A 72,089-nucleotide genomic window follows, 5' to 3' on the forward strand; every position below is an offset into this window, starting at 1 on the left:
AGGCCGAACCGGGCTGCTGGGAGTGGGTTTTGGAAAGCCACGGGTGCCGATAAACCCATCAAGAACAAACAGAAGGTGGTGGTGGGGTATAGGAAGGCTTTGGTGTTCTATGAAGGGAGGCCTCCGAAGGGTGATAAGACGAATTGGATCATGCACGAATACCGGGTGGAGGGGGCTCCATCCCCGAGACCCCAAGCCGGAGATGCCAACGACATGAGGCTCGATGATTGGGTTCTGTGCCGGATCTACGAGAAAGGCGCCGGGAAGTTGCCGTCAAAATCTTCGCCAAAAACTTCGCCTGCACCGAAAACCCAGGCGGTTTTGGAGCCGGTGGCGGCAGAGCAGCCACCGGTGGTCTCAGCTGCGCCGCCACAGATTGAACAAGGGATGGTAATTCACGATGAGGCGGTTCCACAATTCTCCTACTTACCTGACCTGCAGGATAATGAATTAATGGCGTCGTCCTTCTATTTATATCCTATGGGGTTTGATGATGCCTTTGCCAATGAGCCCTTCCCTGTAGGAATGGGGAGCCTTTACATTACTGACAATGATAGATGTTCAAATCAAGACTTCATGGAATAAACACATCTATCCATGTATTTAGCACCATATTTAGTTAGTTCGGCTAGTTTTTAGCACTGTGTATATATTTAGTTCGATCTACTTAGTTAGTTTCGATTAGATTATATTGTTTGTATGCATACAAACTACAAAGATTGTTGTTGTATGCATATTCTTGTTGGTTTTGTTTTTTAGTTAAATAATTTTTTTTTTTTAAATATGGTGTAGTAATAATTTCTACCAAATTGATCTGATGTGTGAGTGTGAGTTTGATTTGAAATAGTTTCCCTGGTAATTTATTTAATTGTTATAAGGCAATACAATGTAATAGGGTTTAAAAAATTGGACTCTTAAATATATGTTGAAGTTTTTTTGAAAGCACTGACTCTATTAAATTGTAATATCTCAATTTTGTTCTGCAACTCCTCCTTAATCCTCCTACTTCAGACCAGATTGAAAATGTACTATATTTTCTTCTTATCTCTTTCTTTAAAATCTTGAAATGGACCGGTTTAAAGCTAGCTAGTGCAATATTATATCTTAATTGGTTTCATTGGAACAAAAAAAATCCATAAAATGATTTGTGTTAATCTTTTCATCTTTTTCATGGAGTTAGAGAGGCCGGGAGCACAACCAAGTTGTTTGTGTATAAAAAATCATTATTGAGTTTGTTGATGTATGTGTATATGTACTTATACATTTGAATCATAAAATTCATCTCTTGGTATGACATTCGTATAAAAATTAGAACGAAGTTATTATAACATATATTTTTCTTGATTTAATTTGTGCTTTATGCAGTGTTTGGATGATAACAAAAACCTTATTTTGGCAATACTAGAATCTATAAGCCTTGGGAAATTCATCGAAAGTGCCCAGTATGTTTATTGCATTTCACACTATTACAAATTGAAGTGTCTCTTAAAATCTGTCTTTACACTTTCAAGTGTTAGTTTTGATTTTGTGAATTTCAACTTTACTATTCAAAGACATGATTGAAATGGAATATTTAGCAACCCTCTAATTTGCAGTTTTGGAGTTGAAACACTTAGCTATATATATATATATATATATATATATATATATATATACTAGTATTTGCCCCGTGCGATGCACGGATAAAAATTTATAAGTATTGTTGTAATGTTATATATGATACATAGTAGAATTAATTTTATTAAAAATGTAAGTTTAGTTATACATTGTAATATTTAAATGTTAAAGACAATATATGACAAAAAGTGCATTCATATTGCTAACCTCATTTGCAATAATGATCTTACAAAGTTAAACGGACAGAGAAAGACCCGGACCACCTCGTGGTTTACACAAAAAAAAAATAATGATCTTACAAATCTATTAATATGCATTCACAGTTAGGCGGAAAAAATATTTCCCTACTTAATTTTACTTTACCTAACTTTCTTTGTAAATAAATTATTAAAAAACTAATCAAAATTACAAACTATTAAAAAGTTAGTACATATTATATAATCAAAATTGATATACAATACTCGTAGAAATTAATTCATGATTACATGAATTTATAAATTTGTACGTATTTTTTTTTATCTTGCATCTTTGTGTTTATAAACTCAACAATCTCTTTCATATATATATATATATATATATATATATATATATATATATATATATATATATATATATATAAAGACTTATGATGATTATTAAGTTCCTAAACCTTTGATATTCCATAACTCTCAAATGCACAAAATGGAGGGAAAAATTTTTTACCTTGATTCTGCTATATTATATATAGATATATATATATATATATTGTCATTAGAAATAGTAGAATGGAAGAGATTAAACAAGCTAAGCTTGATTCAACTGTGCTGTTGCATGCATATTTTATTAGTAGCTTATATCATGGTATGGCATAGATTATATATTATTATAGTGGAAAAGAAGTCGAACTTAAGTACAACATGACATTATATATATGTGTAGAATTATGTAATATGTACTATTTAGTTTCCTAGCTTAGTCTTAGGGCCAGTGATCATTTTTTTTAAAAAATAATTTTTTCATATTGATTTCATGAATAATGTTTTTGTTTTAACGTAACAACAGCAACAACAATTTCAAGGTCAACTCGGCTTTGGGTCTACAGCTAACATTGGAATGCAGCAACAAATTAAATTATGCGGCGACATGGACATTCAAGAAAGCATGCAAGTTGGTTCTAGTAATGGCCTAGGGAAAAGAAAACGTCGTGGTGGTGGTGGTAAGAATAATTAAGCTTTTTGCCGATGAGGTATGTAGTGTGGTGTTGCCTTTGTTAATTTGCTAGCATATGATACATTGATTAATTACTCTTTAATTTAGTTGATATTGTGACATTTTATGCTAATTCTTGACAGTTATGTTTGTCGCTCCTATAATCTTTGATGTTTGCTACGAAAGTTTTTAATAAAAATGTTTGCTATCTTGCTACAGTAGTTAAATACTAAAGGAATAGTCGATGCCACCCAAGACTTTATAGTCTAGTGCAATGGTATATAGATGTCAAACTCTTTATAAGAGGTTTCACAATTAATTTGTCTTTTAGACACACACTTGATTTTCTAAGAATTCCTTTCCTTTTAAGTAGTTTAATGATTGGATTTAGTTCTTTAATTTTCATAATTTATTTTTGAATTTTCTAATTATTTTATTAAGTTATAGTTGTTCATTGTGAGATGGACCTTACTTTTGCAAAGTGTACGTGCTACTACACAATTCATATACTTCAAGAACTACCATACTAAAAAAATTTATCATTAACTTTTTATTGTTCATTGGACATTATTCAATAATTACACAGTGTGTATTTACTACCAGTATAAATAATAATAAGTTAATTCCTAATTTAGTACATTCTTGACTATAGTGATTTTACTCAATTTAGTCCACATGTACATACTCCATCTTTCTTCATGCATGCATAACGATATAGCCCGTATTTGTTCATTGGACATTATTCCATAATCACACACGGTGTGTATTTACTACCAGTATATATAATAATAAGTTAATCCCTAATTTAGAGTGATTTTACTCAATTTAGTCCACATGTATAGACTCCATCTTTGTTCATGCACGCACAACGACATAGCCTGTATTGTAATCAAACGGCTTACGAGAGAACATTTTAGGAAAATGCACGTACGACATGCCATAGCATGTGATACCTTAGCTTTCTCCTCCTCCTCCTCCTCCTCCTTCTCCCGAGTCTTCTTCTTCTTAGTCTAATTCAATAATAGACCGATCTTGGAGCTGAGGTAGCATAGAGATAGTGGTTAGAACCAGACCCGGGGCAAAATTAAAAAAAGGGCCCCTATATATATGGAAAATTCATTTTTAATGTATTAAAAATTCATTTTTAATTATTATTAAAAATAACATGCAATATGTTAAAAATGAACATTTAATACATTAAAAAAGAACATTCGGTGTATTAAAGATAGACTTGCATGTGATTCATGGTGTACGTAATGATTGATCAACTACTCCAATAAGCCAAATTAAATAAATACTCAACTTGTGTGACCCATTTGATGTACATATATATGCAATTAAAAATGCATGTTGTTTGTGAATTTTGATCACAAGATTGTGTTGTGTAAAAATATTGTAAAATTTCATGTAGAACTAGAATGGAGTGAGCAAAATTCGTGTTGAATTCGTTCTTGCATGATTGGTGTGATTATTACTCATATTACAAGCATGACTATTTGTCTTACTTTTAAATGTTAGATGTTGTTTCTTTCATGTATGGCAAGAAAGGAAAATATTGATATGAGTTTGCTTTTTCAATGTCTAATTGAGATATTCGAGGAAACCAAAAAAATCAAATTTAAATAAACTTAAATATATTATAAGAATATTTTGCATGTTAGAATAAAATATGATAAATATATGTAAAAATATAAACAAATGAACAATTTAATTATCAATTGTATGTGAAATAATTATAGTAGTTTATTTATTTATTTTGATAATGTAATTGTACAATTTTCTTTTTAAAATTGAACATTATATTTATTTAGTTGCGCAACACATTTTATTTAACTAGTTATTATATATAAAACTGTTATATATAAAATTGTTGATAATAGATTTGACTAAAAAAATTAAACTATCGTGTTTGTATTATGAAATTAAAATGACCTTTTAGACTTTTACATATACAAAATAAAAATTAGAGAATTAAATAAGTAATGCTTATCTTTATAAACTAACATAGTGATATAAAATAGCTTATGGTCTTGAACTTCAGAAGGAGTTTCTCGTGCCCTCAGACGAAGAGATTATCCGTTGTTACTTAGGACAGAGGGTCCTGAACCAGCCATAGACGATGCAGAATCGACAAATAGTGATACTAAGAAGATCAGTGATATTATTAATGAATGCAAACAGTGGACTTTGAAGAATTGACAAGTTCAATTTGTTCATGCAGAATCGAGGAACGGACTAGACGATGTATATATGAAAATGATCGAGGTGAGGTGTTCAATAACTGAGAGGATTTTTTATATTTTTTTTGCAAACATAGAGAGAGAGAGGATTTCTTTAGATTCAGTCATTCAAGTGTGTTGGGGTGTTCCCCTCCTCTTGATATTTAAAAAATAAAAAATAAAACAAACAAAAGAAAAAAATAAAACAAAATTAGACTCCATTCCAATTAAAAGTCAAACTCTCCTGCAAAATTTAAGTAGAATTAGTTTCCTCCATTTGTTATTCTGCATATCATCAATGTGATGATGATTTGTACATTTGGTTATGACTTTTTTTAAAAAGTTTTGAATTTATAGAATCTGAGAAAAAAAAATTTATTTTGGATGCTTTAAAATATTTTAAATTATTCCTTCAAAAATAATATTTTAAATTATGTTAGAAAAAATTCCTCAAACAATATTATCCTTATTAGTTACCACGGAAGCAAAGCTTTATATAATAAAGCAAAGTTTTTTTCTTATTAGTTATCATACAAGATCGTTGGCATATATATATATATATATATATATATATATATATATATATATATATATAAGAAAAAGTTCCCGTGCGGCAGACACTTCCCGTGCGGCGGTGCGGCGGGATTACAGAATACACCAACAGTGTTATCAACATGCACCAACAGTGTAAAGGAAACGCACCACAATGAAATGCAAAAAAAATCACAGAATACACAACAGACCCAAAAAATACACCATATAACTCATCACACCCCAATAGTGTATTTCCAAACACTGTATGGTGTTTTTTCTCACGCCTAATGGTGTATTTTTGGTGATGCGTATCTAATTTGTGTGTATTTTTATGGTGTATTTTTCTAACGTTAATGGTGTATATTTGTTGAACTATTGGTGACGCCGCACCGCCGCACCTAAGGACACCGCCGCACCTGAACTCGCCTCTATATATATATATATATATATATATATATATATAGTGAAAGGTTCCGGTGCGGATGAATGCTTCCCGTGTGGATGTGCAGTGGATTAATGTGCGTGAGATTTGTACTCAATGTGCGTGAGTGTTGTGCATGTGCTTGAGATTTGAACTTAATGTGCGTGAATGTGTAAAATGCAGCAGAAAATATTCATATCAGCTTCTTCCTCATTCCCAGTAGCCATTGCCCCTTCCCTGATGATGATGATGCGGAGGCGGGCTATGGTGGTTAAGAATTATGGGAATAATACAACAGAAATTCACACTTAACTGTTGTGCAAATTTTACTGTGCGTGCGTCATCTATATAAACATTCAACTGCACTGAAGGTAGCTGATAATCCAGAATCCATGGCTAAATTGAAGGAAGAAGTAACAAGAAGTTTGGGCGTTAATGTGCGTGAGTTTCTGTTCTGCTTCATTCTGAGCTCGTAATTATGAAACACTCACGCATATTAAGCACAAATCTCACGCACATTAAACACAATACTCAGGCACATTAAGTACAAAACTCACGCATATTAACATGACGCACATTAAGTACAGTACAAATCTCACGCATATTAAGTACAGTACAAATCTCACGCACATTAAGTATAAACCTCACGCACATTAATCCACCGCACATCCGCACGGGAAGCCACAAATGCACCTGATCCCTTCCCTATATATATATATATATATATATATATATATATATATATATATATATATATATATATATATATATATATATATAATACTATTTTATTTAATAAATATTAAATTTTATATTATAAAATAATCAATACTATGACTAATACTTAAGTCTAAATTTGAAGAGTAACTAATTTGTTAATGTCAAAGGTCTTGTGGTCGAGCGGTATAGTTGTGGACCCTCAAATTTAGAGGTCTAGTTTAAACCCCAATGTGAGGGTATTGACTCTTTGTGTTTTAGTAGGTTGACAAAGATGTTTGAACACAATAAAATTAAAGTATCATTCAATCCTATATATATCTTCCCATGTAGAATACAAACAAACAAGAAGATGAGGAAAATTTGATATATTATGTCTTGTATGTAAAGCTTAATACAAGCACTATATATAATACCATGAATGGAAAACAAAGAGACACATGATAATTTAATTAATGTTTTTGAATGTCTTCTTGAATATCCCAACCCCCCCCCCCCCCCCCCCCCCAAGTTGGAGCATGCGGATTTGAAATGCCCAACTTGTGAAGAAGAAATTCGAATTGTCTTTGTCCAAGAGCCTTTGTGAAGATATCATCTAATTGCGAATTGGTAGGAATGTAGGAAGGGAAAATCAAACCATCTCTCATTGCATCTCGAACAAAATGACAATCCACTTCAATGTGTTTTGTTCGTTCATGAAAGACTGGATTCTTTGCAATATGAAGAGCCGATTGATTGTCACAAAACAATTTTATAGGTTTGGGATGATGCACCCCAGACTTAACAGCAAACCCTTTAACCATTTGAGTTCACAAGTAACGGTCACCATAGATTTGTATTCCGCTTCTGCGGAAGAACGAGAAACAGTATTTTGTTTCTTTGTTTTCCACGAGCTGAGATTGGAAAATGGCCAAGAAGCACCAATCAACCAGTAAGAGATCGCCGAGTAGCAGGACATGCGGCCCAATCGGAATCACACCATCTTTGTAGTGTTAGATCACTGTCTGCTCGTAGGAGAATCCCTTGACCCATGGTACCTTTCAAATAACGGACAACTCTAAGAGCTGTTTCCAAGTGCTCATCATGTGGTTCCTGCATAAATTGAGACAACACATGAACTGAGTATGCGAGATCTGGTCGGGTTACAGCCAAGTAGATAAGTCGTCCAACAAGACGGCGATATGCTGCAGGATTCGAGAAAATTGGGCCACTAGCTAGGCCAAGTTTGTGGTTTTGCTCAATAGGAACACTAACCGGCTTGGTCCCCAACAATCCTGCTTCAGAGATAATATCAATGGTATATTTTCTTTGACATAAAAATAGTTCAGAAGCGCTACGAGCAACCTCAATACCAAGAAAGTACTTTAATTTAGAGAGTCGAGATCTTTCATATGGAAACAATCACTGAGATAAGCCTTAAACGTCTTTAGAGCAGTAGAATCATTCCCAGAAATGATTAGATCATCGACATAAACAAGTACATTTATCTGAACTCCACCCCGCGTGAAGGTGAATAAGGAGTAGTCGGAATAGGATTGTAAGAAACCATATTCTTTCAAGGCCATAACAAGTTCTGCAAATCAGCACATTGGTGCCTGCTTTAATCCATGCAAGGACTTGCACAATCGACACACTAATTTAGGATCAGATGCCTCAAAACCTGATGGAAGCTTCATATACACCTCTTCATCGAGATCACCATGCAGAAAAGCATTGTGCACATCCATCTGATGTAGTTCCCAATTTTTAGAGGCTGCAATGGCAAGAAGCGCACGAACAGTAGTCATTTTGGCAACATGAGCAAATGTTTCAGTGTAATCGATGCCTTCTTCTTGATGATTACCAAGAGTCACTAATCTTGATTTGAGTCATTCAACCGACCCATTTGAGTTATATTTGATTCGATACACCCAATGACTCACAAAAGCCTTTTTCCAAGGTGGAAGGTGCTCAAGAGTCCAAGTTTGATTATTTCCCAACGCCCAAATTTCATTTTTCATAGATTCTTTCCAGCCACTGTGTGTAATCGCCTCCTTAAAAGATTTTGGTTCCTTTTCAGAAAGAATAGCTGCCAGAAAAGTTTTCTATGGCAAAGAAAAATTGTCGCAATTTATGTAATGTGCTAAAGGATATGGAGTACCTGAGGGTGATTGTGGAGACGGTGTGACGGAGGATCGACTTTTAGCAACAGTAGAATTAATAAAATAGTTGCGCAACCACACTGAAGGAACTTTATTTCTCATACCCCGACCCATCTCAACATTCTGATCCTGATTATTTGGAACAAGATTACTAGTGTGTTGTTCAGGTTGTGAGCTGAACTCAGGTATGGAGTTTGACTATGGTTGAGAGGTTGGCTCGGGTGTGGAGCTTGGCTCAAGTTGAGGGTTTGTCGCGTTCGTTGAGCTGGGATCGGTTTCTTCAATAATTACAAAAAAATCTTCGTGAACAAATTCTCCATGCGGATTGGTAGTCGTATCTGTGTGGGGAAATGGAAAAACATCCTAAAAAAATTTCACATCGCGGGAAACAAAAAATTCTTTAGTGTCAACATCAAACAACTTCCAACCCTTTTTCCCAAATGGATATCCCACAAAGATGCACTTTCGGCTCTTGCTAGCAAATTTATATTATCGCCTTTTGCTTTTTGATCGTGAGCAAAGCAGAGACACCCAAAAACACGAATTATGTTGTAAGATGGAGGACTACCAAAAAGAATTTCATAGGGAGTTTTGTTACAAGCAACGGTGTTGGTGCCCGATTTATCATATATGTGGTCGCAAGAATATGTTTATGTTTCCCCAAAAATAAATTGGCAAATTGGCCTGGAATCTCAAAGCTCTTGCAACATTGAGAATATGTTTATGTTTCCGCTCAACCCTACCATTTTCTTGAGGAGTTCCCACACAAGAAGTTTGAAATAGAATTCCAGTAGTAGAAAAAAAAAATCACACAAGCAATTGAGTTCAGTACTGTTGTCACTCTAAACGACTTTGATTGATTGAGAGAATTGTCTATCAATCATAGCCACAAAACACAAAAACATTTTGAGAACCTCAGTTTTATCCATCAACAAATAAATCCAAACTGCTCGCGAATAATCATCTATTATAATCAAGAAATAAGATGCACCACAAGAGGATTGATGTTTGTAAGGACCCCACAAATCACAATGTATTTTCTCAAATATTCGAGATGCTCTGTTATTACTCAAAGGAAACTTATCTCTAGGTTGCTTAGCACGAAAGCAAACCTCACAAGCTTTATTAAAACTTCTCACAACAGTGCCAACAGAAGGAAGTAGTTTTACCATTTTAAATTATTAATGGCCTAACGATTTATTTGAATCATTTTAATACATTAGAAATATTTTTATGCCATTTTAGAATAAAAGAATGCAGGGTCAAATAGACACATAAACTAACATTGATTGTTCATCTAGCACCATGAATTAAAATATGGTTCATCTAAGTCATTATACTCTCAATTATTTTTCATCTAGCATTTTTAGCAAGTTTCTAACAAGTAACTCATCTAATTTGCTTACATGAAAAAATAAAATAAAAAAAAAATGCTAACATGTTATTTTTTTCATCTAACTTACTATTTTTGTCACTTTTTTTCGGCAGAAACATTTAATTTTTGTTTTACCTATTTCCAAATTATGTTGATTTCTTCTACGAATTTTTCAGTAAATCAGTGAATTTATTTTTCCCGTCGGCTGTGAAATAAGTATGTTACCGCTTTTGTGGTTTTTGAACCCATTTATTGGCATTAGTTTTTATTTTGGTTTTGGATGGTGCTTTTATGAGGCTCTTCGGTACACACCTGAGATTGAGGAGCTTGGACAAAAACGCTGGTTAATTTAATAGACTAAAGGACAACGATGATCTGTATATTGCTCTTCATTTGAGGTATAATAACTAACACGACTTTTGATTTAATGTTTGAGGTGTAATTTAATTAACAACGAAAAGAACATGCTTGCGTTTACTGGCTGCATCTACAATCTAACTAAAGTAAAAGCTAAGGAACTCCGTGTCATGAGGTATAATGTGCAGAACTGGAAAGAGAAAAAGATAGACAACAAAGAAAGGAGATTGTAATATGTCCCCGAGGGAAGCGGGTCATGTTTCTGAAGGGAGTACCCCTCCACGACAAAAATATATATTTTGTAGGGCAAATTTATGGTAACAGCAACATGGATGCATTCCGCTTATAACACCCCTACGTGTTTTCACACCCAACACTCGCAACAGAGGAGGAGTTGAAATCATTCAAGCCATATAAAAATTCAACATAATCCGAAAATACGTAAAAAAGAAAAAAATTAAAAAAAAAATGAATTTTTCTACATTAAAAAATGACAAAAACAGTAAGTTAGATGAAAAATAACATGTCAACATTTTTTTTGTGAGTAAAAGACATTTTTGGTCCTAGACTTATAGTGGCACGGACAATTTTAGTCCTCTTTAAAAAAATCAGACAATTTATGTACACTCTTATTGTGACGAGGACAATTTTGGTCCTCCGTCAACATTTCTGTTAGACCCCCTGTCTGAGAGGGGGTAATTGCGTCTTTTCAACATTACTCTCTCTCTGCTATCTTGAAGCTTGCGCCTTCTTCACAAACACTCTTTTTTTTCTCGAATCCACAGAAACTAGAGAAAATAATCTGGCTTTGTTGAGCAGAAACCCAGAAATTGAAAAGCATTGGAACTCACATGAAATGACCAAGCTTTGTTGAGCAGAAATTCGTAGAAAATTTCTCAACTTTTTGAAATCACAGAGTTGAATGAAGAGCTACTGGCGGTGTTGGGCTACAAGGTGAAGACTTCGGATATGGCGGACATGGCTCAGAATATGGGATTTCCCATCTTTGTCTTCTACGGCTCACTACAACCCTTCTGATCTCACCGAACGGATCCAGAGCATGTTCTCCGAGCTCAACGCCCCCTCTTCGTCCCCCAATTTCGACGTGCTTTCCCAGCAGTCTTCCTACAGCGCCGTCAGCGGTGAGATGATGCTCACCGACGAATCTTCCAATATTATCAGCTTTTCCAGCAATAAGCACAACGGAAATGGTAGTAGGAGGATTTCCGGTCATGATTTGAGGGCGATTCCAGGCGGTGCTATTTTCGGTAATAGCAAAGACAAAAATCCTCAACCGGATCTGATTTTAGCGGTGGAGATTGGCGGCAGAGCGGTGGCTACAAAGACTCCTCGATCGGTGATGTTGGTCGATTCTCAAGAAGCAGGCGTTAGGCTTGTCCAAGAGACACAATTACCCCCTCTCAAACGGAGCATCTAACGGGAATATTGACGGAGGATCAAAATTGTCCTCGTCACGATAAGAGTTTTCACAAATTGTCTGATTTTTTTAAAGATGACTAAAATTGTCCGTGTCACTATAAGTCTAGGACCAAAAATGTTTTTTGCTCTTTTTTTTTTATATATTTTTTCATGTAAGAAAATTAGATGGGTTACTTGTTAGAAACTTGTTGAACTTGCTAAAAATGCTAGATAAAAAATAATTGAGAGTATAATGATCTAGATGAACCATATTTTAATTCATGGTGCTAGATGAACAATCAATGTTAGTACATGGGTCTATTTGACACTTCTGCCATAAAAGAATAGCTTAAGGTGGGGCAGTCCCAATTAAATTGGTCAAGATATTAATTTAGTAACTACAAAATTATAAGTTTGACTATTTGAAAACGACCTATTAACTTTCTTGATTTGAGCCGATCAATTATAAGTAAATCTTCTAATTTACCTCCTTGAAGTCATATACCGACTAGAAACACAAGAAGGATTAAACCAATGCACACCGTCGATATGCATGCATTAGAAGGTTCCTCGTTGGTGATTGAAAATTCACTTCTCAAGCATTGTTAGACTTCCTCACATAATACGAATATATAGTTATAACAGGGACCAAGGTGCATTTTGCTACAATGCTACATACACCTAACACATTTCTATTTTTCTTTATCTTTATATCTTTTGTTTTCAATTCAAATTTATTTTTCTCTTTTTTTTTTTTTACAAATAAAATTAATATATAAAATATAATATTAAAATTTTCTAACTTAGATCTTTTAAATGACACTCATATTGATATATTTCTTTTTTAAAAAAATTTATATATATATATATATATATATATATATATATATATATATATATATATATATATATAGATTTTGAATCAGGTGCACACCCCCCCTTCAGCCGAGCACATGAGAACCCTTTTTAATCGTTGATTTATTATCTTGTACGGTCGAGATGAGAAGCAATTTTATTAGTATAATAATAAAGTCATTACTTTAGAGAGAGAGAGAGGGGTAAATAAAGTCATTACTTTAATTAGTATAATAATGTTATGTATATTAAGCTTTGTGCTTTTGAACATATGAAGGACATTATGAACATACTATAGATTGAATGGAAATAAATATGAAGTACATTTAGTTTAGTTTTTATGTGCATTAAGGTTTAAGTTTATAGACATATAGAACAAATATTATGAACATAATACATGACGAATGTTATTAAACATAATGCATCTATAGTATAATGTTTATGTGCATTAAACTTTGTTTTTATAATCATATCGAATGAATATTATGAACCTATTAATCTATTATTGAGTACATGAAAATACATATGATGTACATGAGTAAATTACCGATTTGGTCCCTCGACTATGAGGATTTCACCAATTTGGTCCTCGACTATCAAAATTCCTCAATTTGGTCCCCGACTATGGCATTTTTACTTGATTTGGTCCTAAGTGTTATTTGCTGGTCAAACCTAAAGGGGAATTTGAGGATTATTAAAAAGAATTATTATTACCTCATCATCTTTAATCCAAATTATTATTATCATCTCCAATTTCAAACCAGCATCATCACCATCAACGCGGCGACAGGAAGCGAGAGAGGGAGACCGTTGCTCGCCACTGACCTGCTCTGCTTCGCCGGAAAAGGACATCGCCAGAGTTGCTTTTGAGATGAGAGGGATAGGCGAGGGAGAGAGATAGAGGTCCACCGTCGTGCCTTGCTGCTGCCACTGGTCAACAATTCGCCGATCTACAGTCTGCATCGTCGACGAGTGAGGAGCGAGGGTGAGAGGTCGCCGGAAAGGAGCTAGCTGAAACTAGAAGTCACCGCACATCCGCACGCATCGGTGCTCTACTCGCCCACTGATGTAGGGTTATAGTTGTTGCTTGAAAGACAGATGATTTCTCAACTCATTGCTCAAATTTTCGACTGGAGTTGTGCAATTAGGGTTTCGTATTTGGGAATTCAACAATTAGAAGGTTTTGTTTGTCTGAAATAAGGCAAAGCGTGGAAATAACCTAGACAATCGAGAAAGGAAATAATGTGCAATTACAAAAATGTCCTCAAGTTTATTGCCTTAAACAAGCTGGTTTGACTTTACAAATTGGTGAAATCCTCATAGTCGAGGGACCAAATCGGTAATTAACTCTGATGTACATTTAATTTAGTATTTATTTACATTAAGGTTTACATTTATGAATATATAGAACAAATATCATGAACATAATAAATGATGAATGTTTATAATACACCTAGTGGGAGTCAAACCCACAATCACTTGATTAGAAGTCAAGCGCCTTATCCATTAGGACATAGGTGCTTATTTATTTTTAATCTCCTTTTAATTATATTGAAAGTAGCAGTTTCAAACTTTCAATCCATTATTTATAGATTTTGTTAAGAGCAATTACCAATTTTGATCCCACGAAAATTAGCAAAATGACAGTTTTGGTCCACATGTTTAATTCCTACCAATTTTCATTAACGACTATTGTTTTAGTACCAATTTTCATCCACAACTATTGTTTTAATGCCAAAACTCATCACGCCGGTCACCCCTTCGTTTAAAACATGCCGAAATATGAAATTATTAAGGGTAGTTTCGTAATTTTCAAATTAGGATCCCTATTTGAGCATAAATAAAGGGATTTAAGCAATAAGATATGTCCCAATTCACAGTTTTCTTCCTCAAATTAAAGGTAGGATGAGGAGGAGAATTGTGAATTGAGATCGATCTTATGGCTTAAATTCATTTATTTATGCTCAAATTGAAATCTTAAGTTGAAAATGACGAAAATGCCTTTAAAAGTTTTAGATTTCGGGATGTCTTAAATAGATGGGTGACTGACGTGATGAATTTTGGTACTAAAATAATAGTCATGGATTAAAATTGGTACTAAAACAATAGTCGTGGATAAAAATTGGTAGAAATTAAACATGTGGATCAAAACCGTCATTTTACTAATACTTGTGGGACCGAAATTGGTATTTGCTCTTTTGTTAATATTAATAATTTATTTTGAATCTTCAAATTATTAAAGGACATATTAGTTATTTCGTAAAATTTTCCCAAATTCTCTTCATGAATCTTCATATATACGCTACCCTTATTGCAAAATAACATCCTATGTTACAAAAAAATAATAGTCTAAGTTGCATTTGTTTAACAGACAGTAAAACAACTAAAAACATCTTTGGGTTGCACAAAATACAACCTAATTTGCAAATGGTTTAATGGGCACCCAAATAACAAAATGATAACTTGAGTTACATGGTTAATTTAACAAACAAAAAATAAGTTTTATCTAAATACATAACAACATGCTTTCAATTATTTTGCTTCTTAAATTTAGAATGATATTGTTAGTGATTTTTGTTAGTATCGCCTAATAACAAATGTTGGAGGCTTCACTAAATCTTCCCGAGTGTATTGGCTAATAATTGGTGTTTCTTCGATCCTAAGTAATCTCTTACTTGTCATTTTTTATTCTCAAATTCCTCCTGAATCAAAACAAACAAGTATTTAGCAATGGTTTTGTAGTAAGAGTAGCATATATTTGAAGATTCATTGAGGGAATTTAGGAAAATTTTACAAAATAACCAATGTGTCTTTTAATAATTTGAAAATTCAAAATAAATTGTTAATGTTAACAAAATTTACAAAAGTAATGGATTAAAAATGTCACTTTCAACATAATTAAAAGAAAAATTTGTATAGACTAATAATTCATCGACTGAGTTTACAATTTAAATTTAACAAAAATTGTGACTTTAAATTTGAATGTCAAAATTTCAATCCTCATTTCCTCAATTGTAAATGTTCTATTAAAAAGTCCCAAAGACTTTTCTCCCTTTCATTGCTCAAAAGAAACATGAGCTCAATGATTTCAATTTTCATGTATAAAGATCCTAAACCATAAATGTTGAAGTGTGCCAAGTCTTAAAACTGCATTAAAAAAATGAATAAATAAAAAAGGAAAATAGCATTTCATTCAACCATTCAGACTTCAGCAGTCTAACCCGTACTAAAAAAAAAAAAAAAAAAAAAAAAAAAAAAAAAAAAAAAACAAATCCTCAATAGCAAGGACAAAAGTTAATTTCAGCATAATACTTTTGAAACACTAGAACAAGGTTCGATGCACATGGTCCATTTCCAGACCTCCCTCCCCCACTAAAAAAGAAAAATAACATTACTTATTCATCAATTCTAGAAATGACTAATAAGACTTTCCACAGTGTATCAAACTTCCTGCCCCCAGAAAAAGACCAAAGATTGCTGCACTGCCAACAGTTGTCTGTCCAATGTGCCTGATTTTCAAAAGACCGGGCACCTGAATATGTCATAAATAAAAGTGTGATAAATATTATGCGGAAGAGATAATTATGCATATTTACTCTAACATGTATAGAGAGGGATGAGGAAGAAGGAGGTATTTAGTCGAACCCTACTGTAGAAAATTCAAATGCACAAAAACAATGGCTTCAACTGGCCAAATCATGGCTCAATGGTGGGAGAGACATTTCTCCTTTGATTTCTAATTAATCTAGTTTGACTAAAGACAGATATTAAGCAAAGAAAAGTTGAAAGGGATGATCTTTACGTTATTTGGGATTTGGTAGAGACTATGAAAAGAAATAACTTTGTTCCTACAGATTACATATCAAATTCCAATGTGTAGTAGCATCATCACTAATGAGTGACCTTCACCTCCTTTCCAACCATTTGCTTCCCTGCACTGCACGACTACAGCATCTTGTCTAACCTAAAACTCTAATTAGAACGATAGTCTCATCTTAATGTCAACCAAAAAAGCAGAGTCAGGCTTGTAATGGTCCACTGTGATGTTGATGATGGAAAGGTTTCTATTCATGAGTGCAAAATAGGACTAAACTGCAATGGACAGATCTGTGTAGTATGTGGGTATGTTATGCCAATAGCTTGCATCTTTGACTAAAACCTAGGCACCATAGAAGAAAAATAAATAGGAATAAGGGTCAAATATACCATCGAACTGCACAGGATAATGCAATTAGGCCATTGAACCTAAAAAACCAACAATTGAGTCCCTAAACTAACCAATTTCAAACAATTCTTTCAATTTGTAGGTTTCCAACCGGTCATCCAACCAAATTAATTATTTTTAAAAAATAAAATTTAAAAAATAATTATTTAAATTTTTTAAAAAAAATAAAAAAAATAAAAACAAATTCCTGCCGGAGACGAGGCCGGTTTCTTCGTCTCCACGGCCATGGAGACAAAGAAACTCTTCGTCTCCGGCCGTGGAGACGAAGAAACTGGCCGGAGACCGCCCGGATTCTGTTTTTTTTTTTTTTTTAAATTTTAATAATTAATTTTTAAATTTTATTTTTAAAAAAATAATTAATTTGGGAGGATGACCTGTTTGAAACCTTCAAATTGGAAGAATTGTTTGAAATTGGTTAGTTTAGGGACCCAATTGTTAGTTTTTTGGGTTCATTGGCCTAATTGCATTATCGTGTGCAGTTCGATGGCCTATTTGACCCTTATTCCAAATAAATAAATGTAGAGCTTGTTGGGAAAGGGTCTAGGGTTCTTCAAAACAATGGTGGAGTGGTTCTCTTGATAATTTGAGAGCTCAGATTATGGACTAGGGGTTGTTCTGGCTCAGATTCTGGATTTGTCCTCACTTCTATTAAACCATTACATTCATATTAGACATCAAACCAGCAGTTTAACATTTATGGCGGCCTATACACAACTTACTATAGCATTGTCCCCAATTTACTTAATAAAATAATAATTAAAACATTGTACCAAATTCCCAATTTTGGCTGTGGATGTGTAATCAAACCAATATAGAAAAATGAAATTTTCAAAAAGAAAAAACTATATGGCAAAGATATCATCCAAGTTAAAAATGCACAGTTTTATTTAAGAGTTATTCCCCCAGGAGCAAACAAATTAGCAAAATTTTGAAAACCAGAAGACAATGGCAAGTTCACAACCTAAATTTCTAAAAACAAATTAGAGACTTCACCTTGTATCTAATAGCCTCCACAGTGCCCCATACAGCACCTGCAAACAAACATAAGAATCACATGCTCATTTGGAATAATTAAGAACTAGTTTATGCAACTGCAGACGTAGAAGAACACATTTGACATTTCTCAACTTAAGATTCCCATGACCAAAAAAATTATTGGATTGTTTCAGGGTAAATGTTATTGTTTGATTTTCTCTTCTCCCAGGAGCATTTGAACCCCATGTCTTGCTATCTAATACCATGTTGAGACAGCTAAAAACAGTGAATAACAATTTCAGGACCAGCATGGAGCAAAACTTGTGATATGATAGATATTCTTCCCTTGTTTTTTACTCACAATTCATTCAATTTGTTATCATTCCTGCTACTGTGCCCAATGCATCAAATTTAAATTCAATCAATAATTGTGCCTGTTCTAAAAATCTAGGTCATTAGCATCAAGCATCAACAACAGAGTGACTCACAACCCAATGACAATCAAGTGATTTTTCATGGATAAATAGCAGAAATATAGAAAAATTAAAAGAAAAAAAATACTGTTTCGTACTAGTGTGGTTAACAGAGCAATGGAGTGATCAAAAGAATAGAAAATAGAAAGCCTAAAATCAACGATAGGACTACTTCTTTGTTTCGTATTTTCCATCGGATGTGGGAGAAAGTACTAGGAACTAGAATAGTTGACCTAGAGCTAAGATTTAAGGAAATCGTAGAAGAAATTCGTACCTACAGCGCCACCAACAGCGCCGCCGACTGCCGCCCCGGCGGCCACGCGTGCCAAACAGCTGCTTTCCCTAGCCATCTCTTTCTGGGTATAGTAGGAGCGAGGGCGAGTTTAAAGGCGCTGGAAAAAATTAAATTAGAAAATTAGAATTAATTTATTTTAAAAGATTTAAAACTATCAATTTCAATCAAATTTATTTATAAAAAAAAAAAAAAAAAAAAAAAAAAAAAACTTATTGGTAAAAGATGCAAATAATATTTATATCGGGAAAATAACATTTTTTCCCTCTGAGTTATATACTTATAGCACTTTTTCCCCTGAATTATTTAAGTGGCAGTTTTTTCCTGTTAATTTTTCTTCTTTCTTCTCTAACAAATAATGACCACGATTTGGTTCAAACTGAGACACTATAGCAACCAAACCAAAATATTTCGATTATAATTTAGAATCAAAATTTGATATTTAAAGTTTATTAAAATCACGAACTGGAACGGTCAGTTTATGTTTCGAACTGAAAATATATATATATATATATATATATATATATATATATATATATATATATATATATATATATATATATATATATATTTATTTATTTATTTATTGTTGAATTTAGACTATTTTAAAAATAAAAAATAAAATTTTAAAATAAAGTTTGAACCAACAGTTCAAACTGGATCTGAAACCGTGAACGGCGGTTCAAAATCAAAATCAAAATCAAAATCAAATTAGGTTCGTTTCATGCTTTTAATAAACCGAAATCCAAATATTGAGTTCTCGATAATCATAACCGGAAACTTTCAATTCGATTGTTATAGTGTCAAAATGGTCATATGATCCTGAGAGCCATTTTGACGTGGCAAAAAAAAATGTTAATAATTTACAGGTTAAATCTTCATACTTCAGTTTTGCAAAGATTCCTCTGTTCTACTGCCGAATCACGGAAACGATTAGATGTTCACATTTCAAATTCTCTTTCACCTTGTTGCTTGAAATATGTAGAATACAAAATTATACAAATTGCTGATAAAGTGTATGATGATTCCCTCGGGCTTAACCTGACGCGTACAAGTAATGCGGAACTGTATGTATGTTATTCTCCTTTTAGCCGATTTCTAGTATGTGTCCCATCCAGGAATATTAGCAGTTGCTTCATTCACCATCTTCACAAGTCTTACCTGCAATATCATACATACATTATACAATATCAAAAAACTCCCCTTCTCTTTTTTTTGTTTCACAGCTTACGCCAGAATAATCCTAAGCCCCCAGAACTCCGGTTCAAGAGCCACTAGCCCACTAGAGGAGGTAAATCGCGAATCACCCCGTCAATCCCCAGGTTCCCACCCCTTGCCTGCACACTATGCGCACAAGGAGTCTTCATCACCTGGTCTCCCAATGACTCCCCAGGCTCCTGTGGGATTCGAACCCCCACATTGCCGCAGGAGTAAGACTTTAAGATGATCGGTGGAACCAATTGAGTTAGCCCCGCGGGGCATCAACATTCCTTTCTTTAACTTTGTGTGGAGTGGAGTGAAATGTTGGATGGAGTTGCGGAGCTAGGATTTATGTTAGTGGGGTCGAAAAGTAAATGATATCTTTTCAAATTAAAATGGTTCAAATACAAAAATGCATCATAAACCATAGTATTCACATATCAAGAGTCTGGAAGTAAGCACGAAGAGTTACACATACCACGCTTTCAGGAACCCCTGGAGGAGGCAAAGAGAGGTTCCTTGGTGGAGGGCCTCGGAGATACGTCCTTTTGTCAAATCTCCACTCTCCAATCTTCCCATATGTTAGTTTTCCCTGTTATATCATCAAAAGAGTATAGAACTAAATGAGGACAACTATCACTTTGATATATGATTCATTTCAACGAGGGAGAGAAAAGGCAAGACAAGCTCGTGCCACAAAAACTGGAATGTAATGTAAGGAAGAATCATAATTGAAATTATGAGAACTAATTACAGTACCTTCATATCATAATCACAACCATATGTATAGTGGATGATGAACTTTTCACCAATCTCCAGGTCCCATGGAGGCTTTAAAATATATGATAAATGCTTGTCAGTAAGCAATTAATTGAGGATAACCAACAAAAGGGGAAAATATATAGCTGTCCCAAATACAGACCTGTAGCATGAAGTCCTTACGAAGATTATGCCGCACACCATGCAAAGCAGATGCCACTGCATAGCCATACCTGAAATACAAGGAAATTGCAGGTGAACACAACGATTTGTGAGAACCCAAAGATATTTTATAGTTTATTCAACATTGAAGTGGCAAAGTATAAACAACACACATTTCTAGGACCCAGCCAAATGCCTTGTCAGTTTCAGGATCATCTTTCATCCTTAGAGAAACATTCATCCATGTTGGCGCAATTTGCTCCAGAATTGACTGACAATAAAAAATGACAGTAATATATGCGGGTAAGAGAAAAAGACTAGCTCAGAATAGCAATGCATGTAATAATGAGATATAAATTGTTATTTATGGTGTATAATCTATCAAAAGTGACCAATCCCATCAAGACAGTGTGGTCCTTAATTGGTTTTTCTCATTTAATTTTCCGACTTGAAGTAATTGTCTTTGCAACAAGCAACTTCTTCCTGACATTCGTGCACCTGGGGAGGGTCTCATTTCATCAGAAACAGCTGGTACTCTCTAGCTTGGGCAGTTGCTTCGTGTTTCTATAAGGAGGTTTTGAACCTTTACTGGTTTACAAAGTCACCATAGCATACTAATTTTATTTAGCATATTTCCTTACCTTCTTGATTATTACTGGAGAATTGCCAATTGGATCGACATTAGATACAGGACCTTTCTCCTGTGGGTAATATTTTCTTATGATTTTCTCATTCTCAGTGGGTTTGATGTAGAAAAAAGGGAATGCCGCTGGATTCCCTCCTACAGCCAAATTTGGCAAAGGATTTACAAATATGTGATCAGGTTCTGCCATTAGAATGTATCTGCATCAGTGAGCACGTAGTACCATTAAGATAAAACAAACAAGATGAAATAATTTTTCAGAAATAGGCATAAATCACATACTCTTCCTCAATCGCTGCTTTCTCCAGGAATTGCACAAATGCCCAGGGCCGGTTTAAGACAACGTAATCCTGCACAAAACATTCATGGTTGGTTTAGGTCAATGTAGTCCTGCACAAAAATATTCTGTAACTATGTTTTATCTCGAACTTCTGCAATAAGACTATGATAGCCAGACTTTGTATGCATATTGATGCAGTTATTGCCCAACTCAAAGTTCTTTTGTTAAATGTTATATTTTGGAACATGTGAACTGCCTAGCTCTATAGAAATGCCTTGCATAATGTATGGGTAACATATAGTATAGATCAAAGGGAGAGAAATGGTGCATTTTCGGCCCTGGTATAATATTCTTCCACCTTGATCCTATAACGGGAGGAAGGAAGATATAACAGGGATGGCACAAAACGGTGTTGGGACACATCACATAAGAACACGGAGCAAGACATAGTGTTAATGGAAAACTAAAGACCCATAGCTGTAGATACAAGTACAACAGTTCTGGCCAATGCTCATTGAATAACTTCATCCTTGTATTCCACAACCCAACTACTACTTCTTCTTCTTTTATTGTGAATGTACTATATGCAAGAATTTGGCATGTTACTGCTCTTAGTATATTGTGTATAACAACCCAAAATGTTTCAGGATAGGACATTTGGTGCCGTATGGGCAACTCAGTTGGTTCCTCGGTGGTAGATTATGGGTAAGGACACATAATTGAGACCTGACCACGGTGTGGGAGTTCCACCCAATGTGGTAGGCTCCTTGCGAGCTCCAGGCACTAGTTTTCCTATCTAATGGAAACTTAAGTTACCGTGATTTACACCTCTACAATCCTATCGAGCCGAAATGTGGGGCCCAGGGCGAGGGAATTTTGCAAGGATAGGACCTTTGGTCTTTAAAGGCATGCCCTTTTTTTGGTAATTTTCTTGTTAGTCTCAAGGAAATTATATGAAATTCTCATAACTTTCATTTCATTTTATCCTCATTAACAGCTAAGTATACCCTTTCTAATGCATCTTTTCCTGATGAATTCAAAAGCTATGCTGCAATAACTACTTAGTACTTTAGCAATAGAAGTAATTGAATGAATTGAGTAAAAGGAATTCTGACCCTGTCGAGGCCGTGAGGGAGGGGATCAACGACGAAAGTAGGGATCTCGTCCATAAGATCATCGGGGCGGCCCGAATGCAAGACACGGGTGAAGCCGCCCATGTCGGACCCGGGAGCGTCCTTCATCTTCTTGTACCAGTAGTACATGATCCGGCACTGCCACTTGCTGTAGGGCGCATCGGTCGCCGTGAGAACGACGTGAAATTTCCGATTGCCGCCGCCGCTGCGGTAGTGGAGGAGTGGAATTAATAGATTGTAAGTGGCCAAGAAGGAACACAATGCTATCAATATCAGCACAAACGGCGATACCGATTGACCGCCGGCGTGCTTCCTCCCTCCGGTCATCTTCTCTCCCTCTTTGACGTTGCTTGCATAGCTCCAGCAATTGACTTGGGGAGAGAGAAATAGAGCAGCCGGAGATCAGACGTCACTCAGACGTGACCTGGTCAATAACCCGACAGCCATTTCATGGTCAACGGTTCCAAGCTTAAGAGCTTAGACCCCGGTTCGATCTTTAGGTAAGTCATTCATCATAACCGCTCCGGTTCAGTATTTTGAAACCATTATTTTGAAGTCTTGAACATAGTCTATACAAATAATCTGCCTTGTCCCATAATTTTATTCATTCAAGACTTTGGTATAATTTTTATTATACTTTTTAAAAATTTAACAATTCTGTATCAAATTTAGAACATTTCATTGTGAAATACTCCCTCCGTCCCATTTTACTTATATTATTTTTCTTTTTAGTTTGTCCCAAAATAGTGTCATCTTTCTAAAATTGAACATCACTATCACTCTACATTTTCCAATTTACCCTTTTGACTTTTCAAATTTCTAGAGGTAAGTACAATTGTACTTTTTACAAACAACACCTATTTTTGAAGGATAAAATTGGAAAGTTAGTAACATTTGTTTTGTTGTATTAAAACCCGTGCAAAAAGCAAGTAAGACAATCAATTAGGGACAGAGGAAGTACATGGTGTACAAAAATTAATCATTTTGATTAAAAATACTCTTTTTTTCAACTAGGTTTTTATCTACTTATATACATTTGAAACAAAATAATGTGGCTGAAACTTATATCAAATGATTAAGTAGATGAAAATGTATTTCCACTGAAGTTAATTGACATAAATTTCCTTCATGCCTCCTCACAATTTGCAATTTTGGATTGATTGATTCATTTTATTATTTTCAATTTTCAATTTTTTTCTATTCATGAAAAAAAAAAAAAGATTTTGAGAAAAATATTATAAATATTTTTTTTGTGTGACAACATAAATTCCAATGTCTCAATAATGAGGTTGGCTCAAGTTATACAAAAGGCCAATATAGTAAAGCAATCTTGGGCTTTACCCACTAAAGATTGGGCATTGTGAGGCCAACCCAAGTATATTACAGACGTTATGCCATGGAACCGTGTTCACCATTAATGGTGAACACGGTTCCAACGTTAGTACACCGTTATCTTTCTTTTTTTTTTTTTCTTAATTAATTGTGTGACTTTTCTTCTTTATTTTCACATTTTGCGGTTTCACTTTAATTTGAGGCGAACAAAGATTTCGGACATTCATAAATTATGAATTCATGCCTGCACATTCACTTTGGAACCATGCCTACACATTCCTGTCCGAAATCACGGACATCATAAATTATGAATCCATGGCTGCACATTCACTTTGGAACCATGCCTACACATTCACTTTGGAACCATGAGATTATGAATTTTCTGTTATAAGATTATGAATTTTCTGTTATGAGATTATGAATTTTCAGTTATGAGATTATGAATTTTCTGTTATGCGATTATGAATTTTCTGTTATGAGATTATGAACTTTCATAAAATTCATAATCTCATAACAGAAAATTCATAATTTGATCAAACGCGCGCGGTTAACTCCACATCCGCAAAATTTTTTTTTTTTGGCCTAAAAACGACGTCATTTTGCCTTGTGTTCACCATTCTCGGTGAACACGATTCCATGGCCTTAGTTCTCACATTTGAGGGCTACTGAAATATAAAGGAAAAATAAGTGGGTCAGTTTATAAAAATTATAAATTTAAAAATTTGTTATATATATGTGTGTAAATTAGTTTAGATGTGGTGTTGTTTTTTCATGCGGTCGTATGGATCCTATCAAAACTATCAGACGGATGTAAATCAATGAAGAGGAGAAAAACACGATGACAATAATTATGTAATTGTAACGACCATGTATGTTTAGGCAATGCAAATGTGCTGATGAATAGTGCATTTATGAGTGCTATGTGATGCATTGTGTGGTGCTCTGTGGTGCACCACCAAGTGACTGAAAATCAATCAAAAGATAAAAAATGTAGTGATATTTAAATAATTTTGTGCAGTATGTATATTTCGGTGGTACACTAGGTGTTGATGTGTGTTGCATTTATGAGTGTTATGTGGTGCACTTATGAGTGCTCTGTGGTGCACCATCAAAAAGGGAAAAACTGTTGTGGGTTCAATAGAGCGTTGAGTAGTACCATTGGACCAACAGGTTTATTGAACCTGTTAACGGATTTGACACGTAGTTTACCACCAAAATATACCTGATGCATAAAATTATGAAATTATCAGTGCCTATTTTCTCTTTTTCATTGATTTTTATTCAATCGATCTCGATTCATTTTACGATTCTAATATATTCACATAATCGCATGTAAGAACAGCGCCGCACCAAAACATGGACCTATATATATATATATATATATACATAAACAACTAAAAAGTATATTCACCGCATGGATTAAATGCTCTGGTCTTACTAACCGACTTGTGTGTCTTCCATCTGAGCAAAAGGGATAAATGCGGCTCGCCATCATATCCCCAGTAGCTTCTGAAGTTGCAACAACCAAAGTTTATGCATTAATTGACGCATGGCAACTCAGTGTATTGCCATCTGTTATATATATCTGTTTTTCGTAACCAACCATATATGCATCTTTGAATTAACCAGGCCGGCCGAAAGGACTACCTACTGTTACTATAGTCTCCATTCAGATTTGACTTTTGAGGGAACTATATATGTTAAGGAATAAGGATCCAGTTCCATTCTGGTTGCTATAGCCTAATTGGATAAGTGGAAAATGGAAATCATAAACAAAAACTAAAAAGTTCATCTTCGGGCCCACAATCGAACTTGGAGCCGAAATTGTAACCGCCCAAGGAAAACTTTGCTTTTAGCTAGTCTCAAATTTTTAATCATTTTGATACCGTAAATATCGCGATACGTGTACGGTATCGAATACGTAGTATTTGAGCTAGGGATCCCTGACAGTAGGTCGGGAGTCTCCCAGTCAAACAGCGTGAGTCTTAAATAGGTGAAAAGTTCTCCTTGCAGCAATAAATGTGATATTTATAAGGGAAAGATGAAATAGGATCAGGGCTCTCGGTATGTACAGCACGTGACGGGCATGTAACGGTCAGGCTTAGGGTCGAAAGGAGCCTTGACGCGTGGTGTTATATTCCTGACAGTCCCATCATCACGCTTAGAACTGGCTGTTCACCACTGATCTAGGGCGATCGGTCAGTCCCGGTCTAGGGGACCGGTGGACAACCCATTGGCAAGGTCAGCCGGGCCAGACGATCGAGAGAGGTTGCCTCGACTGGGTAGGTCGGTCTGGGACCCGTCGGGACTGGAGGTTCGATACCGATCGTGATATCAATTTTAGAAGGTCAGTATACGGAGACAATATCACTGTCACACTTAAAAGTTGAAACCAAATCATACCCAACTAGGGTCATTATAATATATATTTTTTAAATGGTAAAAAAATTCATAATCATTATTCAAAAATATAAATTAAGTATATCTCACATCATGATTTTAATTGTCAAATACACTATAAGAAATAAATCAATTTAAATGATTTATAATTGATTAGTTCAAATCCATAGTCATCATTACAATATTCGTATTATGTTGTCAATAAAATAAAAATAATTATGGTTTGATGTGACTACTACCCTACCGAACTTTAGAGTTTAGACAATTAATTATAGTTTACTTTTTTGTATTGGAACAAAGATTTTCAATTGGCAACTAACTTCAATTCTTAGTTCTAATCCAGAAGTTATGAGACAAGAGTAGTGCGTGAATTCATTTTTTTCCATTTCTTTAGGAACATGTTTGGTTCATGGAATAGGTGGAAAATAAAATATCATTTTTAAAAATAAATTTATTTTATTATTTATTTTGTCATTTTATTTTATCGATTAAAAAAGTATATATGAGGTCTTTGTATTATATTATTTTGTTTAATTTAGTAATTGTTCAATTTAGTTATTGTATTTTAAAAAGTAGTGCAATTAATGACAATAGTTAACGATGTTAATATTACCTTTAACTTAGCTTATGTGGTGTTGAGATCATCACTACCACATCATGATATTTATATCCCAACTCATATATTATTTTATAAATATTTAAAATTAATTATTTTTACCACAAATATATTACATTAATATGTCTAAAATAAATAATTACAAGCATGATAACATCAAGTGTTCAATCAAGTGAAAATCTAGCAGATTTATTAATTAAGTCTTTACCTACATCTACCTTTGAGAAATATGTTCATAAAATTGGTATGCGTAGGTTAGGAAGGTTGTTGTCTTCAGAGGGAGCAACGACATCTTGATGCACATGAATTAGCGGTCCAGAAGATCGACAACCCTTGCAATCCTGAAGATTGAACCTAGAAGGTTTATGGTTATACTCTTTTTCCCCTAACTAAGTTTTTTCCCACTGGTTTTTTTTAGTGTAAGGTTTTTAATGAGATAACTAATGCAACACATAATTATCCATATATCATGTACTCTTTTCTCGACTAGTTCTTTTTTCACAGAGTTTTTCTAGCGAGTTTTTAACGAGAAATGATTAATGTGGCAAAATAATGTTGGGAGAGTGTTACAAATATATTATTAATGGACATTATTAGGATTTATTCTTGTAACAGTTGAAACGGTTTTTACAATTTATTGTAAAAATTATTTTGTATCCTATATATATTGTATATTTCTTGTACAAATGAAGTTGGTTGAATAAGAAACTTCTTTTGCCATTTTCATACATCTCTATGACTCTATTCTTTGTTTTTACTTGATGTTCTTTGTGTTCATCAAACGAGCTAAGGCCTGCAAACAAATTTGCATTACAACAGAATGATATTTTTTTTAATTAATTCTTCGAGAAATGTATTATCAAATCATATATTATATATATCTTACCAAATTCTTCCTATTTATCACTATTGCATTACATTTATGGTTGAACACATGTTAGGAGATATAGCTTGTGATGTGACACATGTTGAAGTGTGCAACTCTAACTTAATTATTTGGACATAGACAAGATACCATTATACTAAACTAATTAAGATTATGAGATAAGGCATTATTGTTTGGTACAAATACACATAGTGGAGAGTGGTAATTGGTGTCCATTAAGTAGTGGGTAGGATTTCAAAATTTAAATGCAGAAAACAAGTGAAATGTCAAAAAGTGGCATAACTAACATTCCCTGTGAAGACTTATTGAACATTCACAAGAGTATTCTCATGTGTCAGTCACTTCATTCATTTTTCATGCACAAACCCTTGCTTCACCCATTTTCAGTACACTATATTATATTCCAGTTAGGGGGTAGGTATGCTTTTTTTTTTTCTTTTTAATTGTTTTCTCTGAAAGATGGTGGTTTAATTTTGGTCTCCTAAGCATGGTCCTACAATAAAAACTCCTAAAAAGCATGGTCCTACAATAAAAACTCCTAAAAAACTACTAATTTAATTGCTCTTAGACACTATAACGACAGAAATATAATCTATAATTCTAAATTATTACAATTTATATTTAACATGTTTATAAACTAAAACTATAAAAAATGCCACCCCAAAAAAAAAAAAAAAAAAAAAGAGAAACCAAAATTGTTGGTTTACGAAAAATTAAAAGATCACTAATGTTTATATCATTAAGTGAGTGATTAAGGTCACTATTTCCTATAAAGGAAAAATCTCATTTTTGGTCCCTCAATTAGTGCTCGAAATGCAATGTGATCCTCACTTTTTAATTTGGACAGAATTGGTCCCTCAATTATTCCACCGTTAGTCAATTTAGTCCTTCTGTGAACAGTGTTAAACGGATTAACTCACAGAAGGACTAAATTGACTAACGGTGAAATAATTGAGGGGCCAATTCTGTTCAAATTGGGAAGTGAGGATCACATTGCATATGGGCACGAATTGAGGGACCAAAAGTGCGATTTTCCCAAATTATATATATAACTAATGTAAATTTTATTTAGGGGAAAGCGCACTTTTGGTCCCTCAATTAGTGCCCCATATGCAATGTGATCCTCACTTTCCAATTTGGACAGAATTGGTCCCTCAATTATTCTACCGTTAGTCAATTTAGTCCTTCTGTGAACGGTGTTAAACGGATTAACTCACAGAAAGACTAAATTGACTAACGGTGGAATAATTGAGGGACCAATATAATTCTGTCCAAATTGGGAAGTGAGGATCGCATTGCATATGGGGCACTAATTGAGGGACCAAAAGTGTGATTTTCCCTCTTATAAATATAAGGACATAAAATGGTACTTTCTAATTCTTTTTCTTTTTAATTTCATTTTATGTGTGTAACCAAATACATTCAATTTGAAATATTAGATTATATATGGGCACTAGCAATGAGTGTGAATTGTAGACTGATATGTACATTTTCACATCATTTTAAAATCTTGGTAGGTTATAAGGATTGCAACCACACCATTAGGGAATTTGCAATCCTTTCATCAATCTTGTGATGTCTAATTTCATTTTTAATAAAATTAAATGTTATGTTTAACATTAAATTATATTTTGAAAGTTCATTGAAATTGCCAGGATGCAGAGAAATATATTAATATTAGTGAATTGTAAATATGATGATATAGTTGTATCACATATTTTTAAAAGTGATAAAGTATTTCAAAGATGTAATAGTCTTAGTAAAATGTCATTTGTACCGATAAAGTGACAAGCGTCAATATATTATTAGTTGTCCATGAATTAATTGATCACCATAAATTAGTTAGAGGGATTTTTTAGATAGTTTTTTTCGGTGTAAAAACTTGGATGGAGATTTGCAACCGCTGGGGGTGGTTTTTTTTTTTTTTTTTTTTTCCTGCAAATGCAAAAGTGTTGTGAGGTTCGTTAAAGCATATTAAAAGTCTAGCAAGTATTGCAGGTGCGCGTCATAGTGCACGCGCCAGTTGGACGCATGAATAAACTTTATTTTATTTTATTTTAAAGTTAATGTCATATGGGGTCTTCCGAACTAGTATAGTGATTTTGCCACGTTTAGTCCTAAATTTTCAAATTGACAATACGTGGTCCTTGGACTTTTAAGTTGCTACTATCTGTAGTTCAAGTTAATTACTCATGGTCTTTCAACTTTCAAAATTTAACCAGCCGTGATCCTCCTACAAGGACCATGAGTGGTTAAAATTTGATAGTTGAAGGACCATGAGTGGTTAACTTAGACCACATTTGGTAACAATATGAAAGTCGAAGGACTATGTGTGATTAATCTGAAAGTTTAGCACTAAACATGGCAAAATCACTATACTCAGAGGACCCCAAATGATATTAACTCACTGTTGCAAAAATCGTGCCTATGCGCCCGGCTTCCTAGGCGACCTAGGCGCCTAGCGATTTTTTCAACATATATTGTATTAACTATTTTATTTTATTTACTTTTTTGGTCAGATTTTTTTTCTTTCCTTTTTTCTTCCCTCCATTTTTCCTATTCTCTCTTCCTCCTCTTTCTTATTTGACAGTGCAAAAAAAAAAAAAAAAAAAAAAAAAACTCGCATTTGTTGTGGTTGTTCTTAATACCCCGAATCAGCATGTCGAATTTATAAAACTTGGTTTGGCAAATACTTATGTTGACACACATCTACTTGCAATATTTAGTAATGTAACATACTAATATTTCAATGGTAAATATACTTCAAATTACACTATAATATGATATAGCTGTGTAAGCTATTATAGAAATTTTTATCCATCTCGTATACAAATGTAATTGCATTTATGTACAATTAATTATATGCCATAATGCCAATGACCTTGCGGTCTAATGACACCAAGTTGCTTCTCCATGTGGGAAGTTGTGGATTCGAGCCTTAATGGAGGTGATCTCTTTGTGCTTCAATAGGTTGTATTCATTAATATATAAATTTTTACTCCGTACATTTTTTTTGTTAGACCATGAAGTGTCTTGAGCAGACCCTAACTGTATGAGGCACCTTTAAGGTCGTACCATACTCAGATTAATCCTCATTCGCACCAGGCCCCTACACCAGCATATTAGTACTGAATACAATATAAATGTCGATCAATATTTAAAATTTTTGTTTATAAAATATATTTTTTTAAAAGGGGTTAGGTTCTCGTACGGACAATCCTTTCCGTGTGACCGTGTGGTCACTTACCATTAGGTACGCATAAATACACTACAAAGTGTTCGAAAATGCACAATTAGGTGTGGTACGGTGTGGTGCATTTTGTGGTGCATTTCTGAACACTGTGTGGTGCATTTTTTCATACCTAATGATGAATCTGCACCGACTATACAAAGAAGCACTGTACTCATTTGAACCAGTATCTTTTAAAAAATAAGTAATAATTTGGGTGTAAAAATGGGGAAGGGTAGTGTGATGAAGAGGAGGTGTTAAAGGTGTGAATGGTGCATGCCAGGCATGGGAAGAGCAGGATCTAGCTGTTAAGATGTTGGGTCTTCCATTGCACTCCTAGACATATTTTTTAGGATTTGGGTGTCTTCAAATAACAACAATGACCCCTCAATGAGATGTCATTGGACACTTTGACACTCAATTAAATATTCTCAGATCTATACTTCTTTTTTTTTTTTTTTTTTTTTTTTTAATAACATCTTATTCTAAAAATTGCTATTTTTCTAATGCAGAAATTATACTCATTATGAGAATCATGTATAATTTTCTGAAGATACATGTTAAATTGTGAATACAAATTAATATTTGATACACTATAATTCTATAAATATTGTACCCTAATAACATAATCAGGAGATGGTAACACATTAAATTGTGACAAAAACTTGTATGAGATTGTTTCGTGGACCTTTACATAGTTATCTGTGAAAGCGCTCGGGTTAAGATGAAAATGTGATACTTATACTAAAAAATGTAATACTAATAAGGAATAAAGTGTTTGTAATGCCTTTAAAGAAAAAATGTAATACTTTTATACTTTGATTTTAAAATATTACGTATCTTTTTTTTCTTAGAATGTAGTGGGTCAATTACCTCCATTGAAACTCGAACCAACAATCTCCCATATAAGAGTTTAACCTTGGTGCTATTAGACCATAAGGTCTTAACATTATATATCTTTTCTTAATTACACTTCTTGTCACAAGTTTCACTTTTCTTTATAAGTATAACAAACACTACTTTATTCCTTATTAGTATTATATTTATATCTTGACCGACCTGTCTCACGGATCTTACATGAAAGCGACTCTTTTAAAGTGTAAATACAATGACAAAATGAGACGAGAGTCACGAAATTATGGTTATCGAGTATAATAAAAGATATTTGCAGTTTCCGGTTGACTGACCTATCTCACGGATCTCACATGAAAGTGACTCTTTTAAAGTGTAAATACAATGACAAAATGAGACGAGAGTCACGAAATTATGGTTATCGAATATAATAAAAGATATTTGCAGTTTCTGGTTGACTGACCTGTCTCACGGATCTCACATGAAGTGACTCTTTTAAAGTGTAAATACAATGACAAAATGAGACGAGAGTCACGAAATTATGGTTATCGAGTATAATAAAAGATATTTGCAGTTTTCAGTTGACTGACCTGTCTCACGGATCTCACATGAAAGTGACTCTTTTAAAGTGTAAATACAATGACAAAATGAGACGAGAGTCACGAAATTATGGTTATAAAAAACGAGTCTTTTTCTGGTTATAAAAAACGAGTCTTTTTCTTATGGGATAAGTACTTTTTTTTTTTGTGAGTACTATTGACCATGTTATATGTAATATCTGTTCATATATGTCCATACCGATTCCACTAAGACTTGAACCCGTGATCTTTTACTCGAGAGAGTTACTTCATGCCACTTGACCACAAAGTCTTATGAGATAAGCATAAAGGAGATGGAAGAGTTTGAATCCATATATAGGGGATGAATGGTAAAAGTAAGAGAGGCGCTGTAAAAGGGGGAAGAGTTGGGTAAAGGAAGGAAGGAGAAGAGTGGTAGAGACGTTAATGTTAATACTTATAGGGATCGATCTACATCTACCATACCCATACACACATTCCACACTCAATTATATACATACATACACAAACTCTCTGATCATCTGATTCTTGTTTTCCCTCTTTATTGAATCCCTGATCTGTCTGTCTTTCTCATACAAAACTAGAATCAATCTATCAAATATTCATTCACTCTTTTTCCATTTTGACCCAAATCCCAACTCCACCTTCTCTCTCTCTCTCTCTCTCTACCAGAGGTTAATCTTTTTTCTCTCTCTCTCTCTCTCTCTGTCTCTCTGTGTACCCATCAAATAAACACGCACACTTTATGCATCTGTATCTGCAAGTATTCATAGCTCTGCTTGCATTTAGTTTGAGCTTTGATTTTGACTTGAGGTTGACCCATATCTGGTTCTGGGTTCAGGTGTGACTCAGCTGGAAAGGAAAGGAAAGGAAAGGGAAAAAGAAGCTTTCTTGAAGCTTTGGGATCCGGAATGAGCAGTAGGGGAAGTGGGTTGACCCGGATTTGAATCGCTTTTACTAAAAGGTACTGCTTTCTTTTTCACTGGGTTTTTACTTTTTCTCTCCTGCCATTCTTTGTGATTATGAACCCGAGATTCAAATGCATTTCAGTATTTCACCCCTTTTCACACGCACATGTAAGAAATACTATGTTTGTCTCTCTCTCTCTCTCTCTCTCTCTGCAAGTTGTACAAAAACACTATTTAGGCTGCAACTGCAACAATTTGAAAATTGAAATGGATATTTTGTGAGTGATTGGTTCCTATTTGTAATTTCATGTAGAATATTAGTACCCAAAATTTTTTTCCCATATAGAATATAGATCTGTTATTGTGGTAACAAAAGAATTATGTGAAGCCAGATGGATTGCTTTTGAGTTGCAAAAGTTTGAGGTATTTGGTAGAGGTGAAGTTGACAGTTACATTGGCTTGCTGCAAATTTGTGGGCATTGACAATGGGCTGTGAGTGTTCCAAATTTGCATCTTGTTGTTGGACCGGACAGAATGGACCGGTTCATGAGGATCACAATCCTGGTACACCAAAACTTTATATGGTTTCTCATTTTGTTAGTGGGTCTCAGGATAAATTCCTGTTTTTAATTCCTTCTGGAATTGCTTGGCAGATGATGAAGAGGCTAATGAAGTTAGTGACTTGCCCACTTTCCGGGAGTACACTGTTGAACAACTGAGAGTAGCTACCTCTGACTTTGCAGTGGAGAATATAGTTTCAGAGCATGGTGAGAAAGCCCCAAATGTGGTTTATAAAGGGAAAATGGAGAACCAGAGGCGGGTAGCTGTTAAACGGTTTAATAGATCAGCATGGCCTGATGCTAGGCAGTTTTTGGTAAGTAGTTATTAGCAGTATAACTAGCCAGTTTTGCAGTTCTGTTCACTACTCTTTTCAATTGATCAAATATTGCCCACTATTTCTTATTTGGTTTTTAGTTAGCCTCTTTATTTGATGATGCTATTGAGTCAGTTTGCATACTGAGCAGAGATCTGTCTTTTCATATGATTGCTTTATATTGCTGTCATTTTTATCCTTGGGCCTTTGTACTCCCCTTTGGTGGCCAAATTTCCATGTATAATTTGATATTTCCTCTTCTGTTGGTGGACAATTTTACTTGTTTGAGCTATGCTTTTGAACATGTTCTTTTGTTTCTCTCTAAAAATTTAAACTTTAGGAAGAAGCAAGGACAGTTGGCCAGCTCCGAAACAATCGATTGGCAAATCTTCTTGGCTGTTGCTGCGAAGGTGATGAGAGGTTGTTAGTTGCAGAGTTTATGCCCAATGAGACACTAGCAAAACATCTCTTTCACTGTAAGTCACGTAAACATTAACTTTCTGTAGTGTCTGAATATGTCTAACATTTCTTTTTGGCCTTTTACGCCATATATTTCTGATGCTATATTTTTTGAAAGAGAAGTGGAAGTCATGGCTCATGTTATTTGATAGGCCAGCATCAGTTCATCTATTTATTGGGTAACTTACCGTGATAATTACTCAAAAAATTTCCATGACTACGAGGGAGAGAGCAGTCTCAAAACTCAAAAAGTGTAGAGAAGACTTTTAGCTAAAATTACCATCACTAGTATCAAGATTTTGTTCTTGCAGTTTATTTTAGGTTTAGTAAACTTTTTAGTTTATCAACAAATCAACAAAATATTTTGAAAGTCCTTCCGAGTGATTAATTCTAATACATGAATGATGCTGGCATGCCTTTCATGCTTCATATGCATAATCATATGTTAATATTTGACTTTTCATGTACCTCAAATATTTTAATTGTTGCCCGGGGACCTCTCAATACTTTCTCTTTGCAGTTAGATGAAATAATTTGTCCATCGTAATTCTAAGGCATACTGTTTTTTCCTAAATTAAAATGAAAATTCAAAGGTCAAAGATTACTAGTAATCTAGTACTATACTTGTATAGTACCTAATCTTCTTATGGTTATGAGTTGTCACTCAAAATTTTATTATGTACCATTCAGGGGAAACACAACCAATGAAGTGGGCAATGCGGTTAAGAGTCGCCTTATACCTTGCACAAGCTCTAGAATATTGTACAAGCAAAGGGCGTGCTCTTTATCATGATCTTAATGCTTATAGAATAGTCTTTGATGATGTAAGAACAAAGGAACTTCTACTTTCACTGTTTATTTGGTGAATCCATTCACATTCGTAAGTTCACACGTAAATGTGGAATGGTCAATGACTAATAAACTTTTTCCACCTGATTTCATAGGATGGTAATCCCAGACTCTCTTGTTTTGGTTTGATGAAAAACAGTAGAGATGGAAAAAGTTACAGCACAAATTTGGCATTTACTCCACCTGAATATTTACGGACTGGTAACAACTCTTGCTAAAGTGTTTCTGTTTGTGGCACAAGTTTCAGCATCTTATCTTTTATAAATATGTGTTTTATTTGATAAATAAGCATAATTGTGACATGCTTATATTATAAAATATGTTCCCTATCCTTGTTGTAATACAATCTAGTAATATTTATTGTGGCCCTTGGTAATGATTTGTGGATTTTACCATATAAACCATATATATGTTTTCTTGTTGGACTATCATCCAGTTGGTTTTTGAAACTTATGTAGGAAGAATAACTCCGGAGAGCGTCATGTATAGTTTTGGAACGCTTTTGCTTGACCTTCTCAGTGGCAAACACATCCCTCCAAGCCATGTAAGCCTCCTTTTCGGTTAAATTTGATGTCACTGTTAAACTAACTTCATACATAAACTCTCTGATGCTTTTTTTCCGTGCTTTTCTCCATCTAATACTCTATTCACTTCATTTCAGGCCCTTGATCTGATTAGGGACCGGAATCTTCAGATGTTAACTGATTCTTGCTTGGAAGGTCAATTTTCTAATGATGATGGAACTGAGTTGGTTAGAATAGCTTCTAGATGTTTGCAATATGAGCCTCGTGAGCGACCAAATCCAAAGTCGTTAGTCACTGCATTAATTCCACTTCAGAAGGAGACTGAGGTTATATTCTGAATCTATATTGTGGATATCAACTTTAGGAATTTAAGTTGTTTCCGTTTGATTGATTTCTTTACAATCACATGTTTGCTTTAGCTTTTAGTTCTTTGTTATCTGCCAGAACCGAAGTGCATGATGGGGGGATTTGGGTTCATTTTCAATAAATATTTATATTTGTCTGTCTAGTTTTCTGCATTGTTTACGGGTTCATCTAGTCATTTCGATCTGTTTTCTCATCTGATGAGCATGTTGTAATGGATTATTTGATTAACTAGATAACGTGACTAAATGAAGTTATGGAAACTTGGTATTCAGGTTCCATCTCATGTATTAATGGGTATACCAGTGAATGGTGAATCTATGTCTTTATCTCCTCTTGGTGAAGCTTGCTTGAGATCGGACTTGACTGCCATACATGAAATCTTAGAAAAACTTGGGTACAAAGATGACGAAGGAGCAGCTACTGAGGTTTGTCTCATTACAATTATTTGATTTATTTTCATATCATGCCCTGTTTGGATATATATATATATATATATATATATATATATATATATATATATGCTCTTCTGTCATCTGGAGTCTCTATTCCTGGCTTAATTATAGTGAATAATGGTGGCATCAACTTAACGCAACCCATCAATGAAGTGCTGTTAGGATATAACTAAAACTATGAAATCAGTGGAGGGAAGAAAACGTGAGTAGTAAGTTCCATTTATCCCTGTAATGATATGTGGAGTTTACAGGGAGTGAGTGCTCTGAGAGGTTTAGTAAAAGCTTTTTTGGGTACACTTCTTCAGGATTGAATGTAACTACCTTCAAAAGTTTCGTCTTTCGTATTGAACACTGTACAATGGTCCGTCTAGTCCTGTTTTTTTTTTTGGTCAGACCACGAGGTGTCCTGAGCAGGCCCTAACTGTAAGAGGCACCTGTAAGCTCGTACCATACTTAGATTAATCCCCGTTCGCACCGGGCCGGCCCAATTAAGGGGCAAAGTGTTGGCCAGATTGATTTTTCCAACGAGAGGGGGTTCGAACTCCCAACCTCTCTTAAGGGACAAGAGTGCACGGCCACTCATGCCAACCAAGCTGGTTTCCGTCTAGTCCTGTTTAATGTCGTCTCTGGACTAAAACCAGGCAACCAGTAGCCGAGTATGATATCATTGTGCTACATAAACACTGCTTGGCTTGGGGTGTTTTACTCAAATACTTTAGAAATTTGAAACACAATGTGCATCGTTCATATTAGTTGTTACTATGCTTGCTTTTGCTAGAATGCTAGTGCTTAGTGGTGTGCTAGTAGAGGCAGAGTAAGCTTTCTGCTTAAATCGAATTCTTGTTTCTTGCAGCTTTCGTTCCAGATGTGGACCAATCAGATGCAAGACACGTTAAACTCCAAGAAAAAGGGGGATGTTGCTTTCCGACACAAAGATTTCAGGGCTGCAATAGAATGCTACTCACAGGTTCGAAAATTTGTTAAATTCGACCTCTCAAAACCCATATTAGCACTTCGTTTTGATTCATTTCTTGGTGTTGCAGTTTATCGATGTTGGAACCATGGTGTCCCCGACAGTCTATGCTCGCCGATGTCTATCATATCTCATGAGCGATATGCCACAGGAAGCCCTCAACGATGCGGTGCAGGCACAAGTAATATCTCCTATTTGGCATATCGCATCGTATTTACAGGCCGTTTCTCTATTTGCCTTGGGGAGGGAAAACGAGGCACAAATTGCACTCAAAGAAGGCGCTGTACTTGAGGAGAAGAAGAACGCAACGTCCTGAACTGGCCCATTCTTTGCGTTTGACTTGCTTCGCAGGCTTTTTGGTTCGTTCTTCGACTTAAAAACATAAAAGGCTATAGGCACGGTTCCTTTATTGAAGCGTTGTTTTTGGATTTGTAGACATTTATCTGCTTAGTTCCCGCGCATATATATATATTTGCTTCGCTTGCTATTCAGAGGTGTACGTTACGTTTCTTGGTTACCCAACCCGTCGATTCGTAAAACAGAATAGCTGAAAACAATTGAATGAGTATGAGAGTGGTTACATGTTCATGAAAGATTCAAAACGCCATTGCAAAGGGAAGTAGGGGAAGCTAGATTGCTTGCTGTAATTTATGTACAGTGCTATACATGTGCTTGCTCAAGATGATGAAATTGGATCTCTCAATTTTTATTTTTATTTTTTAAAAATAATTTTCCTTTGCTCTTTTCATTCTTCGTTTTCCAATGGGTTGCTGTTTCTTCAATCTGGTAATTTCATTGTGGGTTATATATATATATATGCAAATTTTCTGCATTTCCAGTCATAACACAGTTGCAATTTTCACCAAACTGGATTTACAATTAGGTTACCAAACTGGAATTTTCATGCAGACCAATATTGAAAAGACTGCTTTTCGAACTCATCGGGGAGACTTTGAATTCTTAGTAGTGTTGTTTGGTGTTTGCAATGCCTCTTCTACCTTCCAAACTTTAATGAATGAAATTTTTGGTCTTTTATTATTCTAATAATTTATAATTTATTAGTTTTTTTTTTTTTTCCTTCTTCTAACAGGGCGTTTGGTTGGAGATGGGGAATTATGTGGGAAAGGAATTGTAATTCCATGGGAGTTGAATTACTAGGAATAAAGTGAGAATTTAAATTCCAGTGTTTGGTTGACAGGAATAGAACTACTGGGAATTTCAATTCCAATGTTTGGTATACATGGGAATTGAAAGGGAATAAGTAGTATAAAGTCAAAAATGTCTATTATTGTTGTTAGACATTAATTTTAGGTTAAAAAAGGAATGAGTAATTTTGACTCATCACTATCTTTTTTTCCCAGGAATTAAAATACCAGGGGGGACATGGGATTTTAATTCCATGAAAATGGGGGAATTGCAATTCCATGGAATTGTAATTCCCTCCAACCAAACTACGAAATTTAATGGCCTTTGGAATTAGGTGGGAATTAAGTGGGAAGGGGATTTAAAATCCCTCCAACCAAACGCCCTGTAAGGGTTATTAGATTGTTGGGCAAAAGGCTAAGGAAGCCGTCAAGCTGGACATAATACTCAAAATTTAGTTATTGGTTATTGTTGCTTTTCTCGATTTAGTCATGTCTTTGTGTTTAATTGGGTATTGACTTTGATGATTTTATCTAATTGAGTTCTCGGCTATTAGAATTTAGAATCAATCACTACAAAATCACTATAGTCAAGGACTAAATTAGATAGGGTAAAACCACTATAGTCAAAGACTAAATTGGTGAATATTAGTAGTGAGAAAATTATGAAGCTACAGTTATAGATGACTTGATTAAGTAAAATTATCGAAATCTAGTATCTAATTAAGCACAAAAAGATGTTTAGCATACTCTATGAATGTTACTCTATTGTTAAAAAGAGCAGCCAAGAGAAGCATTGTGGGTGGTGTGATGCACGATTATCAAAGGTGATTAGGTGAATGGATTTGAGGATTCTAATACAAGATCGGCCATACTTGAACGTTATGGTTGCTATATAGAAATTATTATCTCTTATCTCTTATCTCTTATCTCTTATTATAATAAAGCAACAACTTTCTACCTAAACCATTTTCCCGCTCAAATGAAACGACGTCACTTCATCATATATATAAAATCAAGTCTACACTAAATGGCGCTCAACAAAGATTAACGCGTGCAAATTAATTATGCCGGCTACTTTTTGTTAATACCAACTAAAATAAAGCATTTTAAATAGACTTCTATTAATTACAGACTTCTAAAGAGACTGTTTATATTAAACACTTCTTCGAAAACATACTTCTCAAATCTCAGAAAAAATAAATATAAATACACTCATAGTAAAGAGACTCAATTCTGATCACCATGCTCTTGAAAACTGAAAGGTTGCCCGCACCATTCAATTTTCAAGATAACATCATCGATGTTCAAATGCAGTATTACATTCTATATAAGCATATGACTATGGAGACATCCACTCCCCACTCCACTTTATCCGAAGTTCGTATCACCTGCATAACAGAAGAAAGAAAACAAACAAATCATCAAAGAAACCATGTCAATGTACGTAACTGTAAAGGATATTGATCCTCTCGATAGGGAGAAAGCAATCAGAGTAAAGTGTGTTAGATGTTACGAAATCGCTGAAAAAGGGTCTACAGAGATTAAGAGTCGAGAAGTGTTGTTTTGCGATAAAGAGGTATGATGTTTAATATTTTCTTTTACTGTTTAATTTTTAGGCTCTACACAGATTTTTGGTCAACCAAATATAGGGTTTAAACAGATTTTTTTATCTACACATTTTTGTACATGATGAAGTTATGAAGATAACCTGGAACATTGAAAAGAAAATCAATGTACGTAACTGTAAAGGATATTGATCCTCTCGATAGGGAGAAAGCAATCAGAGTAAAGTGTGTTAGATGTTACGAAATCGCTGAAAAAGGGTCTACAGAGATTAAGAGTCGAGAAGTGTTGTTTTGCGATAAAGAGGTATGATGTTTAATATTTTCTTTTACTGTTTAATTTTTAGGCTCTACACAGATTTTTGGTCAACCAAATATAGGGTTTAAACAGATTTTTTTATCTACACATTTTTGTACATGATGAAGTTATGAAGATAACCTGGAACATTGAAAAGAAAAAAAATGTAAACAAAACCTGTTTACAGACTAGATAATAATTTATAGCATAGATAATGTAGAGCATACTTAACCAGTACAAAACAAAACTGTGTACATCATAAACTAAATAATTAAAAGAAAGTGGAAACATGTGTATTCAATATCATAAAAACTAATTGGCTTTGTTGTTTTCCAATAAAAAATGAAGAGTCATATCATTGCTTTTCATCATTTCTATTACACTGCACTCTTAAATGTTAAAAACCCAATAAAAGCTTAACCTATTTGAATACAACTATTTCTAATACAAATAAAATCACAACAAAACACAGGAACATACTCAATAACAGCTCAGATATGAGGAAAATAGTTGCTTCTACAATAATAAGAAGCAAAAGGAAGCAAACATTCGACAATAAAGGTACCATAAACACTGCTTGAAACTGAAATTTATACTTTAGATGATGGACCAATTGCAACAGGTAAACGCTCTGCACTTTTCAAATGTAATACCATTTGGCATTTACTTAGGTCTAATACACTATTTAGAATTTTTTTTTTATTTTTTTTACATTTTTGGAACCTGCAGTTAATCCAGAGAGTATAAATATAAATATGAGTACATGCCTCATGGAATATACGACAAGCAAAAGTAACTCCATATATTTTGTATTAGGCGGCAGAACTCTCTATTTATCCGGTACAACAAGCTCTACATTTCCCGGTTAGTTATATTAAGGCATATACTTAATATTGTTTATTTCATATCAGAACTCGGATATCATCAATGACAACACAAAAACTTTTCATTTGTAGCAGAAGGTACAATAACTATGTCGAAGAGCACAAGATCACCTCTACAAAATATATCAAACGGTAAGTATTGTTAGATCTATTTTTAACTTTGCTTAAGTATTTATTTTTATGTATTGAACTTTTTTTTTTCTACTTTAAATAAAGTCGGTACCAGACAATGCAACAAGAGGCCATGCATGAATGAGGGTAAAGACCATAGCCAAGATAATGTGGTCAATCGCGATTTGTTTCAAGATTTTGAAGAAGTTTGCAATACTAATTGCATTTTAAAACAAATGGAAGACACTTGTGGTAAGTTCAACATACACTAACATTTGCGAAGTTACTTTACAAAAAAAATGTTCAATTGTATGTATTTAGTCGTTTAAATCAAATGTATTAGTGTATTACTGTATCGTAGGATTGGTCGAAATTTCGCAACAACCTATACAACATATTCCAAATGATAATTCCTTTATTATTTAAAATCTTATGTAAATTCAAAATTATTTTGGGTGTACGTTATTATGTTTAGGGTAGAAACCAATTGCATTCACCTTTTTGATAATACTCAGTTCAATACGTGTATGCATAATATGAAATGTTTAAGGTCATCTTATATAATTATCCTATTGCTACAATTGTTGATAGCACATTCCCTATGTTTCGCAGTGGCCACAGAGATCATGAATATCTAAAAGATCGTGCGATCCTGGCGCCAACTTTGGATGTTGTAGATACAGTCAGTGAATACATGAATGACTATAACAACGCTGAAGGAAGGACGTATCTCAGTTGTGATTCGGTATGCAAATCTGATTCTAATGTTGACATGCTTGCTGATCTGCACACACCGGAATTTTTAAATGGCTTACGATGTTCTGGAATTCCAAATCACTAATTGACTCTAAAAGTTGGCTCCCCAATTATGCTCTTAAGAAATATTGATCACTCATTGGGATTGTGTAATTGTACAAGGATGATTATTTCAAAGTTGGCAGATCATGTTTTAAAAGCTCAAATACTGTCCAGATCAAGTGCGGGTACAAAGGTCTTAATCATTAACACCTTCTGATCCAAGATTGCCGTTTAAATTCCAAAGAAAGCAATTTCCGCTAATGTTGTCATATGCCATGACAATAAATAAAAGTCAGGGCCAAACACTGTACAACGTGGGTTTGTTTTTGAAGAGGCCGATTTTTAATCATGGTCAAATGTATGTAGCATTGTCAAGAGTTAGTAATCCTAAGGGATTAAAAATTCTGATTTATGACGAAAATGTACAATCGAAAAATACCACTACAAATGTCGTATATAAAGAAGTATTCAATAATGTTTAATACATTTTAATTGTTTTGAGACAGTATTTTTTTTATTATACAATAATATATATTATATGGATGAAATATATTGCCGTGCATCGCATGGGTGGAACTACTAGTTAGGTAAAAATTAAAAGTGTCACACATTCTCACTAGGCACATAAATAGAAAAATGAACTTTAATCTCACGGGCTTAACTCAATATTTCAGTAGGCAGTATTTGAGAGAAGAGACCAATGTTCGAACTTTGACGGCGACAGTGTAGAGATTATGTTCAAAATGAATAAATTTTCAAATCCCTTGTGCGCACCGGCATTTGGCCCTATCTGTTGAGCCATTGAATCACCGTAATTTATATCATTCCAAATGCTTTATCGGACCGAGGTAGGGAGCCCTTGGAGTTGAGAATTCAACCTTTTGGGAGAAGAAAAATGAACTTTTGTGCTGACCAAATAGCATTGCAAGAGAATTACAAACCATATAACCTACTTGTGTGTTCTCAAATATCAAAAAAACAATGTTCAGTATTCTAAACCATTACAATTTTTAAGTCTTTTCCTTAAAAAATACAATAAAGTTATGCTCCGACCGGCATGCTCAATCTAGCTTCCTATTCTTAAAGTATACACACACAACAAAAAACCCAATCAACAATTGTGTTGAACCAGGGGATCCTGTCTTGTTTTATTGCCAACTTAATTTTACAAACCATTGTCTTCCCCAGAATGCATATGGCAACAGTTGAGGTGCAGCGCCACAGAATTTGATGAGAATGATGGCAAACACATTGGTGATGGGCAGAACAGAATCAGGTGCTTGCTTTAGCCATGTGAAGTGATGGTGTCCAAGCATAAATAAGCATTCCCAGAACAAGGATGGCAGCACCAACTATGAAGCCGGGAGGTAGAGATGATGCAACTCCGAGATATGGTAATGGAAGCGTGAAGATAAACACCGATATTGGAACTGCATTGGAAAGAACGTAAGGCAATGAGTTGGAAGATACCCAAAACTAACATGATAATCAATGGGGATATTCAATGCATAGTAACGTAAAATACATTTATAGCAGGCAAGGATAGCATTATAGATAACCGATTTTAGCACCATGGTTGGATCATTAAGAAGAATACGAGGAGGAAGTGGGACTGGAAGTGTGGAAGTCGACAAAGTTTTCTTATTCAGATTGACCATTTCAACATGCTAAAATAGAATCATGTTGCAATCCGAATCTGGACACATCACGAGTCTTAAATTTTGCTTGGTACGTACCAATTGTGCAAGATATCTTATGGCTACAAATTAACATCAGGAACGTACCAGAAAATGTGGATGCAAGGCAAGATACCACAGCAGAGGAGATCTTGAGCAGGTGTAACAACGATATATTGAAACCCATGTTGACGATGACAAACAGCAATGGTAACAAAGGTGCACCATCACATCCTATAGCCAGAGCATGGAATTAATGTAATTTAGCAAATTTTTTTAACAGATACTATATTGTAACAGAGTCAGTATTACTAAAAAAAACACAATACATAAGAAAAAGAAAACAAATGACAGACAAACTGAGGACTCTATCATATCATTCTCATAGAAGTCTTACAGAAGTCAGTAGTTACCCTGTATTGTTCCGAGGTTCAAAAAGCAGGCTGCGCCATCTTTTACATACGTTGGCAATTGAAAAAAGGGGATACCCCATAACTTTGACAAAAAAGGGAGGAGGAGGCTTATAAAAACTGCCTGACATACAGGAAAACCCCCAAGTTTCAAATTTCTGCTTAAATTGGTTGGAAAGAGTAAGCATATGAAGAGAGCCGGAGACTCAAACATTCTACCTGGAAAGTAGATCCAAAAGTGTTCACAACAAATAGATCCACTGTACCACCCTGCCATCACAATTTAAGATAATCTTCAGATCACTAACATAAGATCTTCACAATTTAAATTGATCATGCATGATAGCAGTAGTAGGCCTTGGAATCAAGTATCCCAGAGGTTGATGTGAAATGATAAATCATTCTTGTAAATTTAGAATGCATTTAATGCCAAAATATCGGGCTGGGCACAAGGCATAATCTAACAGAAAGAGTATAAAGTAGAAAAAAGCTGCAGAAAGCCAACCTTCAACTTACGAGCAGCATCCAAAAATATTATTTCCTGCAAAAGAAATGAGCCTATAAGAGAAAGTAATGCAAGCATCATGAACCAAAAACTAAAGGTTAAATTGTTAACCTTCAACACAGTATCAGCAGCTTGAAATAAAAAAGAAACAATCATCAAAAGACTCCAAAATATCCCTGCTTCCATTATAGAACCAGCACTGGATCCACTGCAAAAGGAAATAAAATAAAGAGCACATGAAAGTTATATTTTTAGACCTGGTGATGTCAGTTTAAGTATCCTCAAGTAAGAATTTGTGTACCTTGCTACAGTTATAATAACACCCATTGCCACAAGAAAGCACCCAAACAATTGGTTGAAACTATATCTTCTGCCAAGGAAAATATAAGACAGGAGAAGTTGCCAGACAAGAAAGCTCTGCAGAAGATCAACAGATAAGCAGTTTATGTTCCATCAATGTTTCCACTTAAGAAAGAAAGATAATATGTGAGGGCTTTTGACTGAAATAGGCAAAAATGGATTAGAGTGCATGAAAATAGGCAATTTTTAAAACTTGGACAAAAATAGGCAAAACCACTTTGCCTAATGCATTTCAGTCAAACTTTTGGAGAAATGCATTACCTAAATGTGTTTCATCAGTTTTCAGAAATTTATATTTTTGGAGTTGAAATTTGAGGAAAAAAATTAATTTCCAATTAAATTAATTTTTAAAGCTAATGCGTCTGGTGAATTGGCACCCTTTGCATTCCAAATAATGGCTTCAAGAGTTGAGAACTATGTACCACTGAGGAGTAAAGAGGATTGAGGTTTCAAGGGTGGTAGGGGCTGGTCAAAGGCAACTTGAAAAGCTCCAAAAGGGTATTTACAGTTGGATTCTGAATGTTTTGTACCCAACCGCTGTTGCTCTACAAGGCCATCAATACTTAACTCTATCCACCATTGCGAAAATGGATCAATTGTTATATAATGAGGAATTAATTTCTTTTTTTTTTGGCAATTCATATATATATATATATATATATATATATATATATATATATATATATATATATATATATATATATATATATATATATATATATATATATATATATATGTAGAAATGACCCATTAATACTGGTTGTACATTACATGTGACAAACTCATTAAGGAAATGTGTTTGCTTTTAAAAAAAATAAATTTATTAATACCAATATACGGTGTATTTTTCAAATTTAATTGAGAATTATTAAAATTTTCACTATCGTCAAAATGAAATTTATGAAAAAATAAGTGCATTTGCATAATCTGAAAACGTTTGACACAAACGCATTTGAGAAAGTTGTTTTGCATATTTTTGTCCAAGTTTCAAAATTTGCATATTTTCATCTAGCCCATCCAAAAAGTTCTTAATTTCAGTCAAAACCCCAATATTTGAAGGAAGCACACAAGTTAATAATACTAATGCTTAGATTGTAAACATAAAGTTCATATTGTTTTTGTTGGAACTGTGCATCATGGTGTTGAACAATCGGTTTTCATATTAAAGGAAACATGAAACATGGAACTAAACACAAGTACACAATACAAACTTTTTCTTACCTGGGACAATACTGGAATTGTTGCGCCAGAAAGAATAGCTGTGAGAGAAAATTTCTATGGTCAGGTACCATATTTATGAGAATAAGTGACCCTTAAGTATTGGTTTAATGGGAATGATAATCATCTTGAGATTCTTAAAATCTAAAATTGGGCAAGACAACTGTGTGGACCGGAGAAGCTCTGATACCACGTTAGAATCTAAAATTGGACTGAGATCACTCAACTAGACTGTAATGCACATAAGCCAAACCACACTAAAAGATTTAATACAATCAATTAGTTAGTCTAACTCATGGCCTTATAAATCCATGTTTCTCTGTTATTTTTCAATGTGGACTCTCAATAGAGACCAATGTCAAGCATTTGATCAAGTACATTAACAATATATGCATTTTTTTTTACATATATGAAAGATTAAGCATAAGCTAATAAGCTAGATCATTGATCAGTTGTACACAACTTTGTCCAATTATGTTGCTGTTAGGTTGACATATAGAGTTCAAATAAATAACTCACATCAAACACATGAAAGCAGCATACATTTCATGCTCATTATAGTTATGAAAAATATATAACATTTAGGATAAAGATCCTTGAGAAAAGGAAAAAGCAAAATACTACAAGACAAACTTATTTTGGACATCATTAAAATATAATTCAGGGATACAAAAAAGCATGAGTTGTATGTATCTATTACCTCCAGCCGCCATACCAGAAGCAGCACCAAGAGCCTCCAAGAGACCAACAACAAGGAATGGAGTTTTAGGCAATGAAAGCATTTCATTGGTAACCTTGCCAGCATGGTAGCGAAGAAACAGGATAGAAGAGTATACAATCACATACCTAGAGAGGAAAACTAAAATCTGAAACAAATATGACAAAGAATAAGGAAGAAAAGACACATTAAGTAAATGAACAAGGAGATTTATTTACTTTGAGATGTGAAAATAATAAGAAAATCTGTAACGCTGCCAACTCATTCTTTTAATGGAACATGGAGGAAAACCTTGGATTTATATTTTTTATAATGACATCAAAATATCTTGTTTTGTGATGAATAGTCCCTAGATAAGCTATAATATATAAATTTTCCCAATTATCTTCACTAATCCTGTTTGGAAATTAATAATTCTTCTGAATTTCTGAATCCAAAAATTCTTTAGTCCTTAGATTCATGGATGATTTTCCTTCAACATATTATTTGGACCTTTTTGCTGTGTTCTTCTCTACCTTGCATTCCCTTTCATACTTTTATTCTCTTTCTGGTAATTATTACTGAGATTTCAAATTCTCATAGACAAAGAAATCATAAGGTTGGAGCAGGAGCAGGAGCAAGTTTGGAAATTCAATAAACAATAGTTTGTTTGTAAATATAGTCTAAGATTCAGATACCATGAGTGACCTCATTTTGAGCTCAAAGTCAATTAAGTGTCTCAACTTTCACTTGTACAATTTAAATGACTTGAAACCTTCAACAGTTAGATTCAAATGCCAACTACGCATTGAAAAAGGGCAATTATATAAATAGAAGTTGATCTATCCCTACCTAAATTAAAATGATCAAATTAAACTAATATCCTAAATCAAGAAAAAAAAAAAAAAGGAACTCGCATTAGATGGAGATTATTGTATAGATTCATTTTACTCAACTCTGTTTCTTTGTTGATCATTTTTCCTTTGAATGAACATTTTCATCTGTTAAATTATATATATATTTTTCCAAAATAAAGATATTTATCTATTTGTTTAGTTTTAAATAAAATAAACATGACTTATGACTATGGTCCTTCAACAGTATAATTGAACATGTATTGTTTTGAAGCCAAACTTTAGGTCCTTCAACAGTACTTTTTCAGTATCATTACAAATATCATATGGATGTGTGTATTAATTAAGTAGATAAGTGCACAAACCATGTGAAGACTGATTCTAGGTTGTGAATTTTTTATTTATTTTTTATTTTTTGAATGATGAGGGAAAACCGCAACCACTACCCGAGAGTGTGCACTAGGTAAACCTTGTCTTGCGACCCTAGCTAGCAAAGGACCATAAGGAAGTAAACCAGCCTAGGTTGTCCATAGTTGACCGGCTCAAACCAAAAAGGCAATAAGCCGCTCTCACTAAAAGTCAAATTTGTAACCTTGTGGTTACTAAGTGAAATTTGACTATTGAAAATAGGGATCTCACTAACAGCCAATGCACTAACTGCAGAGAACTTTTTGTCAAATCACCAAATGTGGTGGTAGAATGCTTACCACTCTTTTCACTTCAATATGTGACCCACAAGACTGCCAGATTCTTCAGCATAATAGTATTTAATGTGTCAAAGCAACTTCTACCAAAGTGCATTCTTTTTTATTAGTACCCACAGATCATAGAATGAGCCAAATATTTGAACTTTGACCAACGGAGAGAACTTAAAGCTGGATCTTTAAATCCAGACCACATGCTAAAAGGTGATGAAAGAATAATTACAGCTAAAATCATGTAGGTAGATGTTATGGATCTACTGAAGAAGCAAGTTGTGAAGTCAAAACCAGAAGGTAAAGCAGTTTAGATGTATTCTGTTCTTTCTTGTTCCCTTTTGTTTTTACTCTTTCTTATAGCATAGAATCATATTCCAGAAAAGATTTAATCATATTAGTCTTACTGTTTATAGTCTTAATATTCATAATTGAAATGAAATTTTCAAAAAACAAAATGATACAAATCACAATCATGTTTGGTTTTGGCAGCCAACCTTGGGACTCACTTAGACAGAGGTCTTTGAACCACCTGTGACTGTGACATGAAAGGCAATGACAATATTGCCCCTGCCAGTCACCATCCAAATGACCAGTACTAATAAGAAACAAATTATTGTTTTAGTATACTTTATCACGACATAATTCATTTTTAAAAGATCACCAAAAAATAAAAAATAAAAATAAAAATATCTAGTAACTAGTAAAAGTACTTGCTTGGCTCAAAAGACTAGATTTTTCTGAAATTTCACTTTCAATGTTTGGTTCAAAATTTAAATTGTGGAGTAAATAAAAAGATTATCCAAGATTTTTTTTAGTAAAAAACGACAATGCATTTAATACATATTCAATTGTATTAATATTTTTCACGTCATGAGTTTGAGTCCCAATAGAAGCATGACTCTTTGTACTTCAATAGGTTGAGAAAATAACCAGATACAGAGTACTACATCTGGTAAAATAGCCAGTAGTACTAAAAAAAAAATATTTTTCACGTCAAGAAATTTCGAAAAAGGAAAAAGATGGATATCTTATTATTATTATTATTATTATTATTTTCATAAGGCATCCAGTATCTTGCTACGTAATTGCTTACCTATTCATTCTACAGTGTTTATCAATTTATTTAGAAAAATTTTACTATTAAACGAGACTATATTAATATAGTATTCCTGTATTGATGATTTCGACGTACTAATTTTGTTTGTTTATCTGATAAAAGACAGATTAGATGCATAATATTAAGAGGGATCGGGTTGAGCATACCCGAACGTGGCGAGCTGAGCCAAGAAGAAGGGATATTGTTTGAGTGGGACAAGAGCGAGCTTGTAGAGGACCCGATTACCAACGCCCAGGACCACCGTAGCCGTTGCTGCGACCAAAACTTCCGCCCTACGATTCCCACCGCCTTTCCCGCAACTCTCAACCGAATCCTCCACTCCTTGGAGATCTCCAACCGCACACCAGCAACGCCTCTTACGACTCCTCCTCACCTCTCCGAACTTCCCGTTCGCTCCCGCCGGCGTCGCGGCGGCCTCCACCGCCCATTGCCTCGTCGCCGTCGCTCTCAGAACGATTTCCGGCCGCCGCCGCCGCCCCTGCAGCAGCCACGGCGAGATAACGTGCTGGAATTCTGCTCCCCGCCTGCGTAGATGCAAATGACGGCTCCCTTCCGGCCCCGCCTGGGTTCCGATTGAGCCGCCGGTTATTGGGCGACTCCAAACCGTCATGTTTGCTCCTCCCCCCTCACTTTTGATCCTTAATTATTTCTACAAATACTTCTGAACAAATTTCTGTCTAAGCTTCAAAATTGGAAGACGATGAAAGTTGAAGAGGATCGAACAGAGATATATAGTACTATACTACTATGTAGAGTGGGAGAGAGCAATTATGCTTTTTCTTACGGTGGGCATGATGCCAAAATATAATTGACCAAACAGTAATGATTAATGAAATTTTTAATAAGGCAAATATGACTAATTATAGTAAATTAGTAATAATGCTTCCCATTTATTATTCCAGCCATCTTTTGATTTTTCATTTTCTATTGACAGTGGATAGAGCTGACGTATGTTTCACTCAGATTTCCATAACATTAGATTATCCGGACCATCAAATCTTATAAAATGTTATATCATTAAATTTATAATACAATACAGAGTAAATCATTATTTATTCTCTATTTGTATAATTTTTTTATTTTTAAAAATAATCTCACTTTTAATTTTACAATTTTTTTAATAATTAATCGCTTTTATCAATATATAAATTAATTTAAAATATTACAAAAATAATTATAAAAGGACAGTTGCAATTTTGCTCGTCACTGTTGAGCATATAACCATTAATGTGCAATCCAACTATGAGCTTAGGCTTTTAGTTGAGATGGAGCACATGCTTCAATTTGTATCAGCGCCAGACCGAAGGTCATGAGTTCTAATCTTAGCGTCACTTAAACACAGTTTATCGGTCTCACCGCATCTTAGCGTCACTTAAACACAGTTTATCGGTCTCACCGCACACGTGAGGGACTGAACTTTATACGAAAGTTCAATTAAACACTTAAACTTATCATTTTGGAGCATCCAAACCCAATAAATATTTAAAAAAGTTCAATTAAACACTTAAACTTATCATTTTGGAGCATCCAAACCCAATAAATATTTATCCACCTGAAATAACAGGTCATTACAGTTTCGACGATCATTCCGATAGCCGGCAAACGATTGCTGACCACAATTACAATTGAAGAAGGCTGGTCACCTTCTGCGATGGAGAAGGCGACCAAACGACTGCCTTCTCCAACTAGAGGAGGCATCGGCGCCTCTCCAAGCCTTCTCCAGTTGGAGAAGGCGCCGGTTAGTGTTGTTAATTCTGGTGTATTTTCTTTAATTCCGGTGGTCAACATTTGTTAATTGTAGTTAACATCAGATAATTTACCTGTAACTTATTTGTTACCAGTAAATATGATTTATTTGACTAATTTTGACAAGTTTAAATGTTTAATTGTAATTTTTTTTTTTTTTAATTTCATAGGCTTAATTGCATTTTTGGTAAAGTTTAAGAGTGTATTTGACTCTTTCCTAATAAAATAAAAATAAGAACGCATAAAGATGCAATTGTAACAATTGTAAGGCTGCTGCAAATAGGCTTAGGGATCTCTTTGGCACACTTGACTGAAAACTGGAAAATGAAAAGTTAATATATAGCTAAATGCTGAAAAGTTTGTAGCTAATATACTAACTAATTGAAATTAAAGTGTTTGATAAAATTAATTGTTAAATAAAATAACAAATACAAAAAGGCATAAAATGATAAAATGAGATATTACTGTTTTGATTAAAGAATGATAGATTGTGTTATTTTTGTAAATTAATAAGAATAAAAATAATTAAAAATCAATAACTTATTTTAAAATCTCTATGTTTTACAGATAGAACTTATAACTTATTTGTACTTTAAAATAAATATTATCAAACAGAGTATATAATTGAACTGTTAAAATAAATTAATACTTAATGAAAAAGTAATAAAAATACTAAAAGAAATGAAAATTAAAATTAATTAATACATTATGAAAAAATGTAAATTAAAGTTTAAAAAGGTTCAAAAAGTAAGTACAATATACTAGTTATTATATTTAATTCTGTTATTTAATAACATAAAATAGTTCAATAAAAAAAGTGTAAATATACGAAAGGAAAAATTATCATTTTGGTCCCTCAATTGTTTCACAGCTGTCAATGTAGTTCCTAATTTTTAATTTCAACTAATTTGCTACTCGAGTTGTTTAAAATTTTGTCAATTAAACCCTTTTAAGGGTCTAAAGAGGTGATTTCCCCATTTTTAAAATCTCGTCAATTTGATCCTCGAAGGAATCATGCGGGGACCACTTGTTGTAGCGGGGCCACCTGAGCTAAACCGGTGCAAGGCGCCAGCCCTGAGCCCTCACTGTCTGCCCATCATTGAAGCCTTGCCAGCTCCGGGCACCTATATATGCCGAACCGGGGCGAGTTGCAGGGCCCAAACCCACATACTTCGCCACTTTCCAAAGCCCCATGAACCTCGGGCTTCCGCTCAGCCATTCATCGATCCCGGGTTACATGCTTCGCCACCCGTCGAAGCTCCACTAATCGCTGCCAAGTGTCGAAGCCCTGCTAGCCCCTGGGTACCTGAGCCGAGCCGCGGGTAGGGAGTTCACCCCTGACCCATACTCCACCTCTCGTCGAAGCATCAAAACAAACCCACGTCACTCGAAGGACACCCCGACATCATGGGCACCTAAGGGGAGGCCAACAATCATTTTTGGTAAAATCTTAGCATTTGACAAAGATGAGGAAACCCGGGCGCCATGGACCAAAGACCCTTGGTGAATTGAACTAGGGAATGAACAATGAAGGACCCACATGCCTTGGCGACTTGGGCACATGACCATAAATGACATGGATGATCTGGGTGGACTAAGGGGCCCCGGGGGCCCAAGAAATGGGTTCAGGCCCCCCGAGGGGCCAGGCCGACGACTAGCAAATTTTTCCTCTAAATATGCAAGAACACATGCCCTATTGTGAAGCCCAAAACCACTTCAACGAATCATTGGTTAGAGTATGAAGGATCCGAAGACCCATGGGGTGGGTTGGACCCCCCGAGGGATCGCGACGCGGAGAAGTATTTGGCTGGAAAAAAGTGAGAAGGCCCAAGTTTCTTAAAAGTCGGTTGTAACACCCCACTTTTCTTAAACTTAATTACAGTTCTAAAATCAAATTAAAATAAACCAAGCAGCGAAAATACAAACTAGTGGGAATGTCACCGCCACAACCACATTTCCACGGTGATTGCACATGTTAAGGATAGAACTAAATCATTAAGTCAAACTATCATTGAAATTACTTAATTAAAGTAACTTGGGGAAAAGTACCCCGGTGTCTATCACCAAACAAAATAACATAAGTCTACAACCATCATCCATAACATCATAAAATAAAACAAGAGTTTAGACTATTAGATCTACTAAACTAGTCTAACTCTCGAACAACTCTCAAACGCTGGGCCCACCTGAAAGGGGTTTTGCAAAACAACAAGTAGACAAGTAGAAAACACTCGTTAGCACAAAGCTAAGTATAACCACACTCAACCCTGTAAAATACTACAATATATACTTTGGAAAAACATTTGCTCACATTCCAAGACAAGCAATCTCAAACACTTAGACAAACTTTAGGATAAACTATAAGCTTTCTATATGCTCGCAACTTATAATATCAACAGGCATGCTTCAACGATAAATACTTATCAACATAATCACTCTAACACATATTCATCATAGCAAAACTCATCGTAACGATCTCATAATATCAAGCAATTGCGTACTATCAATCAATAAGAAACTATTCTCATGCTTTCGAGTTCTCATCATGCAAACTAGATATATAAGACATCAATATGCAACTAAGGCAATCATAATCAATATAGAATCTCGGTTAATCATTCTCATTATGCAATCTAGTGCAAACATTCTCATTATGCAATCTCGTGCAATACTATACTCGAATGCAATAGGATGCTATAAGATAAGTATACTTATACACTCATTTGTAAAATGAATACTTTTCTGTGGAGGTTTCTTAGAGTCACAATGACTCGCTTTCTTTCTCTTGAGTCTCTTGACTCGATTTCTTTCTTGCTCAAACTTTCTCATACTTCTCGTTTTTCTTCTTGTGCGAGGCAGGTACTCCGTCGCAGCGAAGCCCTAGCGTACGGTGCAATCTCGTGCATCCGCCACATCCGTAACTACGGAACCTCTAACTCGTGGGGAGGTAGGTCTTCATGAATCGTGAATGGACCTAACCGGCTCGGCAAATCTAGCAGGCCACATACTCAACTCGCCCACTGAACCACTCTCTTGGTTCTATGCTCAAACTCTGTGGAATAAGGTATCGTACTTCTAGTGTGCACACTCCCTAACAAGGATTCCAAGCCTGGCTGGCAATCTCCAACCTCGTAACATGGAAATACACCGTGTTACATGATAAATTTGTCGGATCGCAATGTCCGTTACTTTCTCTTTTACTCCGAAAGAACATAGTCCCAACGGGTCCTCCAAAACCTCACTTACATAGATAGTATATATATCTCAGACAACTCATCTACTTATGCAAACTTATGCATGTCACTTCTCAACAAATTCTCAATGCAACAAGATAAAGACTTTCCATATGCTCATGAGTTTTGGAAAATAATACTTAGGCTCACGTTGGCCACTTATGCACTTTGAAAACATGATATGCTTGGAATGCAATTTACTGTACAACATACTTCCATTCTATAAATTTCTGTGAACTCTCAAATGACACATAATCATGCTTGAACTTCATAATCTGACAATTAATAGCAAATAACTCTCATGCATTTGGAACTCAAATTGCTCGATTTAAACTCATTCTCTGGATAATAACATTCATGACTAACATGCTCTGAAGACTTCAATACTTGGAATTTGACAATAATCTCTATGAATCATAACACACACCTTAGGCATGCTTTTCTAGCAAGACTTATTCAATTAATGATCATGCTTCTCAATTTAACAATCAAATAGCATCAAGCAATTCACATAGGTAGAACCAAGTCTAATACTTCTCATTTTCAAACACTGGAACATTTGCTTCACTAATTCTATCATATAATGCTCATTTCTAATCCAAAATCAACGAAATCAAAGGCCAAACGTGCGTCATGATGGCCCCAAGGTACCGAGCCACAAGGGCCCATGACATCCGGTCCGAAACGACACGTAGTTGAGCCACAAGGGCCTGGCCACTGCACAGGTAGCCCACAACGGTCCTAGCGGCGGGGCTAGGGGAGCTCCGCCGCCTGGAGCCGTCCAACGGTGGCCTAGGGCCACGACCCATGCCTAGGGCCATCCAGCCACGGCTCTAGCCAACGGCCCCCCTCGTGGGCCGTTGGCTAGGTCCACGACTTCCACTGGTGCACACTAAGAGGTGCACCAGTGGCTTCTCCTTCATCTGTAATGCAAAATTAGGCAATTTTTCACTTCCAAAACATCATACAACATCAACAACTCATCTAATAGCTCAAACACACAACATTCTAGCATTTCTACTCATTTCTACCTATAAAAACAGTGGCTTCACATAGCCAAAATTAAGATGGGAGTCCATGGGGTTATACCTTGTGCTTCCTCCTTTTCTTGTGTGGATCCCTTCTCTTGTCTTTCTTAGATGATACCAACTTCACCACCTATTTCCTCAACAAACATAGATATATACTAAGCTTAAGGAAGGAACCTCAGAGATGGAAGGCATGCAAAAAGGGATGGAAACCTTAAGGAAAAAGAGAAGAAGGCATGAGATGAAATCTTACTGTGATTTTCCTTTCTCTGTTAACAGACTTGGAGTGGAGGAGGCAATGGAAGAGATCAGGAGGAATGAAGGGGATACTATTCTATTTATATGGGTTCAAAACCCTAGGTAGATCACCAATGATTGGTTGATGGCAAAATAGTAATTAGGTTGAGTTCTACAAAATATCAGGCAAGCTTGTGGTCTATCTTACAACATGGACCATAGTCTAGGAATGAGATTTTAAATAGTTTGTGGTCAAAAATACATTTTTCCAAAAATACTTTCTAGACAACCACTTAGTTTAGGTTTCTCAGATTTTTCCCGGTTTCACTTAGATTGACTTTCGGATAAAAAAATAGGTACGTAATGTACCCGAGAATTTAGGATTTTAGATTTAAAATAAGTCTCGGTGTAGAATTTACTTAAAAGTGGTTCAAAATAATTTATTCAAACACCGATTTCATCGCAAAAATTTTTATAGAGTGAAAAATGGCTATTTTGGGATTTCTTAAAACCGAATTTATAAAATAAATTTTTGGGTTGTCACACCAGTCTCGGGGGATATTTTGAATGGCACAAGAGGGAAGACCTAGACCCGGGGTCCACAAGCCCATAACTCGGGGGCCGGGGCATAGCGCTATAAATTCATCCACGCAATGGAACCATGAGCAATGTTTGTCGATCCGGACGCATACTTTCTCTCATTGATGAGTTCTCGCAACTCAGAGAGTGGGGACTAATGACGAAGATATCGGAACCGGCCAAAGAATGGAGACCCGTGGTCAAAGAGCCTAGAGCCAAGATACCATGAAGATGGCCCGGGCGGCCGAAGATAAATGACCCGGACCAAAATGTATGTCCGATTGCCCAAGGCAAGCAAGGAACCCGAATGACATTACCCGGATGATTGTGCCCACCCGACAAGCCCGGCACCCTGGTCCCAAGTCCCAAGCACCGAGGTCAAGCCTCCACGGCCAGCCCTCGTGCGGTGTTTGGGCGCCCCGGAACCCATCTTCGGGGCCTAGACAGCTGGATCAAGCCTATCTTCGTAGCTTAAAGATGTGGATCTTGACTTAGTCATGTGGCTACCTCGAATTTTGCTAAACTTAGTTGATGCTTCTTTGTATAAATTGCTATTGTCTTGCCATTACAATCATATCTTATTCTAGTACATAACATGTCTTATTCTCATACGAATCATGTTCAGTTATTACAATCTACTTGTAATAATCAGGCTCTAATCAACTCAATTTCACTATAATTCTTCTCTATTATCCATTTTTTTTTTACCCTTGTTATATTATTTTATGTGAGCTTATTGATCCGAGTAAACACATATACCCCCGGTCATATAGTTCCATCAAAAAGAAAAAGAAAAAAGTTCAAATTGGTCATCGATTTGAATACAAAAATGCAATTAGACGGTTGAACTAAAAAAAAGTGTAATTAGATCCATCAAGTAGCCAATTTGTTTAGTTATACCAAATAGCATGTTGATCCCTTCCTCAACAAGTTACCATTCCACGTGACGTCTATATGGATATTAAATTAAACATATTTTTAATTATATTTTAAATTAAACATTATTAGTCTCCCTAAATCCCGAAATTACAAGCATATTTTCTCCAAAATCTCTCAAATCTTCGAACCAAAATACATAAAACAGAAGATAAGCAATGAACATGCGAAGAAGAAAATGGTTCGCAGTTCGCTCACAAGTTCACAGGTTCGTCATAAACAAAAAATTGAGGGATTTAGGCGATTAGAAATATTAAGAAAAACGTGCCTGTAATTTGGGATTTGGAGAGACTAAAAATAAAATTAATAGTGTTTAATTTAAAAATATAATTAAAAATATGTTTAATTTAATATCAACGTAGACGTCACGTGATATGGTAACTTGTTGAGGAAGTGATTAACATACTAATTTGTATAATTGAATAGATTTGACTACTTGAAAAATATAATTACAAATTTTTTGAATTTAATGACCTGATTATATTTTTGTGTTTAATTCGATGGTCAATTTCAACCTTTTTGGAAAGAAAATTTTGTTGATGTGAATCCACTTAACAAAAGAATGGTGATTGTCTTTGCCACCACTCTCATTTAGATTCGGGTCCGGACTCGCTCTTCATCTTTGTAGCTAAATGAAGTGATAGGATAGTGTGTGGAATAGAATAGTTGTGGAAAGGTACGTACAAGTGACAACTATATATTCTAGTTCACCCACTATCCTACAACTATTAAACTCATCCCAATGGCTATAAAACTGCTTATAAAAGAGGAAAAAGTGAACAACTTGAAAATGAACTCTATCTCTCAACTCCACAATACAGCTCAAACAAAGAAAGGATATGAAAATTAATCTTGAAGAGATTGAAAATGATAAATGGGATTAGGTAGTCAAACTTTTGTTTGCTCATTAAACTATCATGACATTGACATGTCTAAGTTGTAAGAGGGAAAATAACTTTTTGTTTTCTCCTTTTATTGTTATAGTTTATAGTTTATTTTATGTACAACAACATCTATTCTCAAAAAATGTACAACAACATCTAGACTCCAAATTAATCAAAATAAAATGCAGTATAAAAATATGACAGTAATTTTTTTTAATATCTAATAATGCTTCATTTGTCCAAAACTAACTATTTTTTGTTCGTTTAATTTATTTTCTTTAACACTTCTTTATAATATTTAAATTTGAAATCTTGTGTTTAATACTAATATTTTTATATAAATTTGAATCATTTTTGAAAACAATAAAAAAAAATAAATCATAAACAATTCAAGTTAAACTTTATTAATTAAACTCGAATATACAATTGGATGGAAGATGTGTTAAAATTTTCAACAACGTAACACAAATGAAGTAAATAAAAATTGTCACATAAACAACGGCAGACAAAACGTAATATTTAAGGTGAAGAATATGTAAGTATTCTCCCACATATAATATAATATAATATAATATAATATATTGTATTATTAAGTAGTTGTGGTGCATGTGAATGATTAAGTCAATAGTGATTTAGTTTATAACTTAATATCTACCTATAATGATGTCACACAAGTTTTTAAACAAAATAGTGTTCCCACAACTATTGTATTCAGAATATGTACACACATCATCTAGTATGTTCATGATAAAAAGATAGACAAAAACACTAACATTATTCTGCAAGTTTACCATCTCAACCAACAATTATGACAACAAATATTCAGATGATTTTAAAGCTTTCATCGTTACGAGGTTAGACTACTCGTGTAATTTAAGTTTCATTCAGTTTATGTTAATATATATTTTATATCTAACATACACAAAATTGAAAGGGTATCACTTCTGTGAGACCGTCTCACGGGTCTTAATCCGTAATACGGGTCAGATTTTTAATTAATGAGTCAAATTTTTTTTATTAATGAATCAAATCTTTGACATCATTAATTAAAAATTTGACCCGTCTTATGAATTGAGACCCGTAAAACAGTCTTAGACAAGTTTTTACTAAATTGAATTGAATCCTAGTGGTCTCCTAGATACTCTTGACACATTTAATATTTACTACGTATATGTTTATGTTTCGGCGGCGTAGTCCAAGTGCCATATATGAACTTCTGATAGTTGCCACCATCATACCATAACATATTATAAAACAAAATATTTTTTTGATTTTTTTAGTTAAGTAGACGGCAGAGTGGCAGACCATCCTTTCCGAGAAAGGCGTGTTTGGTTGACGCTAATCATTACGATGATATATGGCCTCCAAAATTTATTATGGAAAACGCCCACCAAATATTTGTATGGACAAAAAGATCAGTATGCATTTGTGGGACGCCTTTGGGCAAGCATGTAATTTTAAAGTAAAATAATAAAAGCACGTTTGGTTCACAGAATGAATTTGAAAGAAATAAGAATGTTATTTTATAAAGAATGGAATAGGTAAAGAATATAATAGAACTTGTATTTTATTATTTGATTTGTTGAAGAAATAGACTTTAGAAATTGTATTTCCGTGTTTGATTGGTTAAAGAAATAGAAATAGAATAGATTTTAAAGACATAAATACCCTTATGCATAATAATAATAATAATAATAATAATAATAATAATGATGATGATGAATATGATTATGATATACCGAATGTTTTATATATATATATATATATATATATATATATATATATATATATATATATATATATATATAGAGGGATGCACTCAGGTGCGAATAAGTGCCCAGGAAGGAGTATGCGAATGAATCAGCGCGCGACACGTGTCCAGATCTAATAGCTTAAAAAAACGCGATGACATTTTCGTAAATAATTGAACATTGAAGTGTAAGTAAAATGTATTATAGGTGCAACTATAGTTATAAATAGTTGCACCTATAGTTATAAACACACTCAGGTGCATGAATGTTTGCGGGAAGTGAATGCTAACAAGGCAAAATTACATGCACTTATAGGTGAAAGTAGGTGCACTTGTAAGTGATTTTACTTGCACTTCGACAAAATTGGCAAAAACTCGCGAAACTAATTGATTTTACATTATCCATTGATTTTACATTATCCATTGATTATAAGTTTTGTCTAAAATCAATGGTATATATATATATGTTAGACAAAACTAGGGGGCGGGAATAGGCCAGACCCCTTCGTAGGGGTCTACAGCCCGCCTATTTAAGGCCTACATAGGCTTGGCTTGTTTAGTAAAAAGGCCAGGTTTGAGCCCATTTTGAAGCCTATTAAACTAAACAGGCCAGACCTATTTATACTAAGCTCGGCCTTCAGGCCTACAGGCCTAGCCTATTTACACATATTTATAATTTATTTGTAATCTTAAGTTAGTGTATATTATATTTTATACTTAATATATTTTTATATTTACAATATAATTCTAAGTATATATAATTATCAAATCCTAACCCTCCACCTCCAAAATCGCATTCTAAATTCTTATTCAACTATAAACATTGTTGTTCATCCTATTATAAGTGTTCTTATTGTTTAATTATTTTAACTGTTAAATATTTAATGAAGTGTCACGACTTAATTATGTGAGTTTATTGTTAACTATTTATGAGATTATATAGGATGACAATCAATAATACAATTGAATTCGTTCCTAAACAAGTTAACAAGCATGTTGAAGTTGTGATTTGTTTTATTTTATTTTATATATGTTTTAATATTATTATGTTTGTATTGTGACAATATACTTATGTAGTTATATATTAATTTTTTATTAGTTAGGTATATTTCTTAAATTATTTAGAAATACTTATTAAAGATTTCAAAAAGACTTAATATATAGATTTTAAATAGGCTCAAAGCAGAGCTTACTTTGAAGCCTTTTTAATGGCCTACATATTAAACAGGCTTTTAAAAAGGCTTCAGGCCAGGCTAGGCTAATTGTAGGCTCAGGCTTAAGCCTAACAAAAAGTCTACATACAGGCTCAGGCACAGACCTAATTTTTAAAAGCTCGGCTCGGCTCGACTTATTTCCACGCACCCCTAGACGAAACTGAAATGTTAAGCACTTCTACAAGACATTCACAAAATAATTAATGTGACAAAATGTTAGACACAATTGTTTGAGTAATAATAAATTAAAAGTTGGGATGTGTAGCACCTTTGTTAGATCAGACCCTATGATAAAGTACTGTAGTACACTCAATTATTATTACTGTAAAAGATCTTCATTAATAATTAGAGATTTTAATGGTGTCAGTTGAAAATATTAATAATACTTGGAACCAAGCATATGATTATATCTTTTAGGAAAATGACACCATTTTTTTTTAATTATAGGCTTATATCACTTTTACCTTTTAAGTTATTCATGTATTTATATTTGTCACTCAATTATTTTAAAAATGACGGATTTCCCTCCTTTGATATTAAATGATACCCTTAAAATAATTATTTCATTTATTTTTCTTTTCTAACGAATTATTACTTATATGTAGGGATGATCACAGTTCGATTTGAACCTAACCGAACATTATAGCAACCACATTGAAATAGTAGAGACGATTTTTGTTACAATTCATTAGAACTGAAAAAATTGTTGAATTTAAACTATTTTAAAATAGAAAATATAATTTATAAAAATAAATAAATAAATAAATTTTGAACCGACGGTTCAAATCGAAATTGGAATCAGAATAAATGCAAATCGGAACCAAACAGATTTATTGTAGAAAAAAATAAATGAAATAATTATTTTAAAGGTAAAAATGTACATTTAACATCAAAAGGAGAAAAACTACCACTTTTAGGGTCCGTTTGAAAACCTAGAAAACGACTTCTGAAAAATGTTTTCTTACTTTTCAATGTTTGGATGCAGTAGGAAAATCCAGTCAACGGAAAATATTTTTTGTTGACTAGGGAAAATGTAAGCATTTTTGAGAATTACGCCAAATTTTGGCGTAAATCATTTTCCGCCAACACTCAAAACATGGTCGCATTCGCTGCTGTCGTTGCCTTCGATTCCTCAGTTTCCATCCATTTTTATATTTTCCAGAATGCAACCAAACATTAAATAGAAAAATGAGTCAGTTTCCGGAAAATATTTTTCAAAATTCATTTTTCCTGCTTTCCAAACGGACGCTTAAAATAATTGAGGGGATAAATATGGATACATGAATAATTCAGAGTGAAGTTCTCTAAGCTTATAATCTAGGAAAAAAAGTGTCATTATCCCTATCTTCTATTATCAATATGCTAAAAAATTGATTTTTAATTTATTGTTATCTAATTTAATTAATTGTTCTTTATTATAAATTTGTCATGTTTTTTTTTTTTTTTGTTGGAAAAATGCTTATATTCCGTAATATTTTTGAGATACAACAAAAAATTACATAAAAATAAATGAACAAAAATGAGACCATTTTATTAGGACTCTATCTATGTATTTGTGTCTACTTATAATTCCCAATTCTACTCTCCCTCTATCTCCTCTTGCATATATACCTAGGTCATGTGCTCTTATAATCTATTACTGTTAATAAAATTTATTACAGTTCTCATCTGGTATCAGCTAGTTAGGGTTTATTTCCCATGGCCGACGGTTCTGTCAATTCCTCCGAACGGATCGTTTTCAATGCTGCTATCTCATCGGTCACTGCTACCGTGACCACCCTGCTGTTCACCGCTCACCACTTTATCAGCATCAAGCTGACCTATCGGAACTTCCTATTCTGGCGAGCTCAGTTTGTTCCTTTTCTCAATGGACATTGTTAGTGTTTTTATGTTCAAAAACCCCATATTATAATTGGCAATATTATTATGGCATACTAAGATAGGTTTAGAGTCTGTCCGGTTGGGTCTACAGTTTACTGATCAAGCAGAAGCAACGACAGAAGAACTGACACTGAAGATCTGATTTAGGAAAGCTGTTTCCTTAAGAGTCTTACGCGGTATTATCAGCCCAGTATGGAAAGACGATCAGCGTATCTTCAAAGAAGGTAATGGACCTAATCTGTTGAGATTACATTCCTCTTATATAGTCCTACCTTCTACAATCAAAGATGTTTTATGGAGAGTGTTTATTGAAGGATCTATAAGTACCAGTTCTTTAAGGGAACTAGGGTTACGCCAAATAAGAAGAAGAAACACTCCATATCAGCTTGATGAGTCTAGATCTTTGATGGTCATGCACCTTCTCAATACAACATGTTCACCGTGATTAAGATGATGAACTTGAGAAGAGTTACTGCTGCTTAAACGAAAGGACACTAAGATCACACTGTTGTGGGAACAACCTTATAGAGCGTCACTGAAGTGGACTGCATCAGAGCTGGCTCTCCAAGTGAAGGGATTTCATTGGACTTCTGTATGCATGGCTCTCCATCTTCAACAATCCACTAAACCTGTGTAGACTGGGTATGTACCTTGTGTGGGACACTTGGGTAAGATTATTGTATATCTACCTTTGTACATTGGATTATGACTTAGTGGATTGGACGCCTATGTGATCGTCCCCCAGACGTAGATACACACCGTATCGAACTGGGTAAACATTGTGAGTGTTCGTTATGTGTTTGTTTATTTTTCTCTGATGTTCTCTTCATGATCTATCATTACTAAGTAGGTGCTTAACTGAATCAATCAGTATTCTAAGTCAGCCAACTATTTCTGATATTTTACGTAAAATGAGGAAATGCAAAATTACATGTGGTATAAGAGCTTTTAAGTCTACATAGTGACTTGATCCGAAGGGCTATCTTAGTTTTGCATTCTCTCTGTTTTTGTGGAAGTCTGTCTGTGTGTTCGTTGGCTGGTTGTTGGTTTCAGGATGGACGCAAGTATGAAACCACCAGAACTAGATGGTCACAACTACTCTTTCTGGAAGGCTCGTATGGAGATATATCTTCAAGCACAAGGTACCAGGGTTTATCGCACCATCCTAACTGGGTGGAGTCGACCTACTACTCCGAATGCACAAGGAGTTGCTGAAGAAAAACCCATGGAGACTTGGACAGACGATGAAATGAATGCCTCTGATCTGAACAACAAAGCACTGAACTCAATTGTTGGATCACTACATGAATCTGTTTTTACGCTTGTTACAGGGGTAAAAGAGGCTAAACGGGTATGGGAGATTCTTGAAACCAGATTTGAAGGAACCAGTGATGTCAAACAGTCAAAGTTGCAAATGGTTCTGTCAGAGTTCGAAGCTCTCAGAATGACTGAAGACGAAACCATTTCTACCTTCCACAGTAGGGTTCAGAACTTGATGAACCGAGCCTCAATTCTTGGGGAACCATTCACTGATGAGAGAGTGGTCAAAAAAATTCTCAGATCCCTACCTAAACGTTTTCGAATGAAAGTAACGGCTATTCAGGAACACACAGGTTGGGAAAAGAAGGCTGTCGGAGAACTCATGGGAAGCTTGCACACATATGAACTGGAAGTTCTTGCTGATGATGATGTTGGAAGCAACAAGAAAGGAAAGTCTGTAGCCTTTGTGGCTGAAGCTGATCGAGAATCTGACACAGACGACATAGATGATGAAACCCTAGCTCTCCTAACCAAAAACTTCAAGAAAATCTTAAAAGGGTTCAACAGAAAGGGTCAAGGTCAGTCTACAAGAACACAATATAAAGGCAACAACCCTTCATATCAAAAGGTTGAAACAGCACCCTTCTCACTGAACAATCAATCTCAGACTGGGCGATCGAGACAAAACAGAAATAGTGCCACAGACACAGGAAAACCCCTCAATCGGTCAGTGCAGCGTAGGGAATGTGAAGGATACGGTCACATACAGGCTGAATGTGCAACATATCTTAAAAGGAAAAAGGCTATGTCTGTAGCTACTCTTAGTGATGATGAGGAGGAAAATTCAAATGATCAATAAGATGATAATGTAGGAAACTTTGTAGCGTTCTTCACTGCCACAAACATTCAATCAGACGGAGATCAATCGGATGGAGAATCATACATATCAACAGATGATTTTGAAGAGAGACATATTCAACTTGAGGCAGAATTTGCAAAACTTGTCGCTAGCTGGGAACAACTTGTGAAAGTAAATAAGAATCTGAATGACGATCTAAAGCAAAAAGATGATCTTATAAAGAAACTGAATGCTGAACTGGTCATAAAAGAAGATCTCATCACTCAGATACGGTCCAGAGAATGTAAATTAATCAAGGAGTTGGAGAGCTTGAAGAAAAATATACAGATGATGGACACCACATCTACCTTAGATAAAATTCTAGACTCTGGCAGAAACCCTAATGATAAAAAGGGTCTGGGATTTGAGCAAGGAGAATCTTCGAACAACGCACCAAAGTTCATCAAAGAGGGAATGTCTAAGACCACAGCATATCACAGGTATGAACAAGGACAGTCATCTCAGTCAGTACAAATCAAGGAAAGGAGATACGGTACTAACACTGACCAGGACAAATCAACTTATCAATCTCATTATTCGAGATTCAAAAATAAGATTGTCAAAGTTAAATATTATACTCCCATTTGTCACTACTGTCACACAAAAGGTCATACTCGTCCCGAATGCTATTTTTTCTACAGAGATCAAAGGAAGGAAAAATATCAGAATAAGACTATTACACCATTCACTAGACAGGTTTGGGTCAGAAAGTCAGAAGTTATCTGTTATCCCACCATTGTTCTAACTGCATCTACAACTGATGCTAGATGGTATTTCGACAGTGGTTGTTCCAGACATATGACAGGAAACATTAAATGTCTGATGGCTGTTCAACCTAGTAGTGGAGCTGTAACATTTGGAGATGGAGAAAAGGGTAAAATCGTTGGGAAAGGTGTCCTAAATGTTCCAGGTTTACCTCAATTAGAAGAAGTCTTGCTAGTCAGTGGATTAAAAGTGAATCTTATTAGCATCAGTCAGTTATGTGATCAAAATTGGAATGTATGCTTCGATCGTAACTGCTGCAGAGTGAGTGACAAAACAAATCAACTTGTCATGGAAGGAACTCGGTCTTCAGACAACTGTTATGTTTTGACAAATGAAACTGCTTGTCACCTATCCAAATCTGATGAATCAAAACTCTGGCATAGAAGACTGGGTCACATAAATTTCAGAGATATGGATAAGTTGATAAAACTGGAAGCAGTAAAAGGTGTACCGAAGATCAGAATTGATCCAGAGAAAATTTGTGGCGCATGTGCTATTGGGAAACAAATCAGAACTCCACACAAAGCAGTAAGAGGTATCACCACTGAGAAATGTCTAGATCTTGTCCATATAGATCTCATGGGGCCAACACAGACTGAAAGCATTGGAGGAAAGAAATATATATTTGTATGTGTAGACGATTTCTCTCGATACAGCTGGGTTTACTTTCTGAGAGAAAAGATAGAAGCCTTCAAGGCCTTCAAGACTCTGTGCATAAGAGTTCAGAAGGAAAAAGATGAGTCTATTATAAAAGTTCAGAGATTGAGGAGTGATCATGGAAAGGAATTTGAGAACTCACTATATTCAGACTTCTGCTCCGAGCATGGTATCTCACATGAGTTCTCAGCTCCTAGAACTGCTCAACAGAATGGAGTGGTGGAAAGAAAGAACCGAACGCTACAGGAAATGGCTAGAGTTATGCTACATGCCTCACATATGCCACAACGTTTCTGGGCTGAAGCAGTACACACAGCGTGTCATACTATAAATAGGGTCTACCTTAGACCAGGAACGATGAAAACTCCATATGAGATCTGGAAGGGAAAGAAGCCAAATCTGAAATACTTTCATATGTTTGGGACAAAGTGCTATGTGCTGGCTGACAGAGAACAAAGAGGGATGTTCGAACCCAAAAGTGATGAGAGCATCTTTCTTGGATACTCTCCGAACAGTCGTGCCTACAGAGTCTACAACAAAGAGGACTCAGTCTGTGATGGAGTCAGTAAACGTGGTTGTCGATGACAATCTAGAAGAACCAGTGGACTCAACAGTGATAGAGTCACCTCTACGTGATTCAGATGCAAGTAATAACAACAGTCAGCTCAAACCACAAGATTCGTCAGATGAAGATCAAGAAAGTTCGGAACAAGAGATAGATCTCATGAATGATGTTGGTAAAGACAAACCCACCAGAACTCAGAAAAACCATCCATCAGATAACATTATTGGAGATCTTTCAGATGGAATGAAAACCAGAAGCAGAATAAGAAATAATCTGACAGAAATATCTGGGTCTTACTGCTATACCTCAAAGATAGAACCCAAAAATGTCAAAGAAGCTCTACAGGATGATCTGTGGATCAATGCAATGCAGGAGGAGCTACATCAGTTTGAGTGGAATCATGTCCGGAATCTTGTACCAAGACCTGATGGTGTCAACGTAATAGGAACGAAGTGGATCTTTAAAACTGAAACTGATGAAGCAGGGAATATAGCCAGAAACAAAGCTCGGTTGGTGGCTCAAGGTTATACACAGATTGAAGGGGTTGACTATGACGAGACATTTGCTCCTGTAGCTAGACTTGAGTCAATCAGAATCTTGCTGGCTGTCGCTTGCATTTTGGGATTTACATTATATCAGATGGATGTCAAGACAGCGTTTCTGAATGGGTATCTCCATGAAGATATCTATGTGGCTCAACCTAAAGGTTTTGAAGATCCAGAACGTCCTTCTTATGTCTATAAGCTTCGAAAAGCTCTCTATGGCCTTAAACAAGCCCCACGGGCCTGGTATGAACGTCTGACACAGTATTTGCTCCAGCTCGGATATAAACGCGGAAGTGTTGACAAAACTCTATTTGTCAAAACGACTGGAAGTCATGTAACCATAGCTCAAATCTATGTTGATGACATTGTGTTTGGATCAACCTTACAGAAATACACTGATGAGTTGGTAAAACTCATGGAGGAAGAGTTTGAAATGTCCATGGTTGGTCAACTGACATATTTCCTAGGTCTACAAGTCAAGCAAAGTTCTGAAGGATACTTTATTTCACAAGAAAAGTATGCTAAGAATCTTGTCAAAAAATTTGATCTGGAATCATGTAAACCATCCAGAACACCGATCTCCACTTCTACAAAAGTATCGAAAGATGAAACTGGTATATCAGTGGATAACACAGTATATCGTAGCTTGATAGGCAGTCTGTTGTATTTAACAGCCAGTCGACCAGACATAATGTTCAGTGTTAGAATCTGTGCAAGGTATCAATCTGACCCAAAGGAATCATATCTGATAGCGGCAAAACTCATTCTGAAATACGTGAAAGGAACGATACAGTATAGACTCTGGTATTCCAAGGATAGTGAACTGAATATGGTTGCATATTGTGATGCTGATTGGGCAGAGAATATTGATGATCGGAAAAGTACTTCTGGAGGATGCTTCTTTGTTGGGAAGAACTTAGTATCATGGTTAAGTAAGAAACAGAACTCTATCTCACTAAGCACTGCAGAGGCAGAATACATAGACGCAGGTGGTTGCTGTACTCAGTTGGTTTGGATGAAACAGATGTTTCTGGATTATGGTCTTACACAAGGAACAATGACACTCTTTTGTGACAATGTCAGTGCTATTAACATCTCCAAGAATCCTGTTCAACATTCCAGAACGAAGCATATTGACATCAGGCATCACTACATCAGAGACCTGGTTGAATCCAAGGAAATTGAGTTGGAATACATTCAAACTGACAAACAACTGGCGGACATTCTGACTAAGCCACTGGATGCTAATCGTTTTGAAATTCTCAGATCTGCTCTGGGAATTTGCAGAATTGACTGACTAAAGCAGTTGGTCCGTCAGAGAGGAGTTGGTTTATTACGGGTCAGTGTTATGACTTTGAATTTCCTTAAAGACTCCTCTCTTTTTATGTTCAGAAGATCATCTAAGCTTATTCATCTCAGAAGATATCTTAAAAGATCTCAATGCTATTTGAATTTCAAATTCCCTTGGGTTCCGTTTCCTTCCTAAAAAGGAGCTGTACCGTTGTGTCCATCAATCACTTCTGCATGATATTTTGACTTGCCGCATTAATTAGGGTTCATCACCCTTAAGCCTATATGATACCGGGTCAAGAAGAAAGAACTCACCTCAGCTCTCATCTCTCCATTTCCCGTGCTTATTTGCTCTCGGTGTTTTATTCTTCTCCTCGCACTTAATCTTAAATGGCGGACCCCATAAGAAACATCATCATTAAGCTTGGAAGCAAGGTACACCCTCCGGCGGCAGCCCTCAAACACATTCAGACGCTTCTACAGTTGGCTATGAAGAAGAAGCTCAAGCTTGATCCTCTGCTTCGCGACGAGATTCTGGTGACTGTTATGACCAACTATCTGGAGTTTTATGCTGAATGGTCGGCAGATGATGTAACTGAACTTCTTGTGTTGGTCGCCGAAGCCAGTGATGACGTCTCTCCAGTGTTTATTCCAGAACCCTCGGATGGAAATCGGGCCGGGGCATTCCTTCAATTTTTTGCTCAACGTGCCTTAGAATCTGTTGAAGAAGCTTGACGACGAGAGGAGTCCCAAGCTCTGTATCTTGAAGCTGCTCAGAGAGAAGCAACACACAGACAGGAGATTCTTCGACAACGGGTAAATGATTCTGAAACCCCTATTGAAATTTCTCCTGATAGACCTGTTGATTCTTCTATTCCATCGTCTGTGTCTGTTTTGCCTGAAAATCAATCTGCTTTGGGTTCCGAGAAGTCCCCTGTGAATGTTGATCCTCTATCTTTGCCTGTGACTAATTTTGCTGGTGAAAAATCTGATGCGTTGCATGTGTCTGATGAGAAAACAAAGTCCTCTGATGAGCCAAATCCACTGAGTCTGGTTGTTTATGCTTCTGAGAATATTGCTCTGCCTCCGTCTGAAACTGTTAATGTCTCTAAAGAGTCTTGTCCTGCTGTTGATCCTCCTGCCTTACCTGCAACTGTTAAAACTGTTGATTTATCAAGTCCCCACAAGTCTGAGAAAACAGGTGGAGTCCCTGTTTACACTGCAACATCTTTAGGAGAAAGCCTGGAACATGTGCGACATTTTGCTGGGTTACCATCTGCTTCGATCCCTCAACCTTATCGAGTGATACACCCTTCAGAATCCTCCAGTGAAGATGATAAGATACTGGCTGAGGTGTATGGATCCCAAGCACCTTCTTCTGCTGCCCCTACTGTTGAGGTAACTGCTCATCCTGATTCCACGAATTTCAGAATTCGAGAGATATCAAATATTGTTGGGAGTTCATCTGCAAGTGTTTCTGATTCTAGCCACTCTGTGACTCCAGTCCAGTCCCCATCCAGATAAACAAGACGGACAAAAAGGAAGAATGTTCCAACGAAGGTTGTTGTTGAAACCAGTGCTGATAATGTTGATGTGGATCAGCCTGTGAAGAAGAGAAAGTCGAGTGAGACTGCTAAGCCTGAAGGAGACCCACCTATCCACCAAGTTTTCAAGACTCTAAGTTCCTCTGTTAAGCAACAAGGAACTACTGCTGCTCAAGCTACTTCTGCACCAGCCCCCTCTGCCAGAAAAGGGAAACCTACCACAAGGTCAAGAGGTCGAAGTGTAACTCCGGAGGTTCCACCTATTGAAGGAATTGATACTACTGTTTACAAACCTCAGTTTGTATCCCCTGCTGCACAAACAAAATGGGCCACTATGGTCAGAAGGGAGCTGATTGTTCAAAGAACTGTGGATGAGAATCAACTGAACTCCGTTTGCGACATCCTGCCCTTGCAGAATGAAGTTGGTCTTTTGAAAACTGTTACAGATGTTTGCCCTTACT

General features: G+C 35.1%; 6 protein-coding genes, 1 long non-coding RNA gene and 1 other non-coding gene across 13 annotated transcripts in view; 3 read left to right on the forward strand and 5 right to left on the reverse strand.

The window, feature by feature from the left end:
- Nucleotides 1–585, forward strand: part of LOC109154400 (NAC transcription factor 32-like) — a 1,071-nt gene extending 486 nt beyond the window's left edge. Inside the window, exon 2 of the mRNA XM_019302201.1 lies at nt 1–585. This exon is cut by the window's left edge and continues 74 nt beyond it. Coding sequence (XP_019157746.1) covers nt 1–585 — 585 coding nt within the window.
- Nucleotides 586–11,293: 10,708 nt separating this feature from the next.
- LOC109154514 lies at nt 11,294–30,618 on the reverse strand. Its single transcript, XR_002049732.1, has 3 exons — nt 30,608–30,618; nt 23,819–23,825; nt 11,294–11,371 (listed from the first exon to the last, which is right to left on the reverse strand). It is a non-coding gene; the product is annotated as an uncharacterized LOC109154514 (long non-coding RNA).
- On the reverse strand, nt 14,292–14,364 carry TRNAR-UCU. The gene has a single exon. It is a non-coding gene; the product is annotated as a tRNA-Arg (tRNA).
- Nucleotides 16,017–18,908, reverse strand: LOC109154513 (reactive oxygen species modulator 1). 2 transcript variants are annotated; one of them, XR_002049731.1, is made up of 4 exons: nt 18,791–18,908; nt 18,062–18,099; nt 16,108–16,375; nt 16,017–16,063 (listed from the first exon to the last, which is right to left on the reverse strand). XR_002049731.1 is itself a non-coding variant. In XM_019302267.1 (3 exons), exons 1-3 carry the CDS (start codon nt 18,864–18,866, stop codon nt 16,262–16,264), a joined length of 228 nt encoding a protein of 75 aa, XP_019157812.1. In that variant the 5' UTR covers nt 18,867–18,908; the 3' UTR covers nt 16,106–16,261. The 2 variants fall into 2 exon arrangements, 1 of the variants encoding a protein (XP_019157812.1); XM_019302267.1 differs by lacking the exon at nt 16,017–16,063 and having other exon boundaries at nt 16,106–16,375.
- On the reverse strand, nt 19,579–23,466 carry LOC109154511 (hydroxyproline O-arabinosyltransferase 3-like). Of its 3 annotated transcripts, none has more exons than XM_019302265.1 (9): nt 22,968–23,466; nt 21,855–21,922; nt 21,571–21,772; nt 21,103–21,200; nt 20,931–21,000; nt 20,768–20,839; nt 20,487–20,600; nt 19,880–19,969; nt 19,579–19,818 (listed from the first exon to the last, which is right to left on the reverse strand). In XM_019302265.1, the coding sequence occupies exons 1-8, from the start codon at nt 23,310–23,312 to the stop codon at nt 19,907–19,909; spliced, it is 1,032 nt and encodes a 343-aa protein (XP_019157810.1). In that variant the 5' UTR covers nt 23,313–23,466; the 3' UTR covers nt 19,579–19,818; nt 19,880–19,906. The 3 variants fall into 3 exon arrangements, with proteins under 3 accessions (XP_019157810.1, XP_019157811.1, XP_019157809.1); XM_019302266.1 differs by having other exon boundaries at nt 19,579–19,969; nt 22,968–23,190; nt 23,277–23,463; XM_019302264.1 differs by having other exon boundaries at nt 19,579–19,969.
- Nucleotides 30,619–33,323: 2,705 nt separating the features above from the next.
- On the forward strand, nt 33,324–39,031 carry LOC109154509 (probable serine/threonine-protein kinase At5g41260). Its single transcript, XM_019302260.1, has 12 exons — nt 33,324–33,552; nt 33,720–33,842; nt 34,179–34,350; nt 34,440–34,660; nt 35,001–35,136; nt 35,810–35,943; nt 36,064–36,169; nt 36,427–36,512; nt 36,630–36,818; nt 37,131–37,283; nt 38,164–38,277; nt 38,354–39,031. The coding sequence occupies exons 3-12, from the start codon at nt 34,272–34,274 to the stop codon at nt 38,597–38,599; spliced, it is 1,464 nt and encodes a 487-aa protein (XP_019157805.1). The 5' UTR covers nt 33,324–33,552; nt 33,720–33,842; nt 34,179–34,271; the 3' UTR covers nt 38,600–39,031.
- A 4,991-nt stretch (nt 39,032–44,022) lies between these two features.
- Nucleotides 44,023–51,476, reverse strand: LOC109154510 (protein CLT1, chloroplastic-like). Of its 3 annotated transcripts, none has more exons than XM_019302263.1 (11): nt 50,763–51,476; nt 47,951–48,096; nt 47,254–47,291; nt 45,974–46,089; nt 45,784–45,880; nt 45,673–45,708; nt 45,387–45,437; nt 45,171–45,291; nt 44,866–44,991; nt 44,355–44,511; nt 44,023–44,319 (listed from the first exon to the last, which is right to left on the reverse strand). In XM_019302263.1, coding segments are annotated over exons 1-11 (1,353 nt in total). In that variant the 5' UTR covers nt 51,227–51,476; the 3' UTR covers nt 44,023–44,318. The 3 variants fall into 3 exon arrangements, with proteins under 3 accessions (XP_019157808.1, XP_019157807.1, XP_019157806.1); XM_019302262.1 differs by having other exon boundaries at nt 44,023–44,314; nt 44,350–44,511; XM_019302261.1 differs by having other exon boundaries at nt 44,023–44,511; nt 50,763–51,475.
- An 18,998-nt stretch (nt 51,477–70,474) lies between these two features.
- LOC109154401 overlaps nt 70,475–72,089 on the forward strand; it is a 2,454-nt gene continuing 839 nt past the window's right edge. The window contains exons 1-4 of the mRNA XM_019302202.1: nt 70,475–70,717; nt 70,800–70,900; nt 70,942–71,578; nt 71,687–72,089. The exon at nt 71,687–72,089 is cut by the window's right edge and continues 839 nt beyond it. Of these exons, the coding sequence (XP_019157747.1) occupies nt 70,475–70,717; nt 70,800–70,900; nt 70,942–71,578; nt 71,687–72,089 (1,384 nt within the window). The remainder of the gene's footprint in view (nt 70,718–70,799; nt 70,901–70,941; nt 71,579–71,686) is intronic.

The sequence above is a fragment of the Ipomoea nil genome, unplaced genomic scaffold, assembly GCF_001879475.1.
Source record: "Ipomoea nil cultivar Tokyo-kokei standard unplaced genomic scaffold, Asagao_1.1 scaffold2647, whole genome shotgun sequence".
Taxonomy (NCBI): domain Eukaryota; kingdom Viridiplantae; phylum Streptophyta; class Magnoliopsida; order Solanales; family Convolvulaceae; genus Ipomoea; species Ipomoea nil.

Coding starts and splice junctions, on each gene's coding strand:
- LOC109154509 (XM_019302260.1), top strand. CDS start 34,272: ATGGGCTGTGAGTGTTCCAAATTTGCATCTTGTTGTTGGACCGGACAG. Junction 37,284..38,163: donor ACGAAGGAGCAGCTACTGAG/GTTTGTCTCATT, acceptor TGTTTCTTGCAG/CTTTCGTTCCAGATGTGGAC. Junction 38,278..38,353: donor CAATAGAATGCTACTCACAG/GTTCGAAAATTT, acceptor TTGGTGTTGCAG/TTTATCGATGTTGGAACCAT.
- LOC109154511 (XM_019302265.1), bottom strand. CDS start 23,312: ATGACCGGAGGGAGGAAGCACGCCGGCGGTCAATCGGTATCGCCGTTT. Junction 21,001..21,102: donor TTTGGCTGGGTCCTAGAAAT/GTGTGTTGTTTA, acceptor CTTGTATTTCAG/GTATGGCTATGCAGTGGCAT. Junction 19,970..20,486: donor CAGGGGTTCCTGAAAGCGTG/GTATGTGTAACT, acceptor ATGATATTGCAG/GTAAGACTTGTGAAGATGGT.
- LOC109154510 (XM_019302263.1), bottom strand. CDS start 51,226: ATGACGGTTTGGAGTCGCCCAATAACCGGCGGCTCAATCGGAACCCAG. Junction 45,709..45,783: donor CTGCTGATACTGTGTTGAAG/GTTAACAATTTA, acceptor TTTCTTTTGCAG/GAAATAATATTTTTGGATGC. Junction 44,992..45,170: donor GAACCTCGGAACAATACAGG/GTAACTACTGAC, acceptor CTCTGGCTATAG/GATGTGATGGTGCACCTTTG.
- LOC109154513 (XM_019302267.1), bottom strand. CDS start 18,866: ATGGCTAGGGAAAGCAGCTGTTTGGCACGCGTGGCCGCCGGGGCGGCA. Junction 18,100..18,790: donor CGCTGTTGGTGGCGCTGTAG/GTACGAATTTCT, acceptor GTTTGTTTGCAG/GTGCTGTATGGGGCACTGTG. Junction 16,376..18,061: donor TGGAGGCTATTAGATACAAG/GTGAAGTCTCTA, acceptor TGACATATTCAG/GTGCCCGGTCTTTTGAAAAT.